The sequence below is a fragment of the Hyla sarda genome, chromosome 12 (genome assembly GCF_029499605.1).
Source record: "Hyla sarda isolate aHylSar1 chromosome 12, aHylSar1.hap1, whole genome shotgun sequence".
Taxonomy (NCBI): domain Eukaryota; kingdom Metazoa; phylum Chordata; class Amphibia; order Anura; family Hylidae; genus Hyla; species Hyla sarda.
This window is the reverse complement of record NC_079200.1, coordinates 18,686,979-18,759,067: the sequence shown is the minus strand read 5'-3', so window position 1 is coordinate 18,759,067 and position 72,089 is coordinate 18,686,979. Positions and strand designations below refer to the sequence as shown.

The following is a 72,089-nucleotide window of genomic DNA, read 5'->3' as shown; positions in this document are numbered from 1 at the left end:
CCCAGCATGCCCGGACAGCCAACGGCTGTCCGGGCATGCTGGGAATTGTAGTTTTGCAACATCTGGAGGTCCGCAGGTTGAAGACCACTGCACTAAAGTATCAAAAAAAAAAAAAAAAAATACCCAAGTTGAAAATAAAATCCATTTCACATGGTAGCTATTAACCCCACAAAAGAAAATAACTCACGTCGCTTGCTGATATACTGCAGGAGGGACTGCGAAATGGCGTAAAATATGCGTCCTCTGTGGTGGTAAGTTCTGTGTAAGGGTGCGTTCCCACATGGCGTATTTGCTGCGTATTTGGTGCTGCGTATTTCCCTACCCATTGACTTCAACAGGGAAAATAAAATACGCAGCAGCAAATACGCAGCAAATACGCCGTGTGGGAACGTACCCTTAAAGGCACTGATTTCAACATTTAAGCCAAAATCACTAACAACTTGCACCAAATGATAAATTTGGTGCATGTCCACGAAAACTAAAGTGAAAAAAATAGAAAAGGGTAAAACGAAACGGTCAACAGGCAAAATTGATAAATACCCCCCCTTTATACCTAACCATAGCCTGACACTGTATGGCCATGCATGAGCAAGCTTAGGATGTCGCATGTGTATGTACGGGAGTAGTAGGTTTACATTTGGCCAAAGGCTCAGACGAGATGTCAACCAACCCAACTTATCAAAATTTAGGACTGGAAGGGATAGAAGGTGTTCAGCAAAATGTACTTTTTACCTTACCTCTACATGGCATTCCGCATAGATTTTTGCGGCCAGGAGTTTTACCATCGTCGCACCAATATTTACTGTTGATCTGGAATGCGCCATACTCAGTAGGACTTCTGTTGAATTTCGTATCATAGTTACTAGCGTACCAAGCTAGGCACACATCTACGGGAGGAAAAAGGACATTGGGGGTTATTTATCATTGTGTTCTTGTGCTTTTTTGTGATTGTGATTTTTTTTTTAATTTTTTTATTTTTTTTTTGCTTAGTTCTAAAATCCGTTTTTTTAACTTTTGGTGTTGCTAGACCATTTATTGAAGTGACGAATGCAGTGGTCATGAATCTATAAATTTATTAACTGTTTTTTTTTTTTGTGCCAATTTTGCCGCAACTGATGCAAAAAAAATGCAAATCTGGACCACCTCCCAATCAGGTCTAAAAAAGATTACTACTCCTGTCTTTTTGCCCAAAAAATAAAAATGATCAGCTGGATTGAAAGAGAGGGAGAGAGAGAGAGAGAAAGAAGAACAAGGTAGAGAAAAAGAATGTTTAAAGGGGTACTCCGGTGGAAAAACTATTTTTTTTTTCTTTTTTAAATCAACTGGTGCCAGAAAGTTAAACATATTTGTAAATTACTTCTATTAAAAAATCTTAATCCTTCCTGTATTTATTAGCTGCTGAATACTACAGAGGAAATTATTTTCTTTTTGGAATGCTCTCTGATGACATCACGAACACACTGCTCTCTGCTGACGTTATTATAATAATAATAAGTCTTTATTTATTGTTGTCCTTAGTGGGATTTGAACCCAAGGCCCAGCACTGTAAGGCAGCAGTGCTAACCACTGAGCCACCATACTGCCCTTAGCATACATCTGCTGTGCACGGTTGCTAATATGGACAGAGATGTCAGCAGAGAGTACTGTGGTCGTGATGTCATCAGTGTTCCAAAAAGAAAGGAATTTCCTCTGTAGCATTCAGCAGCTAATAAGTACTGGAAGGATTAAGATTTTTTAATAGAAGTAATTTACAAATATGTTTAACTTTCTGGCACCAGTTGATTTAAAAAAGAAAAAAAAAATAGTTTTTCCACCAGAGTACCCCTTTAACCTCTTAAGGACATAGGACGTTCTCTAACATCCCCGCTACCTGGGCTTTAATGCCCAAGGACGTTAGAGAACGTCCTGTTGTATTTCTGGTCTCTGCTGCTCGCCGGGCAGAGATCGTATTCGGATGCCTGCTGAAATCCTTCAGCAGGCATCCAGGGCAAACACCGAGGGGGGCCATGTAGGCCAAATCGTAAGGGGAAATCGCCCTTGCGATCTGCGGCGATACCGGCCTGATCGGGTCTCTGGGACCCGACCGCCCGGTAATTTGCATGATCCTGGCTGTCACAGACAGCCAGGACCATGCTGAAGGCTAGGAGCAAGGTGGCAAGCCGGCCACCTCCTCCTATACCCTGCAATCCGTCGGTTAACTAACTGACCAATCGCAAGGGGGGGGGGCGGTTACTTTCTCCCGTCCTGCCCGGCCTCTGGAAGTCCGGAGAGGACGGGAGGAAGACCGGAGGATGCGACGGGGGACGGGGGAGTGCTGGGGACCGGCCCCGGTACTTACCTCGTCCCTGAAGACCCGGATCCCGGCGATGAAGACGGCTGCAGCGGCGACAGGTGAGTTCCTCTTCAGCCGTGGTCGGGCACTTTACAGCAATGCACGTCGCCGTAAAGCGACATGCATTGCTGTAATGGGACCCTGTATACTACAACTCCCAGCATGCCCAGCCAGCCCTTGGCGTCTCGGCAAGCTGGGATTTGCAGTTTTGCAACATCTGGAGGTCCACAGTTTGGAGACCACTGTGCCCTTCCAGATGTTGCTGGGAGTTGTAGTTTTACTGGGAGTTGTAGTTCTGCAACATCTGGAAGGGCACAGATTGGGAACCACTGTATTAGTGGTCTGCAAACTGTAGTCCTCCAGATGTTGCAAAACTACAACTCCAAGCATGCTGGGAGTTGTAGTTCGGCAACATCTGGCTCTAAAGATGTTGCCGAACTACTACTTCCAGCATGCCTGAGAATGTTTGGGAGTTGTGGTTTTGCAACAACTGGAGGCACACTGGTTGGGAAACATTGTGTGTTTCCCAACCCGTGTGCCTCCAGCTGTTGCAAAACTATAACTACCAGCATGCACTGATAAACTGTGCATGCTGGGAGTTGTAGTTTTGCAACAGCTGGAGGTTCCCCCCCCCCCCCCCCCTGTGAATGTACAGGGTACATTCACATGGGCAGGGGGCTTACAGTGAGTATCAGGCTGCAAGTTTGCGATGCAGCAAATTTTGCGCGGCAAAACACTAAAAACACTACACGACACTAACACAAAATAAAATAAAAACTAAAAAAACACTGCATATACACATACCCCTACACAACCCCCCTCCCCTCCCAATAAAAATGAAAAACGTCCGGTACGCCACTGTTTCCAAAATGGAGCCTCCAGCTGTTGCAAAACAACAACTCCCAGTATTGCCGGACAGGCGTTGACTGTCCAAGCATGCTGGGAGTTTTGCAACAGCTGGAGGCACCGTGTTTGGGAATCACTGGCGTAGAATACCCCTATGTCCACCCCTATGCAAATCCCTAATTCAGGCCTCAAATGCGCATGGCGCTCTCACTTTGGAGCCCTGTCGTATTTCAAGGCAACAGTTTTGGGACACATATGGGGTATCGCCGTACTCGGGAGAAATTGCCTAACAAATTTTGGGGGGCTTTTTCTCCTTTAACCCCTTATGAAAAGGTGAAGTTGGGGTCTACAACAGCATGTTAGTGTAAAAAAAGAACTATACTGTTCATTTTGACAAGAGGTAAAAGGGGGAAAAAATCCCCCCAAAATTTGTAATGCAACTTCTCCCGACTACGGAGATACCCCATATGTGGGCGCAAAGTGCTCTGGGGGTGCACAACAAGGCCCAGAAGGGAGAGTGCACCATGTACATTTGAGGTGATTTGCACAGGGGTGGCTGATTGTTACAGCGGTTTTGACAAACGCAAAAAAACACGTGACCCCATTTTGGAAACTACACCCCTCACGGAATGTAATGAGGAGTGCAGTGAGAATTTACACCCCACTGGTGTCTGACAGATCTTTGGAACAGTGGGCTGTGCAAATTAAAAATGTTGTACAGCCCACTGTTCCAAAGATCTGATAGACACCAGTGGGGGGTAAATGCTCACTGTACACCTTGTTACGTTCCTCAAGGGGTCTAGTTTCCAAAATGGTATGCCATGTTGGGGTTATTTTGCTGTCCTGGCACCATAGGGGCTTCCTAAATGCAACATGCCCCCCCGAGCAAAATTTGCTCTCCAAAAGCCAAATATGACTCCTTCTCTTCTCTTCTCCTTCTCTACAGCCCACTGTTCCAAAGATCTGATAGACACCAGTGGGGGGTAAATGCTCACTTTACCCCTTGTTATGTTCCCCAAGGGGTCTAGTTTCCAAAATGGTATGCCATGCAACATGCCCCCCAAAAACCATTTCAGAAAAACGTACTCTCCAAAATCCCCTTGTCGCTCCTTCCCTTCTGAGCCCTCTACTGCACCCGCCGAACAATTTACATAGACATATGAGGTATGTGCTTACTCTAGAGAAATTGGGCTACAAATATAAGTATACATTTTCTCCTTCTACCCCTTGTAAAAATTTAAAAATTGGGTCTACAAGAACATGCGAGTGTAAAAAATGAAGATTTTGAATTTTCTCCTTCACTTTGCTGCTATTCCTGTGAAACACCTAAAGGGTTAAAACGCTGACTTAATGTCATTTTGAATACTTTGGGGGGGTGCAGTTTTTATAATGGGGTCATTTATGGGGTATTTCTAATATGAAGACCCTTCAAATCCACTTTAAACCTGAACTGGTCCCTGAAAAATAGTGAGTTTGAAAAGATTGGAAAATTGCTGCTGAACTTTGAAGCCCTCTGGTGTCTTCCAAAAGTAAAAACTCATCAATTTTATGATGCAAACATAAAGTAGACATATTGTATATGTGAATAAAAAAAATTTTTTATTTGGAATATCCATTTTCCTTACAAGCAGAGAGCTTCAAAGTTAGAAATCAAATTTTGGAATTTTTCACTGAGAAACTATGCAAGTATCGACAAAATTTTACCAATAACATAAAGTAGAATATGTCACAAAAAACAATCTCGGAATCAGAATGATAACTAAAAGCATTCCAGAGTCATTAATGTTTAAAGTGACAGTGGTCAGATGTTCAAAAAACACTCCGGTCCTAAGGTGTAAAATGGCCTGGTCCTTAAGGGGTTAAAGGGGTACTCTGCCCCTGATCACAGGGGTCCCGCCGCTGGGGACCCCACGATCTTGGCTGCTGAACCCCAGACATCTGGTGCACGTAGCGAACTTCGCACCATGCCAGATGACTGGCGATGCGGGGTGGAGGCTCGTGATGTCACGGCCACACCCGCTCGTGCCATCACGCCCCCTTCAATAGACTTGCATGGAGGGGGCTTGGCCATGATGTCACGAGTCTCCCGAGCTGCACCCGATGCTCCAAACGAATGCGGGGTGCAGCAGGGAGATCACGGGGATCCCCAGCAGCGGGACACCCACGACCAGACATCTTATCCCCTATCCTTTGGATAGGGGATAAGATGTCTAGAGGCGGAGTGCCCCTTTAAAGACATAAAAAAAAGTTTAAAAAAAATGTAAAACGTGCAAAGGAAAAGTAAAGCAGTTGTCCATATGAAATAATCAGATATAATTTTTTAAGGTACAAAAAAAAGGAATGGTAAAGATGTAAGAAACAATAAGATTGTTAACAATGGCCGGCATCTCACAATTTCATGTGCCCAAGTTTGGAAAAAAATCCAACAAAGTAATGATTAAAATTAAATTAAAAAATTAAATTAAAAAAAGGTGAAAGGTAAAAAATAAAAAAAATGAAAATTACCTGTTCAACTAACACCTCTGTCTCTCAATCACTAAAGTTTTTAGTTTTTTTTTCTGTCCTGCGGCACGGTAAACCACTACTCAAATGTGAGGGAGACTCTCTTTGCACAACTTCTTTTAGGGTGCGTTCACCCCGTTTCAGTTCCGTACTTGCAGGCTGTAAACGGATAAATGGTTTTAACCCCTCCCTGACTGAGGACGTATCGGCACGTCCTGGGTCCTCTCCCTTTCTATAACGCGGGGCCATGGCGTGGCCCCACGTCATAGCAGGTCGGGCGCGGCACCTAGAAATGGCCGCTTCTAAAGTGAAAGCTAATCTGTGCCGGTTAGCTCAGTGGGCTGTTCGGGACCGCCACGGCGAAATCGCGGTGTCCCGAACAGGTGGAGGATACGAGGAGGGTGCCTTACCTTCCTCCTCCATGTCCGATCGCAGAATGACTGCTCAGTGCCTGAGATCCAGGCATGAGCACTCAAGCGGCAGAATCATCGATCAATGTTATCCTATGGGATAACAATGATCAATGTAAAAGATCAGTGTGTGAAGTGTTATAGTTTCCTATGGGAGCTATAGCATTGCAAAAAAAGTGAAGAAGAAAAGTTAATAAAGATCATTTAACCCCTTCCCTAATAAAAGTTTGAATCACCCCCCTTTTCCCATAAAAAAAAAAGCGTAAATAAAAATAAACATATGTGGTATCGCCGTGTGCAGAAATGTCGGAATGATAAAAATATATTGTTAATTATACCGCTCGGTCAATGGCGTACGCGCAACAAAAATTCTGAAATCCAAAATAGCGTATTTTTGGTCACTTTTTATATCATGAAAAAATTAATAAAAAGCAATCACAAAGTCCTATCAATACAAAAATGGTACTGATAAAAACTTCAGATCACGGATCAAAAAATGAGTCCTCATACCGCCCCGTACGCAAAAAAATAAAAAAGTTATAGGGGTCAGAAAATTACAATTTTAAACATATAAATTTTCCTGCATGTAGTTATGATTTTTTCCAGAAGTCCGACAAAATCAAACCTATATAAGTAGGTTATCATTTTAACCGTATGGACCTACAGAATAAAGATAAGGTGACATTTTTACAGAAAAATGTACTGCGTAGAAACGGAAGCCCACAAAAGTTACAAAATGGTGTTTTTTTCTTCAATTTTGTCGCACAATGATTTTTTTTTCCATTTCGCTGTAGATTTTTGGGTAAAATGACTGACGTCATTACAAAGTAGAATTGGTGGCACGAAAAATAAGCCATCATATGGATTTTTAGGTGCATAATTCAAAGAGTTATGACTTTTTAAAGGTAAGGAGGAAAAAACAAAAGTCAAAAACCAAAAAACCCCGGGTCATGAAGGAGTTAAAAAAAAATCCCATTCAAGTCAATGGGATTTTTTTTACAATCCGTTTACATCCGTTTTTACCTGTCTGCCCTCATTTCCGTATTTTTGGCAACAGAAAAAACGGCACATGCAGTATTTTTTCTGCCGTCAAAAAAAAAAAAAAAGGAAGAAAAAACAGATACAGTAAATTTAACATTGAACTCTATGGAAAATGGATGAGCCTTTAATGTCATCCATTTGCATCAGTTTTTTTCAATCCATTTTTTTATCCGTTTTTACTTCTGAGCATGCTTAGAACAAAAAAAAAAAAAATGTTTTTTTGTTCATTAACCGAATGGATCCAAACGGAAAACATCCGTTAGACATTAATTTGCCTTAAAGGGAACCAATCATCAGATTTTACCCTCTATAACGCTTGGTAAAGCGTTATATAGGGTAAAATCTTTATTTTCACCATTCCCGGGGGACGCTCCTGCCCCCAGGGATGGTGAACATATGAAGTTATAAACTAGTCACCGCCGCCGCCGTAAGTAGTCACCTGGGCGGGGAGCTCTTCTCATCTACTCCCGTTCTTCGGCCAGGAGCGACGCCCCCTCCGCTTGATTGATGGGCCGCGTCATCGCTCTGCTCCGTCTGCTCAGTGAGTGGAACAATGACGCGGCCCATTAATCAAGCGGAGGGGGCGTCGCTGACGGCCGAAGAACGGGAGTAGATGAGAAGAGCTCCCCGCCCAGGTGACTACTTACGGCGGCGGCGGTGATTAGTTTATAACTTCATATCTTCACCATCCCTGGGGGCAGGAGCATCCCCCGGGAATGGCGAAAATAAAGATTTTACCCTATATAACACTTTGCCAAGCGTTATATAGGGTAAAATCTGATGATTGGTTCCCTTTAAAATTAAAACTAAAACAAATAAAGCCAAACACACAGACAAACAAGCTCCTCAGAAGAAGGGTAAACATGATCTGAAAGCGACGGTAGAAAACTATCTGGGAGTGGATGTGCGGATCTGCGCAAAATTTATCATGGCCACTGTGACAGTTTGATAAATTTTGTGCAACAGCGCCAAAAAAAATGCATCCAGACAAACAACAAAAGTGATCTAGCCAAGACCATTATTGATAAATAACACCCACTGTTACTAAGCAGATTTACAGATAAAACATTAAAGGGGTACTCCACTGGAAAACATGTTTTGTTTTTTTTTTTATCAACTGGTGCCATAAAGCTAAACAGATTTGTAAATAACTTCTATTAAAAAATTGTAATCCTTCCAGTACTTATCAGCTGCTGTATAATACACAGGAAGTTCTTTTCTTTTTGAATTTCTTTTCAGTCTGACCACAGTGCTCTCTGCTGACACCTCTGTCGATGTCAGGAACTGTCCAGAGTAGGAGCACATCCCCATAGCAAACCTCTCCTGCTTTGGACAGTTTCTGACATGGACAGAGGTGTCAGCAGAGAGCACTGTGGTCAGACAGAAGAGAAATTCAAAAAGAAAAGAACTTTCTGTGTATTATACCGCAGCTAATAAGTACTGGAAGGATTAAGATTTTTTAACAGAAGTAATTTACAAATCTGTTTAACTTTTTGTCACCAGTTCATTTAAAGTGTACCTGTCATGAACAAAAACTTTTTATATATTGTACACTGAGGACAAGCGGGGCTCTGCGCACTGAGGACAAGCAGGGCTCTGCGCACTGAGGACAAGCGGGGCTCTGCGCACTGAGGACAAGCGGGGCTCTGCGCGCTGAGGACAAGCGGGGCTCTGCGCGCTGAGGACAAGCGGGGCTCTGCGCGCTGAGGACAAGCGGGGCTCTGCGCGCTGAGGACAAGCGGGGCTCTGCGCGCTGAGGACAAGCGGGGCTCTGCGCGCTGAGGACAAGCGGGGCTCTGCGCGCTGAGGACAAGCGGGGCTCTGTGCACTGAGGACAAGCGGGGCTCTGTGCACTGAGGACAAGCGGGGCTCTGTGCACTGAGGACAAGCGGGGCTCTGTGCACTGAGGACAAGCGGGGCACTGTGCACTGAAGACAAGCAGGGCTATGTGCACTGAGGACAAGCAGAGCTCCGCTTGTCCACCCTCACTTCCTGTATTTGGACTCCTCATAGAGACACACAGGCAATAACTGCAGGGATAGCACTTTTTTACCCAAAAATATATAATTTTTTTTAACCAATGTATATTGCAAATATACATATAACGGTATGATCTACATTGAGTAAAAAGTTTTTGTTGATGACAGGTACACTTAAAAATGTTTTCCAGTGGAGTACCCCTTTAAAGAAAATCTATCTAATAGACATTAAAGCAGTAAAGTTCTTTAACACTTACAGTCCTCCTCGCTGTATTCCTTATAGCCGGCAATACCACTGCTCCTTACTGCTTGCAGGATCCTGCATTGATTTGATGCCCAGCTGCTAGTGACAATGGCGGACAGTACGAGGACAATGAGGATCTTCATCTTAAGTGTTGTGAGGATGGGCGGAACATTCTTCTTTTATAGACAAAGGTTCATGGTTTTGGTGATGTCACCTCAGCTCTTTACCATATCAGGAATATAATGTGTTCCAAAAATATATCCACCCAGTGCATCGGGAACTGGAATTATAAGAGACATGAAGTACATTAAGTAACTCCTCCGCAGCTAAAAGTCATATAAATAATTACTGGTATTACACATGTAGTAATCTGGGTGGAGAATAGAATTGTTCTTCCTGTACCAATGGGACCGGGGATCCCCGTAGTTATCACTTATGGCCGTCTTACCATTAATATGAACAAGTCTCAGCAACATGTCCTTGTTCCCCTCCCTTGGCATGGTATATTTATGGTCTTTGAGTACCGTATTTTTCGCCGTATAAGACGCACTTTTTCTTCCCCAAAACTGGGGGGTTGGAAAAGTTGGTGTGTCTTATACGGCAAATACACATTAAAACCCTGTCCTATCGCGGTGGTCCCTGCGGCCATCAACGGGCAGGACCCGCGGCTAATACAGGACATCACCGATCACGGTGATGCCCTGTATTAACCCTTCGAACGCTGCGATCAAAGCTGACCGCCGCGTCTGAAGCGAAAGTGACACTAACCCGGCTGCTCAGTCGGGCTGTTCGGGACCGCCGCGGCGTCCCGAACAGCTTACAGGACACCGGGAGGGACCTTACCTGCCTCCTCGGTGTCTGCTCCGTGCTGGGATCCCCTGCATGGCCGGCGCTCTCCTTCGTCGTCATCACGTCGTCGCGCACGCCATCCCGTCATACAATAGGAGCGGCGTGCGTAGCGACGTGACGGCGGAGACAGAGAGCGTGGATACCGGCCAGCAGAGGCGTTCAGGAGCGACGAGGACAACCCGGGGACGCGTGGACAGCGATGGAGGGCGACATCCAGGGCAGCGGTGACGAGCGATGACGGGTCCGGAGCGAAGAGGACACGTGAGTATTAACTCCTATACCAGTGGTCTTCAACCTGCGGACCACCAGATGTTGCAAAACTACAACTCCCAGCATGCCCGGACAGCCAATGGCTGTCCGGGCATGCTGGGAGTTGTAGTTTTGCAACATCTGGAGGTCTGCAGGTTGAAGATCACTGTCCTATACGTTACATTGTATTTGGTTCAGAATCTTTTTTTTTTTTCTAGATTTTCATCCTTTAAAATTGGGTGCGTCTTATATGCCGGAGCGTCTTATATGGCAAAAATACGGTAATTTGGAGCAATCTTCTGGCTGTATTGCCTAATTTTTGCCAAGAGACTGACCCTTCGACAACTGGACACTCTAGATACGAGTGTATGTCTACTTAAAGGGGTACTCCGGTGGAAAACAATTTATTTTAAATCAACTGGTGCCAGAAAGTTAAACCGATTTGTAAATTACTTCTATTAACCCCTTAATGACGGGTATTTTCCGTTTTTTTTGCATTTTCATCTTTTCCTCATCACCTTCTAAAAATCATAACCCTTTCAATTTTGCACCTAAAAATCCATATTATGGCTTATTTTTTGCGCCACCAATTCTACTTTGCTGTGACATCAGCCATTTTACCCAAAAATCCACGGCAAAACGGGAAAAAAAAATGATTGTGCGACAAAACTGAAGAAAAAATGCAATTTTGTAACTTTTGGGGGCTTCCGTTTCTATGCAGTACATTTTCCGGTAAAAATTCCACCTTCTCTTTATTCTGTAGGTCCTTATGGTTAAAATGATCCCCTACTTATATATGTTTGATTTTGTCGTACTTCTGGAAAAAATCATAACTACATGCAGGAAAATGTATGCGTTTAAAAATGTCATATTCGGACCCCTATAACTTTTTTTTATTTTTCCGCATATGGGGCGGTATGAGGGAACATTTTTTGCGCCGTGATCTGACGTTTTTATTGGTATCATTTTTGTTTTGATCGGACTTTTTGATCGCTTTTTATTCACTTTTTTATGGTATAAAAAGTGACCAAAAATACGCTATTTTGGGCTTTGGAATTTTTTTGTGTGAACGCCATTGACCATGCGGTTTAATTACTATTATATTTTTAGAGTTCGGACATTTCCGCACGCGGCGATACCACATATGTTTATTTTTATTTACACGGTTTTATTTTTTTATTGGGAAAAGGGGGGTGATTCTGACTTTTATTATGGAAGGGGTTAAATGATCTTTATTAACACTTTATTTTCCCTTTTTTTTTTTTCAGTGCTATAGCTCCCATAGGAGACTACAACATTGCACACACTGATCTTCTACACAGATCACTGCCTGGCAATAGCCGGGCATTGATCAGTGTTATCGCCGCTCGACTGCTCCTGCCTGGATCTTAAGCACTGAGCAGTCATGTAGGGATCCTCCAGGTGTTCAGCAAGCAAAAACGAATTCTGCAAAACCGGACTAAACTGTATCAAAATGTGTGTACAAATTTTAACCCATATATACGGTTTGAAAATGACGTTTTTTAAGAAAAAAAACATATACGTTTGTAACTTTTCACTCCTTTATGAATAAAGTTTCACTTGTTTGATTGAAATTCCAAGAAAAAAAACCTGTGCAAAGTCAAAAACCGGATGGTGAAAACCGGATGGAACCGTACGCACATACAGTTCTGTACGGTTCCCATTGACTCAATGTTTTTAAAAAAATTATACGGTTTAATACGGTTTTTCACCCGCACCAAAAACCATGGTAGGCTGCAGTTTTGGGTACGGGAAAAAAAACTGACAAAACCGTACAGGATGCAAAACGGACACAACCTGATGCATCTTTTGGCATACGGTTTTCAATGGAGAGTCAATGCATACGGTTTTCAATACAGTTTCATTCGGTTTCCACATTGAAAGCGTATACGGGAACTGAATTGCAAAAACGTGGTGTGAACCCGGCCTGAACCTATCAGTATGATTTGAACTGTGGGAGGAAACTGAAGTACCCAGAGGAAACCCACACAAACATGAAGAGTACATACAAACTCTTTGCAGATGTTGTCCTACCTACCTACCTGCACTATACCTACCAACACTGACTGCCCGGAACACTCTACCTCCATCATAGCAAAAATCCTCCCCCACTTTCCCCGCAAATAACCACAAACAACTTGTATTCTTTTTACTGGGCTGGGTGGTGGTCACAGCTCAATTTATTAAATAAACATAAATAACCTCTAAACCGCTGCATTGGAGCAACCTTTATCAAACCGACTTCAGCCGAAGGGGTTTGCCAGCCGCCGGACTCCCGGCGGGCAACTGTGCCTACGGCCATCACACTACCACTCTCCATCCACTCATCAGGCCAGCTGTGACTTACAAACAAAACAATAAATACAAAACAATAGACAAAAGACAGAAAGTGCAAATAAAGAAAAAGCGCCAGTAAAGAGGAAGTAAACCACCTCATAACAAAATTTAAAAAAAAAATTTGTATGAAAATAAGACATTAAATTTTTTTAATTTTTGTAAAAAAGGGGGGGAACAAAAAAAAAACCACAATCCCCACAACGAGGAGCGAGGTCTATAAATATACAAATAATACAAAACAATAAAACAATACAAAATCAATACGATAAGGGGAGGGAGGGAAAGGTACCTTCACAGGAGCGCTGGTGAGTCCAAAAGGAATCACCAGGGGGAAGGGAGGACCTATATGTTTACTGGGCGTAACCCCTATACCCCTCCTACAAAACCCGGGAAAGCAGGGGGAGAAGGAGGGAATGTGTTGGGCTTTGGCTTAACCCCTGCCGTTCCGCCCAGTCAGGGTTACCTACCCCTAAACGGGCAGGTAACCTCCAAACTACTTATTGCTAATATCTACCTGCCCTATTTAGGGCACCGAGGGTAGAAAAAAGTTGTGAAATGTGCTGGGAATCTCCGAAACCCAACATGTTTTTCTGACAGATTCTGTGCATACAAGTCATGGTTGGAAGAATCTTCATGGCGGTCTGAGCAAGACAGAGAAGAAAAGGAAAGAGAACAGCAAAGACGCCCCTGTGAGTCACTACATGTAACTGCACTGTAATCACTTATACGGTCTTCAGGGCCTGTGTAGAGCCAGGGTAACCATTATATGGTGACTGTATGGGGGGATTTTATTCTGTGTATAGTGGTTTGATTCAGTAATAGCATGGTAGTATTATCCCGTAACTATATGATGGTAATGAATAGTTATGGTGTGGCAGTATTATTTATCCCTTGTATAGTTGTGTTATTGGTGATACTGGTCTGTGTATAGTGGTTGTGTTGGTGATTCTGGTCTGTGTACAGTGGTTTTATTTGGTGTCAGTATGATAGTATTATCCAGTCACTATATGATGGTAATGGTGATGGTCATGGTGTGGTGCAATTATTTGTCCCTTGTATAGTGGTGATATTGGTCTGTATATACTGTTTTTTTTCTTTTTTATATAATAACAGTATGATTGTATTAGTCACTGCAGTAGTAATATGTTGTCCTGGTGTGGAAGTATTATTTTATGTTTCTAAACCCTGTGTAGACAAAAATCCTTGCACCGACCCTGTCCTTATTGCATCGGTCAATAGCCATTGCCACCAGCAGCTGGGCAAACAGTACGAGAACAATGAAGATCTTCATCTTGAAAAAGATGTGAGGATTGAAGGGATTGGTTGGTTGGATATATTTATAGCCAGGGGTTCATGGTTTTAGATACATTACCGTATATACTCGAATATAAGCCGAGGCCCCTAATTTCACTCCAAAAACCCAGGAAAAGTTATTGACTCGACTATAAGCCTATGGTGGGAAATACATCATCCCCCCCCCCCATGTCATCTTCCCCCCCTGTCCTCATCCAGACCCCCGTCATTAACACCCCCATCATCATCACCCTGTCATCATCCCCCCCCTTCATCATCCCCCCTTCATCATCACCGCCTGTCATCATCACCCTGTCATCATCACCCCCCCCCCCCCTTCATCCTCACCGCCTGTCATCATCACCGCCTGTCATCATCACCGCCTGTCAATCCCTTCATCAGTGGTCTTCAACCTGCGGACCTCCATCGGCTGTCCGGGCATGCTGGGAGTTGTAGTTTTGAAACATCTGGAGGTCCGCAGGTTGAAGACCACTGCGGTCTTCGTCATCATACAGACCCCCCTTTAGTTTTCTACTCACCTCCCCTCGGTGGGAAAGAAGGGTGAGCTGGTCCGGGCCATCTATGCTGCAGTAACCGTCCGGTGGGGAGGGTTAGTCGTTCCGGGCTGTCCATCTTCACCGGGAGGCCCTCTTCTCCGCTCCGTGCTGGCCCCAGACTAGTGACGTTGCATTGATGACGACGCACAGGGACGTTCATGTGCAGGGACGGACGTCCCTGTGCGTCGTTGTCAAGGCAACATCACTAGTCCATAGAAACATAGAATGTGTCGGCAGATAAGAACCATTTGGCCCATCTAGTCTGCCCAATAATCTGAATCGTATCAATAGTCCCTAGCTCTATCTTATATGAAGGATAGCCTTTTGCCTATCCCTATCTAATATGAAGGATAGCCTTACACCTATACCTATCTTATATGAAGGACACCCTTATGCTTATCTTATATGAAGGATATCCTTATGCCTATCCCTATCTTATTAGAAGGACATCCTTATGCTTATCCCTATCTCTATCTTATATCTTATATGAAGGATAGCCGTCTACCTATCTCTATCTTATATCAAGGATAGCCTTATACCTATCTCTATCTTATATTTAGGATAGCCTTCTGCCTATCCATATCTTACATGAAGGACACACTTATGCTTATCCCTATCTTATATGAAGGATAACCTTATGCCTATCCCTATCTTATATGAAGGATAACCTTATGCCTATCCCTATCTTATATGAAGGATATCCTTATGCCTATCCCTATCTTATATGAAGGACATCCTTATGCTTATCCCTATCTTATATGAAGGATACCCTTATACCCATCTCTATCTTATATCTTATATGAAGGATAGCCGTCTACCTATCTCTATCTTATATCAAGGATAGCCTTATACCTATCTCTATCTTATATTTAGGATAGCCTTCTGCCTATCCCTATCTTATATGAAGGATAACCTTATGCCTATCCCTATGTTATATGTAGGATAGTCTTATGCCTATATCTATCTTATATGAAGGATAACCTTATGCCTATCCCTATCTTATATGAAGGATATCCTTTTGCCTATCCCTATTTTATATGAAGGACATCCTTATGCTTATCCCTATCTTATATGAAGGATACCCTTATACCCATCTCTATCTTATATCTTATATGAAGGATAGCCTTATACCTATCTCTATCTTATATTTAGGATAGCCTTCTGCCTATCCCTATCTTACATGAAGGACACACTTATGCTTATTTCTATCTTATATGAAGGATAGCCTTATACATATCTCTATCTTATATGAAGGATAGCCTTATGCCTATCCCACGCATGGTAATACTTCCCGTTATTACTTTTAAACCTTTGCCCCTCTAATTTAAAACTATGTTCTCTTGTGGTAGTTTTTCTCCTATATAAATCTCTTCTCCTCCTTTACCGTGTTGATTCCCTTTATGTATATAAAGTCTCTATCATATCCCTCTGTCTACAGTCAATGTCACTGATACAAGGTATGCACATGCAGGTATCTTCACCACAATAAGCCAAGCAGTGTAGGCCAATCACAATGGAAAGCACCAAGACTGTTCCTGTCTATTATCTGCAGCTGCATTTTATGCATTTTGGGACTATTGAGTTAGTGGAGCAATGGGGGCCTCTATGCACCATGTACCTCAGCACTCAGTGCTCTGTAACGTCATGTTTTCTGGCACTTCCTAGCTGAGTTTCTGTGGTTCCTAAACGCTTCAATGTTTTTAATAATACCAGCTTCAGTTGATCTAGAAGTTAAGAAATTTCAGGAACTGATGTCTATTAAAGTACCATGCTGCAATTCGGTGAGCTTTTTCGAGTGACCCATTGTTTGAAAATGGGACAGAAAACACCCTAAAGTCGTACTCCGCTGCCCCAGCATTCGGAACATTTTGTTCCGGACGCTTGGAGCAGGCAGTGGGGGGGTCGTGACGTCATGGCCACACTCCTCGTGATTTGAAGCCATGCCCACTCAATGCAAGTCTATGGGAAGGGGCGTGGTGACTCCCATAGACTTGCATTGAGGGGGCGTGGTGTGACGTCACGAGGGGCATGGCCGTGATGTCACAACCCCAGCCGCCTGCACCCAGCATTCTCAATGATGCTGGGTGCTGCACAGAGATCGCGGAAGTACCAGCAGCAGGACCCCCAAGATCAGACATCTTATCCTCTATCCTTTGGATAGGGGGATAAGATGTCTAGGAGTGAAGTACCCCTTTAATTCAATAAGTAAGAGGTGTTAGGCTTCTTTCACACTGCCGTTGTGACACGGCAGTGGGACGTCCATCAGGAAACCAGAGGAGAATAGCGGGAGAAAAAATACTTCATGCAACGTCTTTTTCTACCGCTACTTCCGTCAAAAAACAAGAGCGTCCAACATAATAGTAAGTGGGAGCCGTCAGGACCCATTTTTGCCCATTGTGCCCGTTCCAAATGAAGGACGTTAAAGGCACCCAAAAAAAAAAAAAGCAGCTATAAAATCCTCTAGTCATGAGTACTGGTAATTTTGCATAGTAAGATATACTTCCTTATATACTGGACACTCCACCCTGACATGACACAACCAGCCCTAGGCACACTGTTGCCCGAGTGCGATTGCAGCAGGAGAGGAATCAGAGAACCAGCAACACTCAGCAGCCAGACATACCGTATGTGTGTTACCTGCCTCAGCAAATCTGAGGGTCAGAAACTAAATGAGAAAACTGACTCGGTTACACTGTCTATAAAAATCTTAGACCTAAAGGCCCACATACACATTAGAGACAAGCCAGCTGACCCTGGTGATTTTGGTGGAATTGGTCAACTATCTTATGTGTATGGGAGACTCTTACTTTTCTTGTACTCGAAATGTTGGAAAAAATAAAGATTGGGCATGTTGGGTGTGTAGTATATGTAAGAGTATTTTAAATGCCAAAATGCACTCAGTGCCAAGTCACACCCCAAAATCGTATCACTTTTTATCTGTGTATTTTGGCAAAAAAACTGCTGACACCTCTGTCCGTGTCAGGAACTGTCCAGAGCATGTGAGATTTTCTATGGGGATTTGCTTCTACTCTAGACAGTTCCTGACAAGGACAGAGGTGTCAGCAACTTCCTCTGGAGCATACAGCAGCTGATAAGTACTGGAAGGCTTCAGATTTTTAAATAGAAGTAATTTACAAATATGTTTAACTTGGTTGGCCACCATTATTTTCCAGGACCACCTGAAGTCTCTTGGGCATGGAGTTCACCAGAGCTTCACAGGTTGCCACTGGAGTCCTTTTCCAATCCTTCATGACAACATCACAGAGCTGGTGGATGTTAGAGATCTTGTGCTCCCCCACCTTTCGTAGAGATGCTCAATAGGGCTGAGGTATAACGCTGGCAATTGGCAGCCGCCAGCGTGTATCACATTCCGCTGCCTACTTTGGCCGAACAGCACGCATGGCTCCCCCTCCTCCTGTTGGGGAATGAATTCTGCCCTGTTATGAATAGAAGACCTCAAGCTCTGTGCAGCTTTCAATGAGGCTCTTTGCAGCTTATATTAAGGCTCTTTGCAGCTGTCAATTAAGCTCAGAAGCACTTCCTGAGTTTGGTCTCCTGCCAGGCCGGGAGGAGACCAAACTCACTGTATTAATTGCAGCAGGGACCAGAACAGAGCCACCTGCTGGCCGTTTTTTCTATTACATTTTAAACATATTTATGATGATAATTATAAAAGCAAGTGAATGGGAAAGGGTCTGCTAATTACACAAGGAACGTTGTATTAAAAGTTTTATGTGGTGACAGGTACTCTTTAAGGGTTTGTGCGCACCTCTGATTCTATTCCCCTTCAATCCCTGACTGTCATCTACTATTTAAGAGTTCTTCACCCTCACCTTCTCGCCTGAGCTTCGAAGTGGTTATCCATTGCGAGGGTTCCATTGATTGTGCTGTTCTGCTGTATCCCATGTTTCCAGACCTCTGCCTGTTTTGAGGCCCCATCTCTTGTCTGACCCTTTGGTACTTTCCTGACTCTCCTGGTACAGTGTTCGCTATTGAGCTAAACACCATCTGCACCTGTGCCATTCAGCTCTGCTGTTCCAAGCCCCAACTCAGCTATAACATCAAGCATGTCTGCTCTCCACAGACTGTGCTGCTGTGCTAACTCCACCTAGCCTCAGCTAGCCCCACCGGTCTGTATCTCAGGTGCTTTGCACCTGGGTCTTCTGGCCTGCTTGACCAGCTGCCACTTTGCTGGGACGATTCTTGTTTCAGCAACTTGGTATTCCCCTGTAGCTAGGACCAGATAGAGGGTAAAAACCAGGGAGATACTTAGACACCGCTCTCAAGTTTGGCCCAAAGCCTAACCGGTAAGTGGCACAGCGGGTCCATACCTGTCGGGGCGTTACATTAGGTCTGGAGACATGCTCGGACAGTCCACCTTTATGCTTAGCTTCTTTAGCAAGGCAGTGGTTGTCAGGTGTTTAGGGTTGCTATCATGTTGGAATATTTCCCTGCGGCAAAGTCTCTGAAGGGAGGGGTTCATGCACTGTTTCAGTATGTCACAGTACATGTTGGTGTGGTAGCCCTTGGGGGTTGTATGGTAGTGGTGGTATAGTATCGGTATATGAGGGGTAAATGTTAACCCTATAGTTCGTGACGCTAGGCTGAGGGCTGTTATGCTGAGGCAATGCTCCGGCCTATCGCCGCCCTTCCCAGTAACCATAGGTGCATGAAATGACTGAAGGTCCACAAGGAGATTGAACTTGAACAACTTTACTTAAGTGCGTGCGATACATCCAAGGCACAGTAACAGTCTCGTAAAACAGTCCTTATATTACTTAGTGACTGACAGTTGTTGCGGACCTTGCTATTTAGACAGTCTCTGAATTTAGGGTAGATATTTGCAGATCCGTCCGGATTTAGGGGTTATATTAGGTCCGGTGATGCTGCAGAGTGTCTGGGGATTGATACACTCTATATTCTGGATTACTCAGCCGTTGCTGCAAGGCTCGGGCCTAACTCACTGCGTTAGTTGCTGTACAGGTCTTTCCACGTCAGGAGTACAGGAGCAAGAGAGAGAGAAGATGGCCGCCACTCCCTTATATGGGCAGGGGGCGTGGCGAATCTGATTGGTCCGAACATCCGTCACTCACCATTACAGAGAGTAATGGGATTGCTTACGTCACAGGGCCTCCAAAGGTCCTTAAGCTTAATACCATGGAGTTTACCTAGTCACGTGACCCGCAGGTCCTGCAACGCTATGGAACCGGTAACTAACCATTTATTTACATATATATTACTGTATTTACATTACCTTTACATAAATTACTGGTCTATGAGCTGGAATAGAGGTGACAAGGGGTAGACTACATCACAGGAATCCCTACGTCCTAGGGACTCTGGCTATGGGGACCCACACATACATAGGTACCGTATAAGATGCGGTTCCGGGACACCACATTGGCATTCATGGTTTCCTCAATGAGCTGTAGCTCCCCAATGCCAGCAGCACTCATACAGGCCCAGACCATGTCAATCCCACCACCACTATGCTTGACTGTAGGCAAGACACACTTGTCTTTGTCCACCTCACCTCATTGCTGCAACACACGCTTGACACCATTTGAATCAAATAAGTTTACCTTGCTCTCTCTGGACCACAGTACATGGTTCCTGTAATTCATGTCCTTAGTCGGCTTGTCTTCTGCAACAGTTTGCTGACTTTCGTGTGCATCATCTTTAAAAGAGGCTTCCATCAGTAACAGCCATGCAGACCAATTTGATGCAGTGTACAGCGTACAGTCTGAACACTGACAAGCTGACCCCCACCCCTTCAACCTCTGCAGCAATGCTGGCAGCACTCATAGTCTGAGAATCTTCTTATAGCCTAGGCCATCTTTGTGTAGAACAACAATTCTTTTTTCAGAACCTTCAGAGAGTTCTTTGCCATGAGGTGCCATGTTGAACTTCCAGTAATAAGTATTAGAGAGTGTGAGAGCGATAACACGCTATTTAAGACACCTTCTCCCCATTTACACCTGAGACATTGTAATTCTAATGACGGGGAGGGAAAATGGCTAATTGGGCCCAATTTGGACATTTTCACTTAGGTGTGTACTCACTTTTGTAGCCAAAGTTTAGACATGACTGGTGTTGTGTTGAGTTATTTTGAGGGGACACAACATTAAAAACTGTTATACAGGCTGCGCACTCACTACTTTACATTGTCAAAATATTACCAAAAAAAGTGAGGTGTGTACTCCCTTATGTGAGATACTGTATACCATAAAACCTGGCTGGACATATTGGGTGGCAAAGGTGGAAACCCTAGCCGCAAACTGTAACCAAATACCTGCATGTTACTGAGCTGTACAGGATTTGTTGCAAAAAGGTCAACCTTAAAGGGGTACTACACCCCTAGACATCTTATGCCCAGCCAAAGGATAAGATGTCTGATCGCAGGGGTCCGTTGCTGGGAACCCCTGTGATCTCCGTGCTGCACCCGGCATTCGTTTAGAGCATCCGGTGCAGTGCCGGAGGCTCGTGATGCCACGGCCACACCCCCTCAATGCAAGTCTATGGGAGGGGGCATGATGGCCATCACGCCCTCTCCCATATACTTGCATTGAGGGGGTGTGGCCGTGATAACACGAGTGAGCGTGACCGTGACGTCATGAGCCTCTGTCTAACAACAAACCCCAGAGGGGAATCAGGGTAATACCAATATCAACAAATTTGGGGGACAGCCCCCAAGGGGTACCTTAAACTAGAAATATAATAAAATATAACCTTTATTTAGCACTTTAAAATAATGGTGAAAGACAAATGTGGTAATTCACCTAAACACCACAAGGTGTCAGTATCACACAAGATATTTAAAAACACAGCTTGTCAGGTGTTTTTAACCCCTTAACGACGCATGACGTAAATGTACGTCCTGGTGATGTGGTACTTAACGCACCAGGACGTACATTTACGTCCTGAGCATAACCGCGGGCATCGGAGCGATGCAGCCAGGGACCCGCCAGTAATGGCGGACACCCGCGATCCTGCGGATATCCGCCATTAACCCCTCAGATGCCGTGATCAATACAGATCACGGCATCTGCAGCATCGCGGTCACTTAACAGGATGATCGGATCGTCTGCAGCGCTGCCGCAGCGATCCGATCATCCTGCACGGCAGACGGAGGTCCCCTCACCTGGCTCCGCTGCCTTCCGGGAGTCTTCTGCTCTGATCTGCCTTCCCGCAGACCAGAGCAGAAGATGACCGATAACTCTGATCAGTGCTGTGTCCTATACATAGCACTGAACAGCATTAGCAATCGAATGGTTGCTATAAATAGTCCCCTATGGGGACTATAAGAGTGTAAAAATAAAAGTGAAAAAAGTTTTTAAAAAATTTATTAAAAAAATGTGAAAAACCCCCTCCCCCAATAAAAACGTTAAATGTCCCATTTTCCCTATTTTACCCCCAAAAAGTGTAAAAAAAAAAAAAAATTTATATACATATTTGGTATCGCCGCGTGCGTAAATATCCGAACTATTAAAATAAAATGTAAATGATCCCGTACAGTGAACGGCGTGAATGTAAAAAAAAAAGTCCAAAATAGCTGCCTTTTTATAATATTTTATTCCCCAAAAAAATAAAAAATGTAATAAAAGTTTTGTATAAGCAAATATGGTATTAATAAAAAGTACAGATCACGGCGCAGAAAATGAGCCCTCATACCGCCGTTTATACGGAAAAATTATTAAGTTATAGGTCTTCAAAATAGGGGGATTTTAAACATACTAATTTGGTTAAAAAGTTTGCGGTTTTTTTAAGCGCAATAGTAATAGAAAAGTGTACAATCATGGGTATCATTTTAATCGTATTGACCCAGAGAATAAAAAACACACGTCATTTTTACCATAAATTGTACGGCGTGAAAACAAAACCTTCCAAAATTAGCAAAATTGCGGTTTTCTTTTTAATTTCCCCACACAAATAGCATTTTTTTGGTTGCGACATACATTTTATGGTAAAGTGAGTGATGGCATTACAACGGACAACTGGTCGTGCTAAAAACAAGCCCTCATATTAGTCTCTGGATGAAAATATAAAAGAGTTATGATTTTTTGAAGGGGAGGAGGAAAAAACGAAAACGTAAAAATAAAATTGTCTTAGTCCTTAAGGTCCAAATGGGCTGAGTCCTTAAGGGGTTAAATAATCTTGTGTGATCCTGACACCTAGTGGTGTTTAGGTGAATTACCATATTTGTCAAAAGCCTCCGCCCCGAAGTTCGCTCCGTGCACCGGATGCCTGGGGTGCCTCAGCCGAGATCACGGGGGTCCCCAGCGGCGGGACCCCAGCGATCAGACATCTTATCCCCTATCCTTTGGATAGGGGATAAGCTGTCTAGCGACGGAGTACCCCTTTAAACAAATGTATAATGGCTGGAGTGGTCAGCTAGGGGTCCAGTTCACCCTCTGCCCCAGCATCAGTCAAAACTATTGATCACTAAGCATTTAAAAAAAAAAAGATGCCTATGCTGTACAACATAAACAGTAGTAACACAGAAACAGATCTGCTATGCTAGAAGGAGTTTATTTTATTATGCAGGTAATGTTACAGAAACTAAGCACTTGCTATGCGTAACCTTCAGCCTTGCCGAGAAATCCGCAGAAGAAGAAGAATGCAGAATCTGCTTGACCATCATTGTATAGTTTGCATTTAGCAATCATTTCCACATAAAGTTGAGTAGTTCATTGCCTTTCTAGCCCTAAGTATTTGCCCGGAGCTGTACGAACTGGGATCAGTCAACCATCTGTAAACAGATTGGGGGAGATTTATCAAAACCTGTCCAGAGGAAAATCTGCCCAGTTGCCCATCTCAACCAATCAGATCGCTTCTTTCATTTTTAACCAACCAGGCCTCTCAAAATGAAAGAAGCAATCTGATTGGTTGCTATGGGCAACTGGGCAGATTTTCCTCTGCCCAGGTTTTGATAAATCTCCCCCATTGTTTCTATATCACGAGTAAAGACCTCACTGATCTGAAATGTATTAGCTGGATCATGTTTCTCAATCTTGTCATCTATGAGTATAAGTGGATGTGCCACTTGATCTTTTTTTTTTTTTTTTTTTTTTTAGTCAGGATATACTGTTCATAGATTTTATCTGACATTGTGCTGGTTTTCACTTGTAAGTGGGACTATTGCTGGGAGATTTCTATTTAAGATGTCTGTACCTTATCTGAGAGTAAAGGTTTCCATGTTTATTAGAGGAATTCATCCAAAAGCACCATTTTTTTTCAGGACTGGTTATTCATTTTGTGTGTGTGAGGGTACTTGAGGACAGTGCTTGGGGAATACTGATGTAGATGATATCTAAATCGACCTTGTAAAATGTTTGATGATCAGCTGATACTTTAAAGGGGTACTCCACTAGTACTCCACGCCCCCTCCCATAGTCTTGCACTGAGGGGGCGTGATGTGACATCACGAGGGAGTGTGGCCGACCCCCGCAGTGCGCACACAGCGTTCGGAACACTGGCCAGTGGAGTACCCCTTTAAGCAAAATATTAAAGACTGTTGATTTGCATGTGAAGTTGAATGGGCGATTAACATCCGACCGTGAAGTAACTATTGTCACGTCCTTTACAATTCCGTGTCCAAGCCTGCCTGCAAAAAGCAAAAAATAAGATCAATATATTAATCATTTTATATATTCTTTGACAAGTGAAGATAGACCTCATAATATTGACCCACATATTAAAATGATGATCCCAGACTGGACAGGCATGGCCTTGTAGTTTATCATGTAGGTCATGGTTTTCAGGTTTATCTTCCTGCCTTGACGTTAAAGGGGTATTCCGCCCCTAGACATCTTATCCCCTATCCAAAGGATAGGGGATAAGATGTCAGATCGCCGCGGTCCCGCTGCTGGGGACCCCGGGATCCCCGCTGCGGCAACGCGCTATCATTACAGCACAGAGCGAGTTCGCTCTGCACGTAATGATGGGCGGTACAGGAGCCGGAGCATCGTTACGTCACGGCTCCGCCCCTCGTGATGTCACGGCCTGCCCCTTTCAATACAAGTCTATGGGAGGGGGCGTGGCAGTTGTCACGCCCCCTGCCATAGACTTGCATTAAGGGGACGGGCCGTGATGTCACAAGGGGCGGCGCCATGACGTCACGCTGCTCCGTCCCCCGTATCACCCGTCATTCCGCACAGAGCGAACTCGCTCTGTGATGTAATGATAGCGCGGTGCCGCAGCAGTGATCCCGGGGGTCCCCAGCAGCGGGACCGCGGCGATCTGACATCTTATCCCCTATCCTTTGGATAGGGGATAAGATGTCTAGGGGCGGAATACCCCTTTAAATTGACAATGTTTAAAGGGGTACTCCGCCTCTAGAATTCTTATCCCCAATCCAAAGGATAGGGGATAAGATGTCTGATCGCCGGGGTCCCGCCGCTGGGGACCCCCACAATCTATCCTGCAGCACCCTGTGCCCTCTGCTGCATGGAGCGAACTTCGCTCTCCGCTTGATGAAGGGCTATTCAGGGGCCGGAGTATCGTGACATCACGGCCCCGGCCCCTCAATGCAAGTCTATGGGAGGGGGCGTGATGCCAGTCACGTCCCCTCCCATAGACTTGTATTGAGGGGGCAGGGTGTGATGTCACGAGGGGGCAAGACAGGAGAGATCGCTGGGGTTCCCAGCGGCAGGACCCCCACGATCAGACATCTTGTCCCCTATCCTTTGGATAGGGGATAAGATGACTAGGGGCAGAGTACCTTTTTAAACCTCTAAAATCTCTTTAGTAAATTATAATATACAGAAAAACCACAACACAACTACAAAAAGTTAAAAAAATAGTTCATATATACTTTTTCTATATCAGAGAAAACGTGGCCTTATAGGCACAGGAGTAAAGTTATGATGGTCAACCCTGACCGCTACCATGTAAATTGAAGAACCCAAACCTATTCTTATCCGACTGCCTGAATTGCTTGCTAAAGAACAGTCTAGGACCTGGGTTCCCAACCTGGGGTACGCGCACCCCTTGGGCTATGCCAGGGGTTGTTTGGGGGTACGCGAAGCGCTGACAAATACCGGCCATGCATTGGCCAGTATTTGCCAGCGCATAGCCGCGGCAGCTCACTGTACAGTATCGCAGCCCGAGCTGCGGCAGCAGCTACTGTAAGTGAGCTGCGTGGTTGCCGGAGAGACATGTGACCTCCCCTGACGTTGCGCGGAGTTGCCGCACAGCGCAGGAGGACGTCACACGTCAGTGCGGCCCCGCCGAACGGGACCCGCTGCGTGAAGGAGCAGGCAACGGGACCGCAGGACGCCAGGTAAAACAAAACAAAAAAAGTTAAAAACAACCGTATGGGCCGGAGGGGGGGGGGGGGGTTGTATGGGACAGAGGGGTGATGTATGGGATGGAGGGGGGACTGTATGGGACGGAGGGGGTTCTGTATGGGACGGAGGGGGGACTGTATGGGACGGAGGGGGGACTGCATGGGACGGAGGGGGGATGTATGGGATGGAGCACAAGACATTAAGATGGAGGGGGAGAGGGATAATGGCAGAGGGGGGGATGTGGAGTAATAAAGCACAAGGCATTAAAATGTAATGCCTTGTGCTTTATTACTCCTCATCCCCCCCTCTGCCATTATCCCTCTCCCCTTCCATGTTAATCTCTTGCGCCATTCCCCCCCCTCCATCTTAATCCCCTTGTGATATTATTCCTCCTCCATCTTAATCCCCTTGTGTTATTATTCCTCCTCCATCTTAATCCCCTTGTGATATTATTCCTCCTCCATCTTAATCCCCTTGTGATATTATTCCTCCTCCATCTTAATCCCCTTGTGATATTATTCCCCCTCCCTCTGATCCCCTTTTGCCATTCCCCCCCCCCCCCCCTTCAACTTAATCCCCTTGTGCCATTATTATCCGATATGGCAAAAGGGGATCAGAGGAAGGGGGAATAATAACACAAGGGGATAAAGATGGAGGAGGAATAATAACACAAGGGGATAAAGATGGAGGAGGAATAAAAACACAAGGGGATAAAGATGGAGGAGGAATAAAAACACAAGGGGATAAAGATGGAGGAGGAATAAAAACACAAGGGGATAAAGATGGAGGAGGAATAATAACACAAGGGGATTAAGATGGAGGGGGAATAATAACACAAGGGGATTAAGATGGAGGGGGAATAATAACACAAGGGGATAAAGATGGAGGAGGAATAATAACACAAGGGGATAAAGATGGAGGAGGAATAATATCACAAGGGAATAAAGATGGAGGAGGAATAATAACACAAGGGGATAAAGATGGAGGAGGAATAATAACAAAGGGGGATAAAGATGGAGGGGGGAATAATAACACAAGGGGATAAAGATGGAGGAGGAATAATAACAAAGGGGGATAAAGATGGAGGAGGAATAATAACACAAGGGGGATAAAGATGGAGGGGGAATAATGGGACAAGGGGATAAAGATGGAGGAGGAATAATAACACAGGGGGATAAAGATGGAGGGGGAATAATGGGACAAGGGGATAAAGATGGAGGAGGAATAATAACACAGGGGGATAAAGATGGAGGAGGAGGAATAATAACACAAGGGGATAAAGATGGAGGGGGGAATAATGGGACAAGGGTATAAAGAGGGAGGAGGAATAATAGCACAAGGGGATAAAGATGGAGGAGGAATAATAACACAAGGGGATAAAGATGGAGGAGGAATAATAACACAAGGGGATAAAGATGGAGGGGGGAATAATGGGACAAGGGGATAAAGATGGAGGAGGAATAATAACACAAGGAGATAAAGATGGAGGAGGAATAATAACACAAGGGGATAAAGATGGAGGAGGAGGAATAACACAGGGGGATAAAGATGGAGGGGGGAATAATGGGACAAGGGGATAAAGATGGAGGAGGAATAATAACACAAGGAGATAAAGATGGAGGAGGAATAATAACACAAGGGGATAAAGATGGAGGGGGGAATAATGGGACAAGGGGATAAAGCGGGAGGGGGAATAATAGCACAAGGGGATAAAGATGGAGGAGGAATAATGGGACAAGGGGATAAAGATGGAGGAGGAGGAATAACACAGGGGGATAAAGATGGAGGGGGAATAATAGCACAAGGGGATAAAGATGGAGGAGGAATAATAACACAAGGGGATTAAGATGGGGGGAATAATGGGACAAGGGGATTAAGAGGGAGGGGGAATAATAGCACAAGGGGATAAAGATGGAGGAGGAATAATAACACAAGGGGATAAAGATGGAGGAGGAATAATAGCATAAGGGGATAAAGATGGAGGAGGAATAATAGCATAAGGGGATTAAGATGGGGGGAATAATGGGACAAGGGGATTAGGATAGAGGGGGAATAATAGCACAAGGGGATTGGGATGGGGGGAATGCATTAGTATGAAGATAAGAACAAGCCTTTTGTCCGCGGGTACCCCTCACGCGCAAGTTCCGTGCGAGGGGGTACCCGCGAACATACTTTGAGCCTTTGGGGGTACAGTCACCAAAAAGGTTGAGAACCACTGGTCTAGGAGGAAACTTTCTATGAAAAAATGTTATTATGAGTTATACCTGCCGCAGGGCCTGAGGGGCAGAGTAGGACACAGTATTGAATCTGTATACTGCTCTACTTTGTTTCCTACACTAGGATCTTTATGGGTCCGAATCCCTCCATAGTATCATAAAAATTCTGCTATTTCAGTAATTCCTATAGATTACTTATTTAACTAGTTGTAAGATGTCATTGTTATTCAGTACCTACCAGGCATCAAGTCCATTGGGATCCTGCACAATTCTTTTAACACATCTCAGGTCATCAGCCAGGTTGGTGTCCAGTAAAGCTAAAACAGAGGGACACATTGGAGTTTATTAATAGCGTGGGGTTTGCCTTCTCATGTTTTTTTGATTCCCATTGTCTAAAAGCATTCATATTTAGTGGATTAAAGGGGTACTTTGCCCCTAGAAACCTTATCAGCAATCCAAAGGACTATTGATAGGGGATAAACAGGGCCGGCTTTAGGCTTAGCGTGGCCCTAGGCAAAATCAAAAGAAGGGCCCCAAAAGTCGTAATAGTGCACTAACCAGATTTGCACATTTTTGGTCTCTTCAAATACCACAAAACATATCTAAAAAGCAATTGAAAAGTCCCATCAAAACAAAAATAGTACCGATAAAAACAACAAAAATGACCCTTATACATCCCCATATACAGAAAAATAAAAGAGTTATAGGGATCAGAATAGTACAATTTTATATTTTTGTATAGTTCCACCACATTAGGTTGGCAGTATAGTCCCCCCGCATTAGGTTGGCAGTATAGTCCCCCCGCATTAGGTTGGCAGTATAGTTCCCCGCATTAGGTTGGCAGTATAGTTCCCCCGCATTAGGTTGGCAGTATAGTTCCCCCGCATTAGGTTGGCAGTATAGTTACCCCGCATTAGGTTGGCAGTATAGTTCCCCCACATTAGGTTGGCAGTATATTCCTCCCACTTTAGGTTGGCAGTATAGTTCCCCCCACTTTAGGTTGGCAGTATAGTTCCCCCCACTTTAGGTTGGCAGTATAGTTCCCCCACATTAGGTTGGCAGTATATTTCCCCCACATTAGGGTAGCAGTATGTTCCCCCCCATTAGTTTGACAGCATAGTTCCCCCCACATTAGGTTGACAGTATAGTTCCCCCCACATTAGGTTGGCAGTACAGTTCCCTCCACATTAGGTTGGTAGTATAGCTTCCCCACATTAGGTTGTAGTTCCCCCACATTAGGTTGACTGTATAGTTCCCCCACATTAGGTTGTAGTTCCCCAAAATGAGGTTGGCAATATAGTTCGCCCAACATTAGGTAGGCAGTATGGTTTCCCCACATTAGGTTGGCAGTATATTCCCCCACATTAGGTTGTCAGTATATTCCCCCACATTAGGTTGGCAGTATAGTTCCCCACATTAGGTTGGCAGTAGAAGTCCCCCCACATTAGGTTGGCAGTATAGTTCCCCCACATTAGGTTGGCAGTATAGTTCCCCCACAGTAGGTTGGCAGTATAGTTCCCCCACAGTAGGTTGGCAGTATAGCTCCCCCACAGTAGGTTGGCAGTATAGTTCCCCACATTAGGTTGGCAGTATAGTTCCCCCCATTAGGTGCATTATAAGTCCCCCCACATTAGGTTGGCAGTATATTCCCCCACATTAGGTTGGCAGTATAGCTCCCCACATTAGGTGCATTAAAAGCCCCCCACATTAGGTTGGCAGTATACTTCCCCACATTAGGAGCAGTATAGTTCCCCACATTAGGTGCATTATAAGTCCCCCACATTAGGTTGGCAGTATATTCCCCCACAGTTGGTTGGCATTATAGTTCCCCCCCCCCCCCACAGTAAGTTGGCAGTATAGTTCCCCCCCCCCCCCCACAGAAGGTCGGCAGTATAGTTCCCCCACATTAGGTCCCCCTCTTCCCCTGCTTTTTGTATTACTGTATTCATATTTCCTTACCTCAGTGTTATGTGATCACCCTGCTGTATAGAGCTATGATTGGAGCTCAGTGTTATGTGACCACCCTGCTGTATAGAGCTATGATTGGAGCTCAGTGTTATGTGACCACCCTGCTGTATAGGGATATGATTGGAGCTCAGTGTTATGTGACCACCCTGCTGTATAGGGCTATGATTGGAGCTCAGTGTTATGTGACCACCCTGCTGTATAGGGCTATGATTGGAGCTCAGTGTTATGTGACCACCCTGCTGTATAGGGCTATGATTGGAGCTCAGTGTTATGTGACCACCCTGCTGTATAGGGATATGATTGGAGCTCAGTGTTATGTGACCACCCTGCTGTATAGGGCTATGATTGGAGCTCAGTGTTATGTGACCACCCTGCTGTATAGGGATATGATTGGAGCTCAGTGTTATGTGACCACCCTGCTGTATAGGGATATGATTGGAGCTCAGTGTTATGTGACCACCCTGCTGTATAGGGCTATGATTGGAGCTCAGTGTTATGTGACCACCCTGCTGTATAGGGATATGATTGGAGCTCAGTGTTATGTGACCACCCTGCTGTATAGGGCTATGATTGGAGCTCAGTGTTATGTGACCACCCTGCTGTATAGGGCTATGATTGGAGCTCAGTGTTATGTGACCACCCTGCTGTATAGGGCTATGATTGGAGCTCAGTGTTATGTGACCACCCTGCTGTATAGGGATATGATTGGAGCTCAGTGTTATGTGACCACCCTGCTGTATAGGGATATGATTGGAGCTCAGTGTTATGTGACCACCCTGCTGTATAGGGATATGATTGGAGCTCAGTGTTATGTGACCACCCTGCTGTATAGGGCTATGATTGGAGCTCAGTGTTATGTGACCACCCTGCTGTATAGGGCTATGATTGGAGCTCAGTGTTATGTGACCACCCTGCTGTATAGGGCTATGATTGGAGCTCAGTGTTATGTGACCACCCTGCTGTATAGGGCTATGATTGGAGCTCAGTGTTATGTGACCACCCTGCTTTATAGGGATATGATTGGAGCTCAGTGTTATGTGACCACCCTGCTGTATAGGGCTATGATTGGAGCTCAGTGTTATGTGACCACCCTGCTGTATAGGGATATGATTGGAGCTCAGTGTTATGTGACCACCCTGCTGTATAGGGATATGATTGGAGCTCAGTGTTATGTGACCACCCTGCTGTATAGGGCTATGATTGGAGCTCAGTGTTATGTGGCCACCCTGCTGTCTGGGCTATGATTGGAGCTCAGTGTTATGTGACCACCCTGCTGTATAGGGATATGATTGGAGCTCAGTGTTATGTGACCACCCTGCTGTATAGGGATATGATTGGAGCTCAGTGTTATGTGACCACCCTGCTGTATAGGGCTATGATTGGAGCTCAGTGTTATGTGACCACCCTGCTGTATAGGGATATGATTGGAGCTCAGTGTTATGTGACCACCCTGCTGTATAGGGCTATGATTGGAGCTCAGTGTTATGTGACCACCCTGCTGTATAGGGCTATGATTGGAGCTCAGTGTTATGTGACCACCCTGCTGTATAGGGCTATGATTGGAGCTCAGTGTTATGTGACCACCCTGCTGTATAGGGATATGATTGGAGCTCAGTGTTATGTGACCACCCTGCTGTATAGGGATATGATTGGAGCTCAGTGTTATGTGACCACCCTGCTGTATAGGGATATGATTGGAGCTCAGTGTTATGTGACCACCCTGCTGTATAGGGATATGATTGGAGCTCAGTGTTATGTGACCACCCTGCTGTATAGGGCTATGATTGGAGCTCAGTGTTATGTGACCACCCTGCTGTATAGGGCTATGATTGGAGCTCAGTGTTATGTGACCACCCTGCTGTATAGGGATATGATTGGAGCTCAGTGTTATGTGACCACCCTGCTGTATAGGGATATGATTGGAGCTCAGTGTTATGTGACCACCCTGCTGTATAGGGCTATGATTGGAGCTCAGTGTTATGTGACCACCCTGCTGTATAGGGCTATGATTGGAGCTCAGTGTTATGTGACCACCCTGCTGTATAGGGATATGATTGGAGCTCAGTGTTATGTGACCACCCTGCTGTATAGGGATATGATTGGAGCTCAGTGTTATGTGACCACCCTGCTGTATAGGGCTATGATTGGAGCTCAGTGTTATGTGACCACCCTGCTGTATAGGGCTATGATTGGAGCTCAGTGTTATGTGACCACCCTGCTGTATAGGGCTATGATTGGAGCTCAGTGTTATGTGACCACCCTGCTGTATAGGGATATGATTGGAGCTCAGTGTTATGTGACCACCCTGCTGTATAGGGCTATGATTGGAGCTCAGTGTTATGTGACCACCCTGCTGTATAGGGATATGATTGGAGCTCAGTGTTATGTGACCACCCTGCTGTATAGGGCTATGATTGGAGCTCAGTGTTATGTGACCACCCTGCTGTATAGGGCTATGATTGGAGCTCAGTGTTATGAGACCACCCTGCTGTCTGGGCTATGATTGGAGCTCAGTGTTATGTGGCCACCCTGCTGTATAGGGCTATGATTGGAGCTCAGTGTTATGTGACCACCCTGCTGTATAGGGCTATGATTGGAGCTCAGTGTTATGTGACCACCCTGCTGTATAGGGCTATGATTGGAGCTCAGTGTTATGTGACCACCCTGCTGTATAGGGATATGATTGGAGCTCAGTGTTATGTGACCACCCTGCTGTCTGGGCTATGATTGGAGCTCAGTGTTATGTGACCACCCTGCTGTCTGGGCTATGATTGGAGCTCAGTGTTATGTGACCACCCTGCTGTCTGGGCTATGATTGGAGCTCAGTGTTATGTGACCACCCTGCTGTCTGGGCTATGATTGGAGCTCAGTGTTATGTGACCACCCTGCTGTATAGGGATATGATTGGAGCTCAGTGTTATGTGGGAGTGACTAACATAAGTTAGGGGAGGTAACAAGCTCTCTGCTCAGGCAGCTGAGAGCAGGAAATGTGAGCAGTGCATGCAGGGAAATGTAGTCTTTGAGATCACAGGCATAGCCACCATAACCAGGAAGTAACTGGAATTTATGAGCTGAATAGACGGTGAATGGGGGCCGGAAAAAAAATCACAAACATGTCAGAGAGGTGGTAGGTGAATATACTATGGAATGGCTAGGTATTTTTTTTTTCTTTGCTGCATGGGATATCTTCTTTAAAGCTCATTGGTCCATACCATATGTCAATTCGCCTTACAAAGGATTATCGTCTGACATGTGACCATACCATGTGACCTTGGAAGGTCCTTAAGCATAACCTTAATAGAATTAGCATTAGTCACATGACCTAAGGTCCTGCGACACTATATAGACAATTAAATATATAATTACTTATACATATAAACATCATAAAATTAAAGAAGGAAGAGGTGACTAGGGGCTATCCCATCCGGAGCATGCTACTGGAACGAAGTAACTCTGACTTTGGGAACCACCATACAAGGTACGGTATACCATACGGTACCGGGACACCATATATATATATATATATATATATATATATATATATATATTCAAAAGTGCAAACATGTTAGGGACGGAGCCTTACCTATCTAACCTTATCAGAACATGAGATTGGAACAGGTGAAAGATCTTCAAAACGATGACATTTTTTTTACATTACCTGCACATGATATTCCACATGCATTTCTGTGGCCAGGAGTTTTATAGTCATCGCACCAAAAGTAACTGTTGATCTGGAATGCGCCATACTCAGTAGGACTTCTGTTCAATGACGTCTCATAGTTACTAGCATACCGAACTAGGCACACATCTACGGGAGGAAAAAGGACATTGTTACTGAGCAGATTTCCAGCTAAAACATAAGAAAATCCATATTATGTAAGTTAGGCTGGGGTCACATCACGCTTTAGGCAAACCGGGACTGCATACAGCTGGGGGGAGCAAAAACCGGGCGCTAAAGCCGGGCACCCCCGTATGTATTTCAATGAGCTGACCGGAGTGAAACGCTGACTCCGACAGGAGTCAGCGTTTCACTCCGGTCGGCTCATTTAAATAAATTACATACGGGCCACATACGTGGGCGCTCGGCTTTAGCTCCCCCCAGCCGTATCCGGTCCCGTATTGCCTAAAACGTGATGTGAACGCAGCCTAAGAGGAGAAAAAAAATTATCTTAGTAAGTTGTTTTTTCGTACACAGAAGAAATACTTACAGTCCCCCTCAGTGTATCCCTTATAGCCGGCAATACCACTGCTCCTTACTGCCCGCACCACACTGCATCGGTCTATTACCCAGCCGCCGGTGGTAATGGCGGACAGTACGAGGACAATGAGGACCTTCATCTCGATAGTGTTGTGAGTATGGAAGGGATTGATGGGACATTCTTTATTTATAGCCAGGGGTTCATGGTTTTGGTGACGCCATATCAGGAATATAATGTGTGCCAAAAATATTTCCATTCAATACATTGGATGTTAGAACTGGAATCATAAAAGACATTTGTTATTGAAAACAATTAACACATTGAATAAATATGGCTCTTAAGCTTAAAGTGAAAAAAACACAAAGTCCTCTTCCAAATAAAGACACTTCCTGGTATTCGATTCTTATGAAATCACATGGCCCTTAGTTATCTGGACCGATCTAGAGAATAGAATTGTTCTTCCTGTACCAATGTGACTGGGGATCGCCCTGATTATCTGTCATTTCTTTGTTCCCCTTCCTTGATATATGGTGTTTGAGTAATTTGAAGCGTTCTTCTGGCTTAATTGTGTCACTTTTGCCAAGAGACTTAAACTTCAGTAGTTACTAGTTCAGGAACACTTAAAGGGGTACTCCCGTGGAAAACTTTTTTATTTTTTTATTTTTATTTTTTTTAAATCCCCTGGTGCCAGAAAGTTAAACAGATTTGTAAATCACTTCTATTAAAAAAGGAGTGGCAACCTGTTCATGGCGGCAACTCTGAATCTCTGAGGAGAAGGTCGCCAGAATCACCGGCAAATATTAACTAAAAGAAAGCATCTCTTTGGGAACAAGTGAGAGGGAGAGACCTGGAAGAAAAGGTCTTCCCCCAAACTAACTGTATACTTCTCACCTGCTGGGCGGAGAGGCTGCTCTGGAGTTCCGAGTGAAGGAGCGGGGACGACAGCGCAGCGGCAGCGGGGAGCATCACCGATGGCACTAACCCGTGAGGCTGGGAAGGGATCCCGAGCTAACAGTGCTCCGGCCAGATCGGGGATTCCCATCCTCGGCCCCGGAGACAGACGCACTGTGACGACGCAGGAGGCAGAGTCCAGAGGAGCGCACGTGACCCGGAAGCAGGAAGCGGGCGCTGCAAGCGCAGACGCCGCTGGAGAAGGATCCTGTGAGCAGAAAGAGCAAAGATAACCGGATGGGAATAAAAAGAAGCTGACTGGGGCAGTTGAGGCAGGGGATGAGGGGAGCGACATAGGAGTATGCCACAAGTTAACAGGTACAGAAAACTGTAAGGGAGGTGGGGGGAGCCAAGACCCCTGTTTTGCTAAGGAGAGTGATAATGATAAAAAAAGGAGATGATATTAGCACAAGACAAGAGAAGGTCTCACAGCAGCCAATAAACTCAATAACACTTATCCAAACTTACAAAACACTTATAATAAGGCTCTGGGAATCCCTTCATTGGCATGTCTGTCTGCACCAATTGCTTTTAGTCCAGCAGCCAGGGCAACAGTGAAAGGAAGTTTGCTGTTTAACACCCCATCTCCCATACAGTCTCCTACTCAGCTACCTAATATACAGAATCTTTCACCAACATATATAAGGGAAGATACCCCCTCTACTGAGGCGACAGATACTTCACTCCCTGTTACTGTAGCAATTATGCGACAAATGCTATCAGAACTACACATGTCTCTCTCTACTACTTTCCAGAATGCTCTTGACAACATACAAAAAGAAATGCAAAACCTAGGCATACGCACAGCTCAAATTGAAGAAAAGATAGACCAACAGCAAAAAGCCCACAACCTGATAACAGAAGCAGTTAAAACAGTTAAAAATGAAGTTGAAACTCTCAAAGCTAAAATTGCGGACATAGAGGACAATCTCTGTGTGAGAGGAATTCCAGAGACAGTTAAACCAGATGAACTTGGCCCATACTTAAAGGGGTACTCCGCCCCTAGACATCTTATCCCCTATCCAAAGGATAGGGGATAAGATGTCAGATCGCCGCGGTCCCGCTGCTGGGGAGCCCTGGGATCCCCACTGCGGCACCGCGCTCTCATTACAGCACAGAGCGAGTTCGCTCTGCTTGTAATGACGCGCAATACAGGGGCTGGAGCATCGTTACATCACGGCTCCGCCCTTCGTGATATCACGGCCCGCCCCTTTCAATACAAGTCTATGGGAGGGGGCGTGGCGGTCATCACACCCCCTCCCATAGACTTGCATTAAGGGGACGGGCCGTGATGTCACAAGGGGCAGAGCCATGACGTCACACTGCTCCGTCCCCCGTATCGCCCGTCATTACGCACAGAGTGAACTCGCTCTGTGCTGTAATGAGAGCGGGGTGCTGCAGCGGGGATCCCGGGGCTCCCCAGCAGCGGGACCGTGGTGATCTGACATCTTATCCCCTATCCTTTGGATAGGGGATAAGATGTCTAGGGGCGGAGTACCCCTTTAACAGAATATTTTTCTCTCCTGGTGCCACAAGCATCTAAATTAGAACTGCTATTGGATAGAGTGCACAGATTACCTAAACCCAGATCAAATGCCCCCTCCCAACCAAGGGATACAATAGTACGAATCCACTTTTTCAATATTAAAGAAAAAATATTACAAGCAGGAATTATCTGCAGCTATAATGCAAAATGCAAATAATTTTCCGAAGGAACCCAGATATTACAGAGCAACAATGTTTTATACAAATGGGGCTTCCCAGTGAAAGTGATTGTTTTCCATGGGGGAAAGAATTATGTTGTCACAACACCTCCAATGCTGTTAAATTTATGCCAGGAAAGAAGGAGTCAAGGGCCTCATACCAGGATTGATACCTAGATAAATGGACTAATGGATTAAAAGAAGGCATGCAAACTTAAAATAAGAACTATTAAGAATCTATGTAATGGCAGACTGGAATATGCGTTATGATTTAATTGAATAACTCACCTGGCCCGTTAACCTAGATATGCCGGAATAGGCAGATCAAAATGTTCCAATTTCTTCTAATTGGGACGCAAATAAGACGTCCCCTACAACCTTATGTCTACTTTCTTTTTTTATTTTTCTGTTGTATTTGTATGTAAATTTTTTGGAGTCTCTTCTCCTATTCCTAAAACTAAAAGTAGCAAGAAAATATTGTTGAAAAGAATATTTGTGTCATTTTTGTATTATATGTTGTTTACATCAGATTGCTCTGGAAAAAGAATATACTTCCACAGGAATAATCAATGGGGAAGATGGCATAAGGTAAGAAGGGGCCAACTTTGTTTAAAACAGGGGGTTCTATCTTATGCCCGACTTAAGCAAAGGTTTATTATAAATGGTAGTTAATTTAATGTCACTTAACGTCAAGGGGTTAAACTCGCCATATAAACGCTCTTTATTGTTTAAAGAATTTAGGACAAATAGGATGGATATTTGTTGTATTCAGGAAACTCACTTGAATATTGCAGATATACACCGGATACAACATAAATCGTTTCCAGTAATAATATCAGCTCCGGCAGTACGGAAAAAAGGGGGGGTATCTATCTTTATTAGGGATACAATGGCAATAAACATACAACGACAAATCATAGACGAACAGGGGAGATACATAATATTAATATGTACCTTAAATAATATACAATATACCATAGTTAATGTATATAGTACAAATACTAAACAACATAGATTTATTAAAAAAAACTTCTAAAAATAGTTCAAAGGGTAAAGCAGGGGCTTTTAGTGTTGATGGGAGACTATAATATGTCGGTTTGGCCATCTATGGACTCCACTACAAAAACAATTAAACCTGAACCAACTCCGTATGCAAGAACAATTGGTCAAAATCAACTAGTAGATCCTTGGCGGGTACAGCATCCGGGAGAGAGAGACTTCACATTCTATTCAACAAGACATCAAATATACTCTAGAATAGATTTTTTTTGTTATTGAAAAGATTAAATTTACATAAAGTAGTGTCTAGGATCGATGTCATGGTCCGACTACAGTCCCGTCTTTCTTACACTTTCAGAAAAGAATGCTTTCTCGTATGAGACAATATGGCGTCTCAATCCCCATATTCTAAATCACACAAACTATTACTCTACTACAACAGAAACAATAAAAAATTATTTTTCTGACAATGACAATGGAGCAGTATCAGATTTTGTAATGTGGTGTGCGCATAAAGCGACAATTAGGGGACATTTTATAAAACAAGCTTCCCATCTCAAAAAACAATCAAAAATAGAATTCTTAAATATACAGCAACAGTTAGCAGACCTACACAACCTTAATAAGCAATCCTTTGATACACAAAGAGCCAAAGATATCTCACTACTCACAGACAAATTACATTCCCTACAACTTCATAAATTTGACCTAGCAATACGCCGTTTAAAACTTACACATTACTCGCAAGGAAATAAATCAGGGAAGTTTTTGGCACGCCAACTGAAAATACAACAGGAAAAAAGGCGGATTGGCTACATATATAATAAACAAAACCAAAAAATAATAGACCCCAAAGGTATAACTAATGTATTAGCAGAATATTATAATACACTATATAACTTAAAGGATAATTAAGAAATGGACCACCCTACTCCATCCACCATTTCACTTTTTTTTTTTTAGAAAAATTGGAATTGCCAAAAGTTAACCCACAAAAATACCAGGAACTCTCTATACCCATCACAGAAACAGAAGTTCAGCAAGCCATTAAACTACTAAAGCAACATAAAGCCCCAGGCCCAGATGGATTGTCTAATGAGTACTACAGAATTCATAGCTCCCTATTGATACCATATCTGACAAGAGTGTTCAACGGTGCTATGGTACATGGAATATTCCCTGTTGAAATGCAGAAAGCTTTACTGATAACACTACCTAAGCCGGGGAAGACCCCTGATAAACCAAGTCATTTTAGACCAATAGCACTGTTGAACACAGATTTAAAACTTTATGCCACCGTCCTAGCCAGTAGATTAAATCCAATATTACCTACATTAATATCTAATGACCAAGTGAGGTTCAAAAGTGGTCGCCAGACATCAGATGGTACACGACGAATAGTGAACATCATTTCTATACTAGAAAATCAAAGAACGCCTTCTCTGCTCCTTACCTTGGACGCAGAGAAGGCGTTTGACAGAGTACATTGGGGATACTTGAATCAGGTTTTGGTCTGGGAGGTTCAATTGGACTAGCAATAAGAGCCCTATATAGTCATCCCTTAGCGTGCGTCTATACAGCTGGATCAAGGTCCAGGGAATTTGGAATTACTAATGGTAAACGACATGGATGCCCCCTGTCACCAATAATATTTGCCCTTGTAATGGAACCACTGGCCCAGAGTATCTGGAGTTCTCCGGATATATCCGGAGTAACCATAGGCAAAAGAGAACACCGCATAGGGCTATTTGCAGATGATGTTATCTTGTGTTTTACAAACCCTGAGAAATCATTATTAGGAATCTCGGTAATATTGGAGAGATTTGGGGCAGTGAGCTATTATAAGGTTAACGCTCTTAAATCAACAATCTTAGATATAGCTATACCCCCCTCTCTTAGAGAAACACTGGAAAAATTATATCCATATCAATGGTCTTCAGGTCAGATAACATATTTGGGCATCATACTCACCTCACCTCTTTCTGATATTATTGAAGTAAACTATAATAAACTTCTGAAATCCATATTACAAGAAGTAGCATCCTATAAGAAACTACAACTCTCTTGGATAGGACGCATAGAGGCAGCTAAAATGATGTTACTACCAAAAATACTCTATTACTTCCGGAACTTACCAATACAAGTTCCTAAACATAAAATTAATTTAATACAAAGATCATTAATAATGCAGATGATATGGCAAAATAAAAAGCCTAGAGTATCAGCAGAATTACTGTACCTTCCAGTAGCTAAAGGGGGGATGGGTTGCCCAAACTTACATAAATATTACCAAGCTACCCTTTTAGAACAATCACAGCATTGGTGGCACGAAAACTCTAACAAACAATGGGTTGAAATAGAATCACATTTAGTGCCAGAATCCTCACTAAAAGAAGCACTTTGGGTATCAAGAATGGGTACAGAAAACAAGAAATCAAAATTCCCCACTATTAGGGCATGGAACCTCTTTAAAGGAAATCTGTCATCAGAATCACCCGCACTAAACCTGTTACACAGGCTTGTAGTGCCGGTGATCCTGATTAAAACGCTCCTTACCTGGTTAAAAATGGTTCAGCGGTTCTTCAGATATCTATATTTTTAGTTTTCTGTTATTCCCTGGATTGCGACTCAGTGGGAGGTGTTATCATCTGGGACTCCGCCACACATCATTCTAGCTGGGCGGAGCTGCCGCCCGGCTCATGAATATTCATGAACTTATCCTCCTGGTCTAATTCTTCTTTCTCAGTCTGGTGTGGAGGGCCGCGCATGCGCCGCGTTCCGTACACCCGGAAGCGGCGTTCTCCCCCCGGGTTCACTCAAGCTGCGGCCCTATACAAGTAAGAAGACGGCCTGCATAAGTGAAAAGCCGGGGGTGGGAGGAAGGGAGGGACGGAGGGTGTATTTATTCACAAACAGACCGAGAAAGAAGAATCAGACCAGGAGGATAAGTTCATGAATATTCATGAGCCGGGTGGCAGCTCCGCCCAGCTAGAATGACGTGTGGCCGAGTCCCAGATGATAACACCTCCCACTGAGTCCCAAGCCAGGGAATAACAGAAAACTAAAAATATAGATATCTGAAGAACCGATGAACCATTTTTAACCAGGTAAGGAGCGTTTTAATCAGGCTCACCCGCACTACAAGCCCATGTAACAGGTTTACTGCGGGTGATTCTGATGACAGATTTCCTTTAAGATAAAGACTTTACTGTTCCCTATGAATATACATAACCTCCCATTATCTACCATACAAACATTAATACCTAACTCAAATTATAGTAATTGGAGGAAACTTGGTATTGATATACATGGGAAATTATTAAGAGGTAAAGAATTAATGTCATTTGAGGAGCTAAGATCAACTTACAACTTGCCTAAAGTAGATTTCTATAAGTATTTGCAATTACGACATCTCATTTCATCTGTTGCTCACCAAAATGAAGGTTCAGTATTGCCAATAACTTACCAATTCTTTGGTTCGCAACAGATGGAAAGGGGATTATCTAAAATATATAATGCTCTGAACTCAGGACCCGATCGAATATATTATTGCAACAAATGGGAGGAGGAATTGGGACGCACATTTTCAAACATACAATGGACCCATACATACAAAATTGATAAAAGAACTTCGAAATGTATAACACATCTTGAAACAGCTAGAAAGATGCTGTATAGATGGTATCTTACGCCACATAGGCTTTCAAAAATATACCCAAACCAATCAAACTCATGTTGGAGATGTAACCAACAAATAGGCACGTTATTACATGTATGGTGGGAATGTGACCTAATAAAAGAACTGTGGGCAAGAGTATATAATAAACTATGCAATTTAGTGGGACGTCCAATTCCATGGGGACCAGAAGTGGCTCTACTACATTTGTGTTTAGATGACCTCCCCACCCCTGACATCACTGTAATAGTAAATTTCCTAACAATAACTAAGAATAAAATTGCAGCTAATTGGAAAAGCGTGGAACTCCCAAGCTTAAACCTTCTACTTGATTCTATGCATAGGGTTTGTAAAATGGAACGCGCTATTGCGTTCATTTCCCATAGATTGTCGCGGTTTACATATTTATGGGCAATATGATTAAAACATAAACCTATGGACTGAAATACTGGACCCCGGTATAGACATTGAGTAACGACATTACAGAATCACTACTGGAAAAGAATAATATTAGAAAATTCCCAATACAGAAATTTAACTGTTTACTTGGTTAGTTTTATTCTACCTTAGGGCAATCTGTTGTAGTACTATGAGATTTGCGTACTCTCTCTTTTTTTCTTTTCTTTTTTTTTTTTGTGTTTTTTTTTTTTGTTTGTTTTTCCTGTCTCTTTTATGTATGAGTAATACTTTGTAAGTTGGAAAATTATGAAAATAAAGAGTTAAAAAAAATAAAAAATATTAATCCTTCCAGTACTTTTTAGGGGCTGGATACTAAAGAGAAATCCAAAAAAGAAATGCATTTCCTCTGATGTCATGACCACAGTGCTCTCCACTGACCTCTGCTGTCCATTTTAGGAACTGTCCAGAGCAGGAGAAAATCCCCATAGCAAACACATGACAGCTGGTCACTGTCAGGCAGACTAGGGTTGCCCTGCAGGCCAGAAACATGCACAGACATTTTCAAGGACAGGGGCTCAAGTTAAAAAAAAGAGTCTCTTCTCATCATTTAAAAAATGTCTGTCGGACGCAATGTGTACACGCTGCAAGGAGCGGGGGGGGGGGGGGTGACATTAAAGGGGAGCTTCCGCCAAAGGACACAGTGTTTCACTCATCCAGTTATCCCGTGGGGTACCCAGGGTCTATATTAATCAACAATTCCAATTCCCTTTTCCCCCTTAATGACCACGGACGTAAATGTACATCCTGGCTTGGCAGTACTTCCCGCACCAGGATGTTCCTTTACGTCCTGTGTATTACCACGAACATCGGAACAGTGCTCGCGTCATACACAGCAGGTTCCAGCTGCTAGTAGCAAGTGGGGACCCGCCGGTAATGGCTGACATCTGCGATCGAGCGCATGTCCGCCATTAACCCTTCAGATGCCGTGATCAGTACAGATCACGGCTTCTGCGGCAATGCGCATGTAAAAATAGATGATCGGGTCGCCCGCAGCGCTTCCGCAGCGAACCGATCATCTATAATGGCGGCCGGAGGTCCCCTCACCTGCCTCCGTCCGTCTCCCGGCATCTTCTGCTCTGTCCTGAGATCGAGCAGACCAGAGCAGAAGATCACCGATAATACTGATTGGTGCTATGTCCTATGCATAGCACTGAACAGTATTAGCAATCAAATGATTGCTATAGATAGTCCCCTATGGGGACATGAAAAGTGTAAAAAAAAAACGTTGAAAAATAAAAAAAATTAAATTAAAAAAAAAGCGTACTAAATTGTTTTTATAAACATATTTGGTATCGTCACATGCGTAAATGTCAGAACTATCAAAATATAATGTTAATGATCCTGTACAGTGAACGGCGTAAATGTAAAAAATAAAGTCCAAAAATGCTGCATTTTTGTCACATTTTATTCCCCAAAAAATTAATAAAAAATGATCTAAAAGTTATATATATGCAAATGTGGTATCTAAAAAAAAGTACAGATGATGGCGCAAAAAATGAGCCCTCATACCGCCCTATATAAGGAAAAATGAAAAAGTTATAGGTGGTCAAAATAGGGCGATTTTAGATTACTGATTTTATACAAAAAAGGTTTCGTTTTTTTTTTTAAGCAGTACAAAAATATAAAAGTATCTAGCCATGGGTATCATTTTAATCATATTGACCCACAGAATAAAGAACACATGTCATTTTTACCGTAAAGTGTACAGTGTTAAAACGAAACCCTCCAAAATGTGCAAAATTGTGGTTTTCATTTAAATTTTCTCCCTAAAACAAAATTTTTGGGGTTCTCCGTACATTTTATGGTAAAATGAGAGGTTTCATTACAAAGTGCAATTGGTCAAGCAAAAAACAAGCCCTTATATGGGTCTGTAGATGGAAATATAAAAGAGTTATGGATTTTATAAGGCGAGGAGGAAAAAAAACGAAAACGCAAAAATAAAATTGTCCTGGTCCTTAAGGTTAAAATGGGCTTGGTCCTTAAGGGGTTAAAGGGGTACTCTACTGCTCAGCCTTTTGAACAAACTGTTCTGAACGCTGGAACCGGCGCAGGGAGCTCGTGACGTCATAGCCGCACCCCTCATGACGACAAACATCACGCCCCCTCCCATAGACTTGTATTGAGGAGGCGGGGCTATGACATCACGAGCTCCCGAAGTCGGCTCCAGCGTTCGTAACAGTTTGTTCCAAAGGCTGAGCAGTGGAGTACCCCTTTAAGCCTGTCACCACTCAGGGACTAGTTCCCTCTGCTAGAGATCCCCTTTAAAACTTAATATTTATTTAGTCCTTTAAAATAATTAATCCAGTGGCAAAATAATACAAAACAGTGGGGGAGATTTATCAAAACCCATCCAGAGGAAAAGTTGCTGAGTTGCCCATAGCAACCAATCAGATCGCTTCTTTCATTTTTGATAGGTCCTCAGAAAAATGAAAGCAGCGATCTGATTGGTTGCTATGGGCAACTCAGCAACTGTTCCTCTGGACAGGTATCGATAAAGCTCCCTCAGTGTGTTTAAAGGGGTATCCAAAGGATAGGGGATAAGGTGTCTGATTGCGGGGTGCCCGCTGCTGAGACCCCCGCGATCTCCCTGCAGCACCCGCATTCTATGCGGGTGCGGAATCTCCAGTTTCGGAAATCTCCGGGTTTCCGGGACTGGGGACGTGACGTCACGCCACGCCCCCTCCATTCATGTCTATGGGAGGGGGCGTGACGGTATATATTGTATAAATGAATGGTAACTAGAGATGTGGCTGGTTTAAAAGTATATAATTTATTACTTGCAATAAGGAGGTAAGGGCTGAACTCTGTAGCAAGGGCCCTGCTCAGAGTCAGTAAACTAAATATTATTAAAATAATATAGATATTAATAATGATAAAATGCTGGTTAGTAAAAACAATTGAATGTAATGGGGATGGCTGAGAATCTGCCGCTTAGGCTGCAATATAGATGTCCTTGATAATATAGATGACCTTGATAATAGTTCAAAGAATTGGTACCATTAGAATTAGCAAAGTTCAGTGTACAAGTTCATAGTTCACAGTGCATCTCTGAAAATATGCAGGTTGATACAGAGAGTTAGTATAGGATCGCAGGCTGGTGAGGGTTCGCACCCGGCCCACTAAACATGTTACCTGCCAGTTGTGAGGATGTGGTGCCGTGCAGGTGTGAAGGCTGGCAGCTGGAGGTGAGACTATCACACTATGCGGTAGTACACTAATAAGGGAGCAGCAGCGCTTGCAAATGTGTACGTGGATAATGTTAAAGGTGGAAGATCTTAGCATAGATCTATAGGTGTCCAGACGTGTTTCAGGGGGAGTCCCCCTTTATCAGTGGCTGAGTATAACTGACCCTACACAGGGTGTCTTTATACAAGGGTGCCATCCTAATTGACATGCAGATACTGCTGATGATGTGGTAAGCTTGTGGGGGTGTAGGGTATATGGGGTGTAGCTGTGTAGTGACTAAAGGGTGTTTGGTTAACCCTTAACACTCGTGACGCCAGGGTGAGGGCTCCTCTGTATATACTTGTCCTATCGCCACCCGTCCCAAGAGCGATAGGGAGGGATAATAAATGATTGTCCACAACCGGAGGTTTAAAAAAACTGTCGGAACTTTTACTGCAGGTTTTATGTAGAGTTAAACAGAAACAGTCTTTGTACAAGAAGAATCTATTAGGATCCTTGTTGGTTGGGACCTTGTGAGTTTTAAGCTCAGGAGATTTATATGCGCTGTTCCGCTGGATTTAGGGGATTGAGTTTAGGTCCAGCAGTCACGCAGACTTTAGCGGGGAGTTGTATTGTAACTCACGATTTGGTAAGTTGCGGTATTATCAGGCTTCGGCCTTGTCTTTGAAAGTTGCACGGATCTCTCCTCTCTGCTAGTCCGGAACCCAAGAGAGTGAGGATTGGCTGGGAGCTCCCTCATATGGGCAGGGGCTGGCCTTGAGCTCATTGGTCCATACCATCTGTCAGTCACTTTACACAAGGGATTATGGTCTAAACATGTGACCACACACGTGACCTCGGAAGGTCCTTTAGCATAACCTAAGAGAATTAACATTAATCACATGACCGAAGGTCCTGCAACACTATATACAAGATTAAATATACACACATACACATCACAAAATTAAAGAAGGAAGAGGTGACTAGGGGCTATCCCACCAGGAGAACCCTACCGGAACGGAGTAACTCTGGATTTGGGGACCACCATACAAGGTACGGTATACTATACGGTACCGGGACACCACAATGAAAAAAACGTGTTACGGATTTCACTCAAATGGAATTTGGAGTTGTTTCTTGTCTTGGTGGTATGTGCTTTATATCACCGAGTTATACTTGTCACATATTGCATATATAAAATAGTCCTATATACATTCATAGATGGTAGCAATAATAATAATAGGTTATATTTCTAAGGTTAGAACATTAGAACATTAAAATTTGATATATACATGAAATGCATAACCAGCTGCATCTCTAAAAGTACCAATAAAAGAACCACTTGGAAATAGGTGTATGTGTTGGGAATTGTGGAAAAAGGAATGGACTTATGTGGATGGAAATACAAGTACAAACATGGGATAAAAATGTAAAAAAAAAAAAAACATTTTAAAAAGTAGCCTACAGAGTCTGTCATCTACCAACTACCAAGAACAAGATTTTCCGTCGGTGTCCACCATTCATAATCTTCAACTTGCTTATTTTTCCCCTTCCTTATCTCTCCTTCTCCTTATCTCTCCTCCTCCTTTTGATGTATTTATAACACGATATCAAATATTCTTGTCCACAAATTATCCCTAACGACTTCCCTATTTCACATATTTCATCTCAATATTTGCTTTTATTCCCATTCACTTCATGTAATTTTCCATCTACTTATATTTTATTTCTATTTTTATTTATCTTTATTTATTTTTATTTATTTTAATATTTTTATTTTATCTTTATTTTTGTTTAGATTTTTTTGTAATTTTTTTTTATAATTTTTTTATTTTTATCCCATGTTTGTACTTGTATTTCCATCCATATAAGTCCATTCCTTCTTTGTCCGCAATTCCCTACACATACACCTATTTCCAAGTGGTTCTTTTATTGGTACTTTTAGAGATATTTTACACACTATGACACTAGACACTATGACAAAATGGTAGAGAGGCTCGTATTAACCAAGTGACCAATCACTCGAGCTGCCCAAATAGCACCTATACCCACGGTGCCTAAAAGGGTAGATACGGGGGGCGGAGCTAGCTGGCGGACGGAGAAGACGTGCTTCAGTACATCTCCCTCTGGAGCTGAGATAACTGACAGAATATACCTGCCTACAGCACCCCAACGCACCCAAAACCCACTCCGGTGGTCTCCTAAAGAGGTGGGGAACACCCGGACGCCAGCCGGTCCTCAGAGAACAACGTGGGACCGGACACGGAGAGACGCGGCCCTCGCTTCAGTACAGGACCTGGCGCCATTTTGAGGCAAGTCCCCTCCACAGCCCCGTCCCACAGCCCCGTCCCTCGCCTGCGCTCACGCACCTATAGTAGAGGTCTGCTGGCTCCGGCAGCTGCCGACACACAGGCAGCGTCCTGGTGATTCCCCCGCTCGGGAAGCGCTTCTCACACGCCGCTGCTCGTGGTGGCGGGAGGCCCTGGCAGCGACACACGCCATCTTAGCTGCAGGGCTGAGCGATCTAGGGGGGAGAAAACAAGTGGAGAGACTACAGAGTCCCCCTGCCTCCACTCTACCTCTACTCTCCCTCACCTCTCTGAAGTCGGAGATAAGAAGCCTGCTTCATCAGTGCAGCAGTCGGCTGATATATGCTCCCGGTATAGGGAGCCATAACCCCCACACAGTGACACACAGGCTGTGGACTGGTCAAGACAGGGGTAGGAGCAGCACTAATTCAGAGCTCTCAACACGCATTTACATTACTGTTGGATGTGCAAAGTGACTAAGGAGCTCCCCTGTTCTATAATAACCCCTGTTCTATAATAACCCCTGTTCTATAATAACCCAGCTCTGCATTCATCTCAAAGGAATTTGCTGGGCAGCTGAACTTTCAGAACTCTTATTATCAAGCTATAGCAATTGCATCTTCAGCTCTCTGCTGCCACCTTGTGGCCACTCTCCAGATTGCACCTTATTAGCTATTACAGCTCAGTGTCAAATTCTATGTTATACCATTCTAGCTCTGGGTGCCTCTACCCCCCCCCCCCCCCCCCCCCCCCCATGTCGCACCTGTCCCCCCTGGCGTGCTAGCAGCCGATAGCTGGCGAAACCAAAACCAAAGTCTGAACCTTTAACCTCCGACCGCCACTCCACTAATCATTTCTGTCTGCCTGACATGTGAGAATGCTGTTGTGAAACTACCTAAGGTTCGACGGGGACTGTGAGATGTGAAACGAATTCCTACCAGTTTCCCTCCCCTCATTGGATGCAGAGCAATACCCTACTACTTAACTAATACTACAGGATGGTCAAAGTCGGTCCACCCAAAACCAGACCAGACTCGCCATACCGCAAAAAAGGTGGCTTAGACATTTTCATGAAGAAGTCAGGTCTCCAAGAGGCGGGGAAATCTCTAGCAATGGCCGCTACCCACGAAAAACCACACACCTAAAGCACGTAAAGGTGTGGCGGGTGACCACGAAAGTGATTCTGAAGATCTAGTATTGAATAATGCCCTGCCTCTATCCCGCACATTCATGGACAAACTACTAAGGACGGCTCTGGAACCGGTCTCTAAGGACTTACAGGAATTAAAATCTGACATGAAGCAGATCGGGCATAGGGTCGAACAGCTGGAATCTACACAATCGCAGGTCATATCCTACACGTCGGCTTCCACCTCAGCTTTAACCTTCTGTCAGTCACACCTAAACAAAGTGATTGATTGGCTAGAAGATCAAGACAATAGGGGCAGGAGAAATAACCTGAGAATCAAGGGCCTGCCTGAGACAATCTTGCCGGAATCCCTCAGCTCCACGCTAAAACTCATCTTCATAAATATCTTGGGCGACGCGTATCCTTTAGAGATTCAAATTGAACGGGCTCATAGATCCCTGCAGGCAAAGCCTAGGCCACAAGATCCCCCGAGGGACGTCATCTGCCGCCTAATGAACTCCACAGTGAGGGACGACATCCTGAAAAAGACAAGATCTGCCTCGGACCTAGTGTTTGAAGGCACACACCTGGCCATATTCCAAGATTTAGCAAGGATCACCCTGTCAAAAAGAAATATGCTGCGACCGCTGACATCACACCTGCGCTCCAACAATATCGTATATAGATGGCTGTTCCCCTTTGGGATCTCATTCACGGTGGACGGTAAAAGATTTGTCGTAAGAACCAGACAAGAACTGTCCCCAGCGTTGGAGGCACTTGGTCAGAACAACCTGGATGTACCTGACTGGTCTGCTGTTACTGACTTGACCGCACTCCCAGCGATTGTGCCCCCTACGCCATGGGAAGAGTCGGGATCCCAGAGGTCTCAGAGGGGCAAGAAGAAGTCCAACAAGATGACCCCTAAACGGATCGATATGGACTCAGTGTGATGTCGACCCTAGTCCTTTCTCTTTTTCTCCTTTTGTCCCTCACAGGTTAAAACGGCTGGACCCTCTCCTCTTCTTCCGGCAAGACATGGAAGTATGATGGACTCCTCCCTCCGCCATCATCCAGAGAGGGAGCAACGGGCCTCCTGGTGTAAACTGTTTGCTTTGATTTACTCCTTGTGAACACTACCCGCATAACCAACCTAACTAACAGAACTTAGATTGGTCACCATACAACCACCACTTCTAGTTAATGTATTTTAAGATGTATATGTGCTAATTGAACAAAGTCAATATTTGTATTCCAATCACTTAGCCCCCCCCCCCCCCCCTACTTGTCCCCCTTAACCTAGCCGGGAGCTGGGCGGTTATATCGGGGACCACATAGTTTAAACTCACATCGGGGTGCATTGAGTGAACGGTTATTACTTCCTGACTTGATCACATAGATCCATTCTTCCTGCACACCACCCACACTCACTAGCCACTCTAGATTAGTTCAAACATAACAGTCATTTCTTATTCGCTTAACCTGAACTGTGTTTTTTTTTTTTTTTGCTAACCGATGATGATATATGTTCCCAGGTTACCTGGCCCCCCCCCTGGCCCCCGTTCCCACTCCGGGACCTAATGGTCGCGCTGCTGGTGCACAAGTATGATCCTACCCTCAGGCACAGTGGTCAGATAGTTATTCTTCTATCCTTACATTGCTACTTCTGCTGGAACACCCATATCTGGCTCCCACTCGCTCTGAACCCATGCTCGTTGTGCCCTATACCCCCCCTCCACTCCCTAACTCATGGCCTTCCTAGAGCTCTGCATCCCCCTTAACCTCTTACCCCCCCCCCCTCCTCCTCCCTCCCTCCCCCCCTCACTAACTTCCCTAACGTCTATTCCGCTGACCTCCCCCCCCCTTCTACCCACAATCCTCCGAGTGTCCCTGTAGCCCTAATACCCCCCCCCCAGGCAATATCCTATACGTGTGGTACCCCACTTCCCTCCCCCTAATGGGATTTCCTCCCTCCCCTGGCGTACCGACGAATAAGCAACCTCCCCCCCCCACTTTGCTAAACCACATCTCCTTCCTTTTATCTTTAGACCCCCCCCCCCTCATGCACACCACGCCATGTGGTGATTCTAGTCCCTCCATTACCCCCCTTTAACTTCCCCTCCCCTCCCCTCTTCCACTGCCTCCCCTTTCCCCCGCCCTCCCCTACCACCCTGCCCATCCTTCCACCTCCCTAGTATTGTCCCTCTTTATGACACTACCGGTGGACATGTTACCTGTTGCATACTCAGTTTTTGCACTTAGAATGTCTTACGGTCCCATGATGAACCTACAACCACTAATTAGGTAGACTTGTACGAAGTTTCATTGTTATTTGCTTAGTTCAATATATATTACTTGATACTTGAAGGGTGTTGATCGGAGATCCGACCACCCCCGTACTTAACACCCTCCTGGTGTTTTTTGTATTCTTCATCTGAAAGAGTCTACCTAGGCTCTTGACACAACCCACTTAGGGTTAATTGCTTTCACTGTCCTTCTTTCTACTCCTATCTTCACTTCTCTGACCTCAAGGACCCTCTACTTTTACTCACTCCTTCTGCCGTTCTCTTTCTTGCGCTCCTACTACTTTCTCCCCCACCCCCCCCACCCTTTTTCCACACCTCTCTCCTACCCAGTCACCCTACGTCCTCGCCCATCACGCCCCTACCCTTACGCCTTCCCCACACCGACATATCGGTGTCACCCAGTCCTTCAGGTGTCTGTAGATTTATATGGCACAGGTGAAGTTCTGCTCATATAACGTTAAAGGGTTTAACTCTCCCTCCAAGAGACATGGAGTTTTGTCTCTCCTGAAAAAAGACAAAGTTTCAGTATTGTTTTTACAGGAAACTAATTTCAAGCATAACAGACTGCCTAAACTCCCCACTCAATACTTCTCTTCTTGGTTCCATAGCTGCAGTTCCAACTCATCTTCCAGAGGCGTCGCGGTTGCATTCCATAGGGACGTGCCCTTCACCCTCCAAGAGAGCTGTGATGGAGGAGATGGCCGCTCGTATTATCGAACTCGTATTATCAAGCTATAGCAATTGCATCTTCAGCTCTCTGCTGCCACCTTGTGGCCACTCTCCAGATTGCACCTTATTAGCTATTACAGCTCAGTGTCAAATTCTATGTTATACCATTCTAGCTCTGGGTGCCTCTACCCCCCCCCCCCCCCCCCCCCCCCCCATGTCGCACCTGTCCCCCCTGGCGTGCTAGCAGCCGATAACTGGCGAAACCAAAACCAAAGTCTGAACCTTTAACCTCCGGCCGCCACTCCACTAATCATTTCTGTCTGCCTGACATGTGAGAATGCTGTTGTGAAACTACCTAAGGTTCGACGGGGACTGTGAGATGTGAAACGAATTCCTACCAGTTTCCCTCCCCTCATTGGATGCAGAGCAATACCCTACTACTTAACTAATACTACAGGATGGTCAAAGTCGGTCCACCCAAAACCAGACCAGACTCACCATACCGCAAAAAAGGTGGCTTAGACATTTTCATGAAGAAGTCAGGTCTCCAAGAGGCGGGGAAATCTCTAGCAATGGCCGCTACCCACGAAAAACCACAGACACCTAAAGCACGTAAAGGTGTGGCGGGTGACCACGAAAGTGATTCTGAAGATCTAGTATTGAATAATGCCCTGCCTCTATCCCGCACATTCATGGACAAACTACTAAGGACGGCTCTGGAACCGGTCTCTAAGGACTTACAGGAATTAAAATCTGACATGAAGCAGATCGGGCATAGGGTCGAACAGCTGGAATCTACACAATCGCAGGTCATATCCTACACGTCGGCTTCCACCTCAGCTTTAACCTCCTGTCAGTCACACCTAAACAAAGTGATTGATTGGCTAGAAGATCAAGACAATAGGGGCAGGAGAAATAACCTGAGAATCAAGGGCCTGCCTGAGACAATCTTGCCGGAATCCCTCAGCTCCACGCTAAAACTCATCTTCATAAATATCTTGGGCGACGCGTATCCTTTAGAGATTCAAATTGAACGGGCTCATAGATCCCTGCAGGCAAAGCCTAGGCCACAAGATCCCCCGAGGGACGTCATCTGCCGCCTAATGAACTCCACAGTGAGGGACGACATCCTGAAAAAGACAAGATCTGCCTCGGACCTAGTGTTTGAAGGCACACACCTGGCCATATTCCAAGATTTAGCAAGGATCACCCTGTCAAAAAGAAATATGCTGCGACCGCTGACATCACACCTGCGCTCCAACAATATCGTATATAGATGGCTGTTCCCCTTTGGGATCTCATTCACGGTGGACGGTAAAAGATTTGTCGTAAGAACCAGACAAGAACTGTCCCCCAGCGTTGGAGGCACTTGGTCAGAACAACCTGGATGTACCTGACTGGTCTGCTGTTACTGACTTGACCGCACTCCCAGCGATTGTGCCCCCTACGCCATGGGAAGAGTCGGGATCCCAGAGGTCTCAGAGGGGCAAGAAGAAGTCCAACAAGATGACCCCTAAACGGATCGATATGGACTCAGTGTGATGTCGACCCTAGTCCTTTCTCTTTTTCTCCTTTTGTCCCTCACAGGTTAAAACGGCTGGACCCTCTCCTCTTCTTCCGGCAAGACATGGAAGTATGATGGACTCCTCCCTCCGCCATCATCCAGAGAGGGAGCAACGGGCCTCCTGGTGTAAACTGTTTGCTTTGATTTACTCCTTGTGAACACTACCCGCATAACCAACCTAACTAACAGAACTTAGATTGGTCACCATACAACCACCACTTCTAGTTAATGTATTTTAAGATGTATATGTGCTAATTGAACAAAGTCAATATTTGTATTCCAATCACTTAGCCCCCCCCCCCCCCCCCCTACTTGTCCCCCTTAACCTAGCCGGGAGCTGGGCGGTTATATCGGGGACCACATAGTTTAAACTCACATCGGGGTGCATTGAGTGAACGGTTATTACTTCCTGACTTGATCACATAGATCCATTCTTCCTACATACCACCCACACTCACTAGCCACTCTAGATTAGTTCAAACATAACAGTCATTTCTTATTCGCTTAACCTGAACTGTGTTTTTTTTTTTTTTTGCTAACCGATGATGATATATGTTCCCAGGTTACCTGGCCCCCCCCCCCTGGCCCCCGTTCCCACTCCGGGACCTAATGGTCGCGCTGCTGGTGCACAAGTATGATCCTACCCTCAGGCACAGTGGTCAGATAGTTATTCTTCTATCCTTACATTGCTACTTCTGCTGGAACACCCATATCTGGCTCCCACTCGCTCTGAACCCATGCTCGTTGTGCCCTATACCCCCCCTCCACTCCCTAACTCATGGCCTTCCTAGAGCTCTGCATCCCCCTTAACCTCTTACCCCCCCCCCTCCTCCTCCCTCCCTCCCCCCCTCACTAACTTCCCTAACGTCTATTCCGCTGACCTCCCCCCCCCTTCTACCCACAATCCTCCGAGTGTCCCTGTAGCCCTAATACCCCCCCCCCCAGGCAATATCCTATACGTGTGGTACCCCACTTCCCTCCCCCTAATGGGATTTCCTCCCTCCCCTGGCGTACCGACGAATAAGCAACCTCCCCCCCCCACTTTGCTAAACCACATCTCCTTCCTTTTATCTTTAGACCCCCCCCCCCTCATGCACACCACGCCATGTGGTGATTCTAGTCCCTCCATTACCCCCCTTTAACTTCCCCTCCCCTCCCCTCTTCCACTGCCTCCCCTTTCCCCCGCCCTCCCCTACCACCCTGCCCATCCTTCCACCTCCCTAGTATTGTCCCTCTTTATGACACTACCGGTGGACATGTTACCTGTTGCATACTCAGTTTTTGCACTTAGAATGTCTTACGGTCCCATGATGAACCTACAACCACTAATTAGGTAGACTTGTACGAAGTTTCATTGTTATTTGCTTAGTTCAATATATATTACTTGATACTTGAAGGGTGTTGATCGGAGATCCGACCACCCCCGTACTTAACACCCTCCTGGTGTTTTTTGTATTCTTCATCTGAAAGAGTCTACCTAGGCTCTTGACACAACCCACTTAGGGTTAATTGCTTTCACTGTCCTTCTTTCTACTCCTATCTTCACTTCTCTGACCTCAAGGACCCTCTACTTTTACTCACTCCTTCTGCCGTTCTCTTTCTTGCGCTCCTACTACTTTCTCCCCCACCCCCCCCCCCCACCCTTTTTCCACACCTCTCTCCTACCCAGTCACCCTACGTCCTCGCCCATCACGCCCCTGACCCTTACGCCTTCCCCACACCGACATATCGGTGTCACCCAGTCCTTCAGGTGTCTGTAGATTTATATGGCACAGGTGAAGTTCTGCTCATATAACGTTAAAGGGTTTAACTCTCCCTCCAAGAGACATGGAGTTTTGTCTCTCCTGAAAAAAGACAAAGTTTCAGTATTGTTTTTACAGGAAACTAATTTCAAGCATAACAGACTGCCTAAACTCCCCACTCAATACTTCTCTTCTTGGTTCCATAGCTGCAGTTCCAACTCATCTTCCAGAGGCGTCGCGGTTGCATTCCATAGGGACGTGCCCTTCACCCTCCAAGAGAGCTGTGATGGAGGAGATGGCCGCTCGTATTATCGAACTCGTATTATCAAGCTATAGCAATTGCATCTTCAGCTCTCTGCTGCCACCTTGTGGCCACTCTCCAGATTGCACCTTATTAGCTATTACAGCTCAGTGTCAAATTCTATGTTATACCATTCTAGCTCTGGGTGCCTCTACCCCCCCCCCCCCCCCCCATGTCGCACCTGTCCCCCCTGGCGTGCTAGCAGCCGATAGCTGGCGAAACCAAAACCAAAGTCTGAACCTTTAACCTCCGGCCGCCACTCCACTAATCATTTCTGTCTGCCTGACATGTGAGAATGCTGTTGTGAAACTACCTAAGGTTCGACGGGGACTGTGAGATGTGAAACGAATTCCTACCAGTTTCCCTCCCCTCATTGGATGCAGAGCAATACCCTACTACTTAACTAATACTACAGGATGGTCAAAGTCGGTCCACCCAAAACCAGACCAGACTCACCATACCGCAAAAAAGGTGGCTTAGACATTTTCATGAAGAAGTCAGGTCTCCAAGAGGCGGGGAAATCTCTAGCAATGGCCGCTACCCACGAAAAACCACAGACACCTAAAGCACGTAAAGGTGTGGCGGGTGACCACGAAAGTGATTCTGAAGATCTAGTATTGAATAATGCCCTGCCTCTATCCCGCACATTCATGGACAAACTACTAAGGACGGCTCTGGAACCGGTCTCTAAGGACTTACAGGAATTAAAATCTGACATGAAGCAGATCGGGCATAGGGTCGAACAGCTGGAATCTACACAATCGCAGGTCATATCCTACACGTCGGCTTCCACCTCAGCTTTAACCTCCTGTCAGTCACACCTAAACAAAGTGATTGATTGGCTAGAAGATCAAGACAATAGGGGCAGGAGAAATAACCTGAGAATCAAGGGCCTGCCTGAGACAATCTTGCCGGAATCCCTCAGCTCCACGCTAAAACTCATCTTCATAAATATCTTGGGCGACGCGTATCCTTTAGAGATTCAAATTGAACGGGCTCATAGATCCCTGCAGGCAAAGCCTAGGCCACAAGATCCCCCGAGGGACGTCATCTGCCGCCTAATGAACTCCACAGTGAGGGACGACATCCTGAAAAAGACAAGATCTGCCTCGGACCTAGTGTTTGAAGGCACACACCTGGCCATATTCCAAGATTTAGCAAGGATCACCCTGTCAAAAAGAAATATGCTGCGACCGCTGACATCACACCTGCGCTCCAACAATATCGTATATAGATGGCTGTTCCCCTTTGGGATCTCATTCACGGTGGACGGTAAAAGATTTGTCATAAGAACCAGACAAGAACTGTCCCCAGCGTTGGAGGCACTTGGTCAGAACAACCTGGATGTACCTGACTGGTCTGCTGTTACTGACTTGACCGCACTCCCAGCGATTGTGCCCCCTACGCCATGGGAAGAGTCGGGATCCCAGAGGTCTCAGAGGGGCAAGAAGAAGTCCAACAAGATGACCCCTAAACGGATCGATATGGACTCAGTGTGATGTCGACCCTAGTCCTTTCTCTTTTTCTCCTTTTGTCCCTCACAGGTTAAAACGGCTGGACCCTCTCCTCTTCTTCCGGCAAGACATGGAAGTATGATGGACTCCTCCCTCCGCCATCATCCAGAGAGGGAGCAACGGGCCTCCTGGTGTAAACTGTTTGCTTTGATTTATTCCTTGTGAACACTACCCGCATAACCAACCTAACTAACAGAACTTAGATTGGTCACCATACAACCACCACTTCTAGTTAATGTATTTTAAGATGTATATGTGCTAATTGAACAAAGTCAATATTTGTATTCCAATCACTTAGCCCCCCCCCCCCCCCTACTTGTCCCCCTTAACCTAGCCGGGAGCTGGGCGGTTATATCGGGGACCACATAGTTTAAACTCACATCGGGGTGCATTGAGTGAACGGTTATTACTTCCTGACTTGATCACATAGATCCATTCTTCCTACATACCACCCACACTCACTAGCCACTCTAGATTAGTTCAAACATAACAGTCATTTCTTATTCGCTTAACCTGAACTGTGTTTTTTTTTTTTTTTGCTAACCGATGATGATATATGTTCCCAGGTTACCTGGCCCCCCCCCCCCTGGCCCCCCGTTCCCACTCCGGGACCTAATGGTCACGCTGCTGGTGCACAAGTATGATCCTACCCTCAGGCACAGTGGTCAGATAGTTATTCTTCTATCCTTACATTGCTACTTCTGCTGGAACACCCATATCTGGCTCCCACTCGCTCTGAACCCATGCTCATTGTGCCCTATACCCCCCCCTCCACTCCCTAACTCATGGCCTTCCTAGAGCTCTGCATCCCCCTTAACCTCTTACCCCCCCCCTCCTCCTCCCTCCCTCCCCCCCTCACTAACTTCCCTAACGTCTATTCCGCTGACCTCCCCCCCCCTTCTACCCACAATCCTCCGAGTGTCCCTGTAGCCCTAATACCCCCCCCCCAGGCAATATCCTATACGTGTGGTACCCCACTTCCCTCCCCCTAATGGGATTTCCTCCCTCCCCTGGCGTACCGACGAATAAGCAACCTCCCCCCCCCACTTTGCTAAACCACATCTCCTTCCTTTTATCTTTAGACCCCCCCCCCCTCATGCACACCACGCCATGTGGTGATTCTAGTCCCTCCATTACCCCCCTTTAACTTCCCCTCCCCTCCCCTCTTCCACTGCCTCCCCTTTCCCCCGCCCTCCCCTACCACCCTGCCCATCCTTCCACCTCCCTAGTATTGTCCCTCTTTATGACACTACCGGTGGACATGTTACCTGTTGCATACTCAGTTTTTGCACTTAGAATGTCTTACGGTCCCATGATGAACCTACAACCACTAATTAGGTAGACTTGTACGAAGTTTCATTGTTATTTGCTTAGTTCAATATATATTACTTGATACTTGAAGGGTGTTGATCGGAGATCCGACCACCCCCGTACTTAACACCCTCCTGGTGTTTTTTGTATTCTTCATCTGAAAGAGTCTACCTAGGCTCTTGACACAACCCACTTAGGGTTAATTGCTTTCACTGTCCTTCTTTCTACTCCTATCTTCACTTCTCTGACCTCAAGGACCCTCTACTTTTACTCACTCCTTCTGCCGTTCTCTTTCTTGCGCTCCTACTACTTTCTCCCCCCCACCCTTTTTCCACACCTCTCTCCTACCCAGTCACCCTACGTCCTCGCCCATCACGCCCCTACCCTTACGCCTTCCCCACACCGACATATCGGTGTCACCCAGTCCTTCAGGTGTCTGTAGATTTATATGGCACAGGTGAAGTTCTGCTCATATAACGTTAAAGGGTTTAACTCTCCCTCCAAGAGACATGGAGTTTTGTCTCTCCTGAAAAAAGACAAAGTTTCAGTATTGTTTTTACAGGAAACTAATTTCAAGCATAACAGACTGCCTAAACTCCCCACTCAATACTTCTCTTCTTGGTTCCATAGCTGCAGTTCCAACTCATCTTGTGACATTACATCTCGCACCCTTTCAGACCACTCCCCAATACAGGCCACCCTCTCCTTGTCCCACATTCCTACAAGAGATTGGACTTGGCGACTTAATGAATCACTATTGACAGACGAGGTAGCGGTGGGCAAGCTGACAGAACAGTTGAGCTCCTTCTTCACATTCAACATTTCTCCTGAGATGTCCCTTCCATTGGTATGGGAAGCACACAAGGCATATATGAGAGGCTTACTGATAGCGCTTGGTTCTAGAGTGAAGAGGGAGCGCAACAAAACGATAACAGTCCTGTTGAGTGACATAGCACGCCTCGAGAGAACCCTGCATAAAGCCCCACAAAGAGAAAGAGAGCAAGAGCTAGCGCCTTTGCGCGAACGCCTTAAAGATATCCTTAACAAGCAACATGCTGGCACTGTGGTGAGGTACCAACAGAAACTCTTCCTCCATGGGGACAAGGGGGGGGGCGCCTCATGTCAGCCTTGATTAAAAAGAAGAGAGATAGAGCCTTCATACCTAGGATCATTGATGGGGGTGGGAAGTCCCAATCCAATATGAAGCAAATAGCCATAGCCTTCCAAAACTATTATAACACTCTTTACAATATTAAGTCGGCAGGAGGGGCGGGCGTGGAGAGGCGACAGGCCATACAACATTTTTTGACTGATCTCCAACTGCCACGACTGTCCATCGAGGACGGCCAGGCCTTATTGACCCCATGTTCTTCCGAGGAAGTCCTCGCAGTACTAAACTCGTTCCCCATCGGAAAAAGCCCTGGACCAGATGGGTTCAGCCTCCTCTATTACAAAAAATTTCAACCAGTCCTCCTGCAACATCTTACCAACTGGTGCAATGAGCTCCTGGGGGGCGCTGTGCTCCCGAAACAATCCCTAGAGGCTCATATTACCATACTACCTAAGGAAGGAAAAGACTTGTCTCGCTGCTCAAGCTATAGGCCAATATCTTTACTGAACCTTGACATTAAAATTTGGGCCAAGCTCCTTTCCAATCGTTTAAGCAAACATTTACCGGATCTTATACATCCCGACCAATCCGGCTTTGTCAAGGGGAGGGAGGGGAAACACAATGCTTTACGTGTGTTACATGCCATACATTTAGCCAATACGACCAATGTCCCCCTAGTCCTTCTCGGCACCGATGCTGAAAAGGCATTCGATAGGGTAGCTTGGGACTACATGGAGGCAGTTCTACAGAGATTTGGTATACCCGAGGGATTCACAAGGGCTGTCATGTCCCTGTATGGAGCACCCAGTGCAAGGATAAGAGTTAATGGGACGCTCTCCCCGTCCTTTGAAATCCACAACGGAACCAGGCAGGGGTGCCCCTTGTCCCCATCCCTTTACATTATAGTAATGGAAACATTGCTTCAGAAACTCAGACAGGAAGAAGGTATAGAGGGGCTCACGATTGGGGGCCAAACACACCTAGTAGCTGCCTTCGCAGACGATCTGCTACTACTCACTACAAACCCATTAGAGGCTCTGCCCAAAATACAACATGTCCTAGATGCCTATGGGGTGCTGTCCAACTTTAAAGTGAATTACGCTAAATCAGAAGTGTTGAACGTGTCGGTCCCTCCGGTCCTACTTGCGGACATGAAAAGACATTCCCCCTATAAGTGGCCTGTGGAGAGTATTAAATATTTGGGTGTAACACTTCCCACAAACTTATCTAAACTATTCCAACTTAACTACCCCCCGCTGCTCGATAAAATTAAACGGCAACTCGACTCCTACAACCTCCCATTCCTTTCCTGGATAGGGAGACGAAACTTACTTCAAACCTACGTAGTTCCCTCCATTCTCTACCTACTCCGTATGGTACCGATCAGACTGCCCTTGGCTCATCTGCTCCAGTGGAAACGAATGTTTTCTTCCTTTCTGTGGTTCTCAAAACGTCCTCGACTGCTGCACTCTCTGCTAATCAAACCAAAGCGTCAAGGGGGGTTGGGAGTCCCTGACGTGGGACAACTCTACACCATGACACACTTACAAAGATGGGTGGAGGTCTCCTCAGGCACCAGCCTTCTGCAGAGCAACAACTTAGAGACTCTACAATTGATTACGGACAGCTTTTCGGCCACGCAGGCAGTTTGGTTACCCACGACTGACCTCATCTCTAAGATTACAAATCCCATGTTAGTGGGTACGTTAACGGTTAAGAAGACCTTTGACAGGCAGAGACGATGGGACGGGACTACCTCTCACTCACTCTCCCCATTGATGCCTAGCTCCTTGATCCCCTACCTCCCCCCTTGCCCAGTGTCCGTACCCTCGGACATCTGGTTCAAACTAGCCCAGGTTCCAGTTAAGACCTTGTGCCCTGAGAACACTCCACCGACACAAGACCTCATGCAGTCCCTCCTACCTGACAGACCATTACACTTCTTACACGCCCAAGCTATGCGAAGCTCATGCCAATCAATGCTTAAGGTTTACGTCATCAGAAAAGACCCCACTTGGTTAGAAATAGCCTCGCAGTCTGCGGCGGAGTCCAAAATTAGACTCCCATTTATACGCTCTCATGTTAATAAGGAGGGGGAAGGCTCGACACCTATGTACTTAGTGTCGTGGGAGAAGGAGTTGGGACTTTCTCTGACAAAAGAGGAGAGAGCGACGGTGTTGAAAAATGCCCATGGCTTCTCCAGGTGTGTGAAACTTCAGGAAAACCATTTCAAGCTTCTGTGCAGATGGTACAGGACCCCGGAGCTGCTGCACCACTGGGGCATGTCTCCTACGAAAGAATGCTGGCGTGGATGCATACACACTGGCTCACTATCTCACTTATGGTGGTCATGCCCGGTGATAGCAGAGTTCTGGAGGGAGGTGGGGCGACACATAGATTTGATCCTGGGTGAAACGGTGCAACTGACCCCATCATTGGTACTCTTAGGCCTACCACACCCAGGAACTACACTGCACCAGCATTCTCTTCTAGCACATTTGTTGGCTGCTGCAAAACTACTGATCCCATTGCATTGGAGACAACCTAACGCCCCGACGGTGCATGAATGGCTAGCTAAAGTAAATAGCATTTGTAGATTGGAGGAGTTGTCCAGCTGGAGCAGTCGCTCTTACGATAAATACCTTAAGACGTGGTATCCATGGTTGCACTATAGAGATATACCACAGTCCAACACAGTAGCCACAAGTACTAATATGGGATAGGTACCATAATAGCTCTATGAAGCGGACTTCCGATTGATATGCCTGGTCTGCCCCTTCCCATCCCTCCCCCTTCCCCCCCCCCCCCCCCTCTATGGCCTTCCTCACTCTTCTCTTAACTTCTTTGCTTCTCTTTCCTCTTTTCTGTATTCTGAGTTTTTACCAAATTTGATTGGTTTCGGAACTTTACTTTGACATTTATCTATTTAAAGTTGAATTGGTGTGGTCTGGAGAGCGTACTTCTAATGCCGATCTCGAGCCGCTTTGGCGGTTGGGTGCGATCTCCGGACAACAACCCTTAACCGTATGTTACCGCATTTATGGGCTTGAGGGAGCTGTTACTAGACATGTAAACTGAGCCAAGACAGTTACGCAACCCTGTCTGACCAGAATGCTCTGAGCCAAATGCATGCAGCCTGCTTTAATTTACTGCTCTTCATCTTTGTTATGTAATTGTTGAAAAACTAAATAAAGAATTGATAAAAAAAAAAAAAAAAGGGTAGATACAAAATATAGAAATTGGGGCTCAGAGTCTTGAATATAGGATTTAAATTAAAACATTTATAAAATATACGATATAAAATTGTACATATAGGTATAATGTACTGCGGATCACAGGGCCCTTGTGATCCCACAGTAAAATTTATAAATAGTTAATATTTATAATCCTTGGCAATTTAATAATATATATAATGTTACAATATTAAAAACAATAATATAATAAAAACAATAAGTGTCCACATATCTATAGAAATAATTGAAATTGGTGATTTGTGAATAGCAGTGATAACAGTTTGAGTTGCTATTTTCAAAAATATTTGTATCCAGTTAGAAAAGGAAAGTGGTTTAAGTTTTGAATAGAATACAGCAAAGATGAATGGCAATTGTATCATTTATTGTATACTTTTGTAGCAGATTTCAATCCTCTAGGCAGAGGGCCCGCAGCTGGAGACACTGCCGTCTCCTAATTGTGCAGCGGCAATATGACAAATGAATAAAAAAACAGCGTTAGTTACAATAAGTTCCGATCCTCTATGTAGAGGGCTCGCAGCTGGAGACACTGCCGTCTCCTAAATATGCAGCGGAAATAGAAGTACAAGTGGAAGTGAAAGTCAGCACTTATATGGCAAATGACGATCCTCTATGCAGAGGAATCGCTGCTGGAGACACTGCCGTCTCCCATATGCGGCGATTTTATGATGTAGAAAGCAGCACTTATATCTATAGTCAGAGTGAGTACCTTATGCAGATAGCGCTGGTCGTCAGACGGGTCCTGGTCCCTGGATGGAGGGTGCGCTGCTGGAGGCTCGGCAGCCTCAGATATGCAGCGATAGAAGTGGGCTCCCTCTATGAGTACTGCAGCTGTTGTCCTGCTGGCAGTAATGCTGGGCGTCGGTCTCCTCGTGGTGGGGAGTAGCACGTACTGTCAGAGGTTGATTAACAGAAGTGATGAATCTTTTCTTGAGAAAGCAGTATTCTTTGATTAAAGGTGATGTGGCACTTGGAATAAATTATTGAAGCTGGACGCCTTTCAGGTCCTCCTTAGGACCTTTCTTCAGCAGCAAAAAATTAATGTATTTTTTGCTGCTGAAGAAAGGTCCTAAGGAGGACCTGAAATGCATCCAGCTTCAATCATTTATTCCAAGTGCCACATCTATGCTACATCTATGAATGTATATAGGACTATTTTGTATATGCAATATGTGACAAGTATAACTCTGTGGTATAAAGCACATACCACCAAGACAAGATACAACTCCAAATCCCATTTGAGTAAAATCCGTAACACGTTTTTTCATCACCAGTATCGACATGCCAATTAGGATGGCACCCTTGTATAAAGACACCCCGTGTAGGGTCAGTTATACTAAGCCATTGATAAAGGGGGACTCCCCGAAACGCGTCTGGACTCCTTTAGATCTATGCTAAGATCTTTCACCTTTAACATTATCCACGTACACATTTGCAAGCGCTGCTGCTCCCTTATTGGTGTACTACCTCATAGTGTGATACGCGCTCAAACCAGCAAACAGCCGCACGAGGACGCCGCTGTCTGGAGCGCTCACCACCTCTGATACCTGCGCTGATTTCCATTGAGTCGGACTCTGTTCCGTGCCTCCCAGAGGACATCCAGAGCCTGCATTATCCCACAGCATTCTACAGACAAACAAGTCTCATCTCCAGCTGCCAGCCTCCACGCCTGCACGGCACCACATCCTCAGCCATCCCCATTACATTCAATTGTTTTTACTAACCAGCATTTTATCATTATTGATATCTATATTATTGCATATTTTATATAATTTTAATAATATTTAGTTTACTGACTCTGTAGCAAGGACCCTGCTCAGAGTTCAACCCTTACCTCCTTATTGCAAGTAATACATTATATACTTTTAAACCAGCCACATCTCTTGTTACCCTTCATTTATACAATATATACCTTTTTTATATCTATATATGTATATATATATATATATATATATCTAGTAAGCACTGATGAAGCAGTGAGATAATAATAAAACATCACTTTTATTTCTCCATTTTAAAAAAATATTGACGAAAAAATGACAAAAAGAAGAAAAAAATATATGTATATATTCACACAAAGCAATCAACCTATGGTGAATAACAAAAGTGTGCACAAAATAATGTCTTTTAAACACAATAAAAATTTGTCCGCCAACTGCTGTAAGTTGTAGCCCACTGATTGTGGTTTAAACATATCCCGCTGAGCAACACCTATAGCGTGGGCAGGAGAGGGATACCTCAGGTGTAGATTTCACTTTGGCAATCATATATTGTTTCACACCAGAGTACACAGGTTTTTCCATAAAAAGGCAAAATGTATCACTTGCAACTGCTGAGAATAATAAAGTGCCGACCTGCAAGGTGTCTTATGCTAGTGTTCACACAGTCCGGTACCGCAGTGTATCACAATTCACACCCAGGTAATTTTTTAGCAGCAGAAAGTCATCATAAAAGTCACAGTCTATCTGGAGCAGTGATAAGATATATAAGATGAAAGATTAAACCTGGTATCCCAAGCTTGCTTCGTACGGATATGTCCTCCGGCTCATTAAAGGGGTACTCCGGTGAAAACCTTTTTTCTTATAAATCAACTGGTGGCAGAAAGTTAAACATATTTGTAAATTACTTCTATTAAAAAATCTTAATCCTTCCTGTACTTATTAGCTGCTGAATACTACAGAGGAAATTATTTTCTTTTTGGAATGCTCTCTGATGACATCACGAGCACAGTTCTCTCTGCTGACGATATTATAATAAAAATAAAGCTTTATTTATTGTTGTCCTTAGTGGGATTTGATCCCAAGTCCCCAGCACTGCAAGGCAGCAGTGCTAACCACTGAGACACCATGCTGCCCTTAGCATACATCTGCTATGCATGGTTGATAAAATGGACAGAGATGTCAGCAGAGAGCACTGTGCTCATGATGTCATCAGTGTTCCAAAAAGAAAGGAATTTCCTCTGTAGCATTCAGCAGCTAATAAGTACTGTAAGGATTAAGATTTTTTTATAGAAGTAATTTACAAATATGTTTAACTTTCTGCCACCAGTTGATTTAAAAGAAAAAAGGTTTTCACCGGAGTACCCCTTTAAGAGCAGTGTTTCCTCCGAGTGGATTGCAGTCCTTACGGTGGTTCAGAGGTCCGTATCGAATCCTGCCGGTGTGCTCAGCGAATTAAGGTGCTTTGTTTCTGGTCATCAATTCTGTAGGCATACAGTCCATGCAGTTGGTTATAGATGTTGCAAATTCTGTTGCGGATTCAACGCGTTTCTTGCTGTTAGTCTCATCAGGAATCATATTTAGACAGCATTTAGATTCCTTAGAAGGAAATATTTAGGCTCCCTATTGTGAGATGCCGCATACAGCTCTGATGGCGGCCGTATGTTAAGCTACATTAGAGGTCAAGGTTTTAAACACACCCCGGATTATCCTCCAACAGCGCGTCACTCTCATTCTAGCTACACCTGTGTCATTTCCTAAGGTAAGCTACGGATCTGGCTGTAGGGAGGTGCTTTACAACGATGATCAACATTAGTCTGTGCTCCTAGACACTTCTTCTAATGGTGCGATTCTGCATGCAATGGAGGTATAACCAGTAAAGAATAGTACTCATTTTCCTATTACAGTCTGACATATTACTATACAATATATTAACCAATATTTAGAGTACAGTGGTCCCTCAACATACGATGGTAATTCGTTCCAAACGACCCATCGTTTGTCGAATCCATCGTATGTTGAGGGATCCGTGCAATGTAAAGTATAGGAAGTTATACTCACCTGTCCCCGCTGCTCCGGACCAGGTCCTCACCGCTCCCGATGCTGTCCCAGGGGCTCCCCATGCTGTCCCGCTGCTCCGGTGTCTTCTTCGCGATCCTCTGGCTTCTTCCGCATCTTCTGCAGGGTCCGGGCCTCGTTTTCTGGTGACGTTATTACGCTGCTGCGCCGGCGCGGCGTGCGTAGTGACGTAATAACGAAGCTGGAAAGCGAGGCCCGGACCCTGGAGAAGATGCGCAAGACGCCGGAGGATCGCGAAGTGGACCCGAGCAGCAAGAATAGGTAAGCGAACCTGCCCGGGATGCTTAAACTGCTATCCGACAGCAGCTTAAGCATTTTGCGCTGTCAGATAGCAGTTAATGCGATGGCCCCGACATATAAAAGCATCGTATGTCGATTTTATCATATGTCGGGGCCATCGCAGGTCGGGGGGTTACTGTATAGTGTTTATAGTTTTTGATTTTAAATATTAGATGTTATTTAAACATGTTTAATTAATTTTGTGTTTTAATTTAAAAAGGTCCGAGCATGCTTATAGCATACTTTATAAAAAGCTGGTATACGAAATGAAATCATTCAGACCATGCAGTTTGACTGTCTGTAGTCTATAGGTCCATTCAGCTTCACGCTGAAGCAGTAACCTATCCCATTTGCCCCCTCTTTTTGGGGGGGCCACTACCTCTAGAACCTGTGCTTTTAATCCTGAACAGTTACTCTGATGGTGTTTCTTGAAATGAATAGCCACAGGGGTATTCCGTTCATTAGCGATGTCACCCAAGTGTTCTTGAATGCGTTTTTTAAAAGGGCGAAAGGTCTCACCTACATAGTTTTTAGGGCATTGGCAAATTAAAAGATAAATTACCCCAAACTGCTACAGTTAGCGAAATGTCTCATTTCAAAGAAGTCACCTGTCACTTCACTCTTGAATTTTTTACCAGTCAAAACGTAGGGGCAAATTGAGCAATGACTACAAGTATAGCACCCTACTGTTTTATTGGTTAACCATGTGGTAGTTTTTATTGGAGTTGGATAGCTATGTGTGAGATGATCTTTTAAATTTTTTCCTTTTCTGTATCTAATTATTGGAAAATCAGGAATGAGATCAGAGACACTCTCATCCGATTTAAGGATGTCCCAAAAGGATGTCAGGATGTCCCTGATCTCACTTGCCCTTTCATCGTAGGTACCTATTACCCACATCGATGTATCTTCTTGAACTTTTTTAATTTTAGGGCTGAGCAGATCAATTCTATTGCTAGACAGAGCTCTATGATAAGCTCTTTTAAGAGCCCTATTAGGGTATCCCCTATTTTTAAGCCTGATACGTAACTCATTTGCCCTGATCTTAAATTTGTCTATTGTGGAGCAGTTGCGTCGCACATGCAAATACTGCCCTATGGGAATACCAAATTTCAAAGGGGGTGGATGGCAGCTCCCCCATTCGAGTAGTGTGTTTGTGGCAGTTTCTTTGCGATATAAGGATGTGACTATTTGATTATCCTCCCCTATGGCTATCTTTAACCCCTTCCCGACCTATGACATACCTGTACGTCATGAGTGGGAAGGTGTTCCCGACCCATGACATACAGGTACGTCATGAACATTTTTGCCGTGACTCGCGGCATCCCGCAGCGCCCGGTAAGATGGTGGCTATCACTGATAGCCAGCCATCTTTCCATGCGACCACGGGGGGTTTCATCCCCCACCCCCCCAGAGATCGCTGCTATCAGCTAGTCAAATCTGACTAGCTGATAGCAGCGTTTCGCTATGAGAATACTTAGCAGCGCAGTGTGTGAGTCCTGATCACGGGGATCGGGACACACACCGCTCTGCTAAGTGTCCCTGACCAGTCCCCCGGCGTCACTTACCCAGCCATGCGGTGTCCTGAGCAGTCCCGGTGCGAGCGGCGTCCTCCAGGCGGTCCCGGGGGTGGTGCGTCCCGGAGGTGAGTTTCCGGCAGCAGGGCGGCATCTTCATTGGCAGCAGTGAGATCGCCGTAAAGCGATCTCACCGCTGCCTCTGAGAGTTTCAAAACTGCAACTCCCAGCATGCCCAGACAGCCTTTGGCTTTCTGTGCATGCTGGGAGTTGCAGTTTTGCAACATCTGGAGGTCCACAGTTTGGAGACCACTGTATAATGGTCTCCAATCTGTGCTCTTCCAGATGTTGCAAAACTACAAATCTCAGCATGCTCAGTCTGTCCAGGCATGCTGGGAGTTGTAGTTCTCTAACATCTGGAAGAGCACAGATTGGAGACCATTATACAGTGGTCTCCAAACTGTGGACCTCCAGATGTTGCAAAACTACAACTCCCAGCATACCAGACTGCCCAAGCATGCTGGAAGTTGTAGTTCGGCAACATCTGATCCTTCAGATATTGCCGAACTACAACTTCCAGCATGCCTGGGCAGTCTGGGCATGCTGGGAGTTGTAGTTTTGCAACAACTGGGGGCACACTAGTTGGGAAACATTGTCCGTTTCCTACCTCAGTGCCTCCAGCTGTTGCAATTGTTGCAAAACTATAACTCCCACCATGCACTGACAGACCATGCATGCTGGGAGTTGTAGTTTTGCAACAGCTGGAGGCACACTGGTTTGGAAACACTAAGTTTGGTTGCAAAACACTTGAAAGTTTATTACTTAACTTAGTGTTTCCAAACCAGTGTGCCTCCAGCTGTTGCAAAACTACAACTCCCAGCATGCCCAGACTGCCCAGGCATGCTGGAAGTTGTAGTTTTGCAACAGCTGGATGTTTGCCCCCTCCCCCCAATGGGAATGTACAGGGTACACTCACATGGGCGGAGGTTTACAGTGAGTGCTGCAAGTTTGAGATGGCACAAATTTTGCGCTGCAGCTCAAACTCCCAGCGGCAAACTTGCTGTGAACCTCTCCCCATGTGACTGTACCCTAAAAACACTACACTACACTAACCTAAAATAAAAAGTAAAAAACACTACATATACACATACCCCTACACAGCCCCCCTCCCCAAAAAAAAGAAAAACGTCTGGTACGCTACTGTTTCCAAAACGGAGCCTCCAGCTGTTGCAAAACAACAACTCCCAGTATTGCCGGACAGCCATTGACTGTCCAGGCATGCTGGGAGTTTTGCAACAGCTGGAGGCACCCTTTTTGGGAATCATTGGCATAGAATACCCCTATGCAAATCCCAAATCCCTCAAATGCGCATGGCGCTCTCTCACTTTGGAGCCCTGTCGTATTTCAGGGCAACAGTTTTGGGACACATATGGGGTATCGCCGTACTCGGGAAAAATTGCCTTACAAATTTTGGGGGGCTTTTTCTTCTTTAACCCCTTATGAAAAGGGGAAGTTGGGGTCTACACCAGCATGTTAGTGTATAACATTTTTTTTACACTGACATGCTGGTGTTGCCTACATTTTTCATTTTCACAAGAGGTAAAAGGGAAAAAAGACCCTCAAAATTTGTAATGCAATTTCTCCCAACTACGGAGATACCCCATATGTGGGCGCAAAGTGCTCTGGGGGCGCACAACAAGGCTCAGAAGGGAGAGTGCACCATGTACATTTGAGGTGATTTGCACAGGGGTGGCTGATTGTTACAGCAGTTCTGACATAAACGCAAAACAATAAATATCCATATGTGACCCCATTTTGGAAACTACACCTCATGGAATTTAATAAGGGGTACAGTGAGCATTTACACCCCACTGGTGTATGATAGATTTTTGGAACAGTGGTCTGTGAAAATACAATTTTTCATTTGCACAGTCCACTGTTTCAAATATCTGTCAAACGCCAGTGGGGTGTAAATGCTCTCTGCACCTCTTATTAAATTCCACGAGGGGTGTAGTTTCCAAAATGGGGTCACATGTGGGGGGGTCCACTATTCTGGCACCATAGGGGCTTCCTAAATGGGACATGCCCCCCAAAAACCCTTTCAGAAAAACTCATTCTCCAAAATCCCATTGTCGCTCCTTCCCTTCTGAGCCCTCTACTGCGCCCGCCGAACACTTTACATACGCATATGAGGTATTTCCTTACTCGAGAGAAATTGGGTTACAAATTTTAGGGTGATTTCTCTCCTTTTACCCCTTGTAAAAATTCAAAAATTGGTTCTACAAGAACATGCGAGTGTAAAAAATGAAGATTTAGAATTTTCTCCTTCACTTTGCTGCTATTCCTGTGAAACACCTAAAGGGTTAAAACACTTACTGAATGTCATTTTGAATACTTTGGGGGTGCAGTTTTTATAATGTGGTCATTTGTGGGGTATTTCTAATATGAAGACCCTTAAAATCCACTTCCAACCTGAACTAGTCCCTGAAAAAGTACGATTTTGAAAATCTTGAGAAAAATTGGAAAATTACTGCGGAACTTTGAAGCCCTCTGATGTCTTCCAAAAGTAAAAACTTTTACATTTTTTGATGCAAACATAAAGTAGACATATTGTATATGTGAATCAATGTATAATTTATTTGGAATATTCCTTTTCCTTACAAGCAGAGACTTTCAAAGTTAGAAAAATGCAAAATTTTCATGAAATTTTAAGATTTTTTACCAAGAAAGGATGCAAATATTAGTGAAATGTTACCAATATCATAAAGTAAAATATGTCACGAAAAAACAATCTCGGAATCAGAATGATAAGTTAAAGCATCCCAGAGTTATTAATGTTTAAAGTAACAGTGGTCAGATTTTCAAAAAATACCCAGGTCCTGAAGGTGAAAATGGGCTGGGTCATGAAGGGGTTAAATCAAGAAACACCAGCTCTTTTTCATCAATTGTATGTGTAAATCTGAGGCCCATCTGGTTGGAATTTAAGTGTGCCACAAACTGATTAAATGATTCTTTTGTGGAGTTCCAGATGAGGAAAATATCATCTATGTACCGGATCCATAAATTATAAATTTATGGATCCGGTCCATGGTGACATATCCTCGGTGAACACCACTGTATCCTCCCAAAATCCAAGATATAGATTGGCATAGCTAGGGGCGCATGGACTCCCCATAGCCATGCCCCTCAGGAACGTGGTATCCTCAAAGAAAATAATTCCTGGTAAGGATAAATTGGAGAAGTTCAAGAACAAACCCATTATGTTCCATGTATTGGATACCACGGGTCCGTAGATACATTTCCACTGTCTTAATGCCCTCCCTAGACAAATACAAAAGAAAAAGAAGCGCTCCATAGTGCATTAACCGGGCAAGTTGGAATTCCCAGTAGTTTACTGGAAGCGCTTACCCGGTAGGTTGTGCTAGTATACCAGGCACAACACTGTTAAGAGTTTCCAAAATGCAGCCAGTCCCGCCACCACATAGGTGTAATGGTTACAGCAACCTCCAAATACTCCCAAGGGACTTCAATAGGCGCAGAAAGGATGAGGAGTTATAGATATATAAACAATAGCATTTATTTGCAGAACAACGCATTTCGACGCCAGGACGGGCGTCTTTCTCAAGTTTAAGAACTTGAGAAAGACGCCCGTCCTGGCGTCGAAACGCGTTGTTCTGCAAATAAATGCTATCGTTTATATATCTATAACTCCTCATCCTTTCTGCGCCTATTGAAGTCCCTTGGGAGTATTTGGAGCTTAATGCCCTCCCTGTGAGGGATGGATGAGTAGAGGGCTTCCACGTCGAGGGAAGCCAGGTAAGTATTCTGCTCGACGTGCAGACCCTCCAGACGGTTCAAAACATCCATGGTATCCGTCACGAAAGAGGGCAAGGCGTACACAAAAGGACGGAGTATAATATCCACATATTAGCTGGGGCTCGAGGTAAGACTCTCTATCCCTGACACTATGGGGCGCCCTCTTAAAGGGGAAGTGCCCTTGTGGATTTT

General features: G+C 44.8%; 2 protein-coding genes across 6 annotated transcripts in view; both read right to left on the bottom strand.

Moving 5' to 3' along the window:
- Positions 1–9,634, bottom strand: part of LOC130296794 (lysozyme C-1-like) — a 17,852-nt gene extending 8,218 nt beyond the window's left edge. The window contains exons 1-2 of the mRNA XM_056548735.1: positions 9,368–9,634; positions 738–887 (exon numbers count right to left, since the gene is read on the bottom strand). Of these exons, the coding sequence (XP_056404710.1) occupies positions 738–887; positions 9,368–9,497 (280 nt within the window). The 5' untranslated portion in view covers positions 9,498–9,634. The remainder of the gene's footprint in view (positions 1–737; positions 888–9,367) is intronic.
- A 13,963-nt stretch (positions 9,635–23,597) lies between these two features.
- Positions 23,598–63,233, bottom strand: LOC130296793 (lysozyme C-1-like). 5 transcript variants are annotated; one of them, XM_056548730.1, is made up of 6 exons: positions 63,198–63,233; positions 35,223–35,490; positions 34,341–34,608; positions 33,791–33,940; positions 28,403–28,481; positions 23,598–24,264 (listed from the first exon to the last, which is right to left on the bottom strand). In XM_056548730.1, the coding sequence occupies exons 3-6, from the start codon at positions 34,585–34,587 to the stop codon at positions 24,204–24,206; spliced, it is 537 nt and encodes a 178-aa protein (XP_056404705.1). In that variant the 5' UTR covers positions 34,588–34,608; positions 35,223–35,490; positions 63,198–63,233; the 3' UTR covers positions 23,598–24,203. The 5 variants fall into 5 exon arrangements, with proteins under 5 accessions (XP_056404705.1, XP_056404709.1, XP_056404706.1 ...); XM_056548734.1 differs by lacking the exons at positions 35,223–35,490; positions 63,198–63,233 and adding an exon at positions 51,614–51,689; XM_056548731.1 differs by lacking the exons at positions 35,223–35,490; positions 63,198–63,233 and adding an exon at positions 45,928–45,960.
- Positions 63,234–72,089: the final 8,856 nt, after the last annotated feature.

Coding starts and splice junctions, on each gene's coding strand:
- LOC130296793 (XM_056548730.1), bottom strand. CDS start 34,587: ATGGAAATATTTTTGGCACACATTATATTCCTGATATGGCGTCACCAA. Junction 33,941..34,340: donor GGGATACACTGAGGGGGACT/GTAAGTATTTCT, acceptor TTCCTCCCGTAG/ATGTGTGCCTAGTTCGGTAT. Junction 28,482..33,790: donor ATGTGGAATATCATGTGCAG/GTAATGTAAAAA, acceptor CCTCTGTTTTAG/CTTTACTGGACACCAACCTG.